The sequence below is a fragment of the Lactuca virosa genome, chromosome 3, assembly GCF_052849685.1.
Source record: "Lactuca virosa cultivar CGN04683 chromosome 3, Lactuca_virosa_CGN04683_v6, whole genome shotgun sequence".
In the NCBI taxonomy this organism is placed as follows: domain Eukaryota; kingdom Viridiplantae; phylum Streptophyta; class Magnoliopsida; order Asterales; family Asteraceae; genus Lactuca; species Lactuca virosa.
In genome coordinates, this window is record NC_136428.1 from 251,092,238 (window position 1) to 251,164,326 (window position 72,089).

Here is a 72,089-nt window from a genome sequence, read left to right on the forward strand (position 1 = left end):
CTCATCATCTATTTCATCTTTCATCTTTCATCTCTCATCATCTATATCATCTTTTATCTATCCATCTCTACCCAACATATTTATATGTATAAAAATAAATATACAGATTGAATCAAGTAAAACATGTATAAATCATTCATCTAGCATAGATATCAGGAACATAGATAATATGAACATATAGCATGTAATTATCTTAAATAATTCATATATGTTTGCAAGTTGAAAGTAACTATGCACTCACTTGTTAAAGTGATGACTCGAAACTCGGACAATGCTTCGCATCTAGCAACTAACTTTTCCTTTGACGTAACATAGTATCATTATCACTAAGTCTTAGTCTACTACTTTATGTGACTGAAAATAGTCTAGACGTATCAATCATTCCAATGAATACTGATAGCTCTATCAAATAAGGATCAACTAGGTAGGACAGTTGGGAGGCATGACCATTTCAGCATATAGTCTTTCTGAAATCCAACAACCAAGCCAACGTGACCATTCTAAACACCTCTCCTGTAAGTAGATTAATCAATATTACAACTTGGAATTATTGATAGTTCTTATTTATAAATTCATAACAACGACTATGAATTTAAATATAAATTACACTAAAATAAGATAGAGTGTAATTTAACTTACAAGGATTTCTAGCGAAAAGTCGGGAATAATATTGGTAGAATTCCAAATCGAGAGCTTCTATTTGTCTGGATCTTTGATTCCTAGAGCCTTGCTAAAGACCCCTAAGGACTAGAAGGACTTGGACTCAAGAAGAAAGAATTCTTTGAGCAAATTGATTTGCAAGATTTGAGAAAATGAGGGATTTTTGCAACTTATTTATAGGCTGTCAGGAAGGAGTACGCCCAACATAATTTAGAGCTATGACCAGCATAGTGCGTAAGCCCAACATAATTTAGTGCTACGCCAGCATAGTGGTGTGGGCAGCAAGCAAATACGTATGTTGATTTTAAATATTCAAAAATTCATAACTTTCACATACGAGCTTCATTTTTTATGTTCTTTATATCCATGCATAGCTATCGACAATATCCACAACTTTCATTTAGACTCTGTCGGCTAATTTTGACTTTATTTTTAAATTTATATTTTTAATAGGCATAGACTGTTAAAGTTCATTAAAATTTTATAACTCTCTTGTCCGACGTCCATTCTCGATTGTCTTTATATCGCAGACTCCTATTAACGAGATCTTCGATTCTCGTTTAGATTGTTTCGGCTAAAAATCGACCGATCTAAAATTTGATTTCTGATTTGTATACTGCTACGCTAAATCTTAGAAAAATCATAACATCCTCTAATGAAGTCAGATTTAGACGTTCTCTATATGCATGTTCTCAACTACAATGACTTTTGTTTAGATCACTAAGGCTAAAAATTAATCTAACAAAAATTAACTTTTTACGACGCTCGTAGTCGTACCGGGTTGAATTGCAAATCTTCAAATGCTCATGACTTCTTCGTTTTAAGTCCGATTTAAGCATTCCTTATATCTCTGGAATCCTTGTGATGACTACTTTAACTTTCGTCAAGGATATTCGGCCTAATTTTTATTCTATTTAGACACATATTTTATTCCTATTGTATTATTATAATAATATATACACGAAACACATAATATTCACATAACTCTTCTTTATTACATCCAATAGGTTACAATTGTTGACCCTAACTATTACATTATCTTATAAATGCCTAGTGGGAAACGCGGGCGTTACAATTCTATCCCCCTTAGGATGATTCCGTCCTCGGAATCATGCATCAGCAAAAAAAATGTGGATAGCGACTCTTCATGTCGTCCTCTGTCTCCCATGTGAGGTTCTTCCCATTCAAGTGTTTCCATCGCACCAGCACTAATTCGACCATCTTACGTCGCAACTTCTTCGTCTTACAGTTAACAATTTCTTCGAGCTCTTCAATTAACCTCCTGTCTTCATTAATCCTTATCTCTGAAAGTGGAATTATATCGGGAAATTCTCCCTTCAACTTCCTAAAATAACGTACGTGGAAAGTGTTATGAATACCATCTAGTTCTTCTGGAAATTCCAGCTTGTAAGCTTGGTTCCCAACTCTATGAAGCACTTTGAATGGCCCAATAAATCTTAGACTCAACTTTACTCTTTTTCCAAATCTTATAAGTCCCTTCCATGGCGAGACTTTAATCAACACCAAATTTCCAACTTCGAAAGTCATTGGTCATCGCTTCTTGTCAGCATAGCTCTTTTGACGATCTTGAGCTACTCACATCCTTTCTCTAATTACCTTTAGCTTTTCAACAGTCTAATGGACTATCTCCGAACCCATGAACTGCTTCTCTCCAGCTTCAAGCCAACAATATGGCGTACAACACTTCCATCCGTACAAGGCTTTATAAGGTGTCATCTTAATGCTTGAATGGTAACTATTATTGTAGGAAAACTTTACTAGGGGTAGATTCTCATCCCAGTTACCTTGGAATTCTAGGGTACATGCTCTCAACATATCTTCTAGTATTTGAATTGTTCTTTCACTCTAACCAGCAGTCTGTGGATGGTAGGTTATACCAAAACACAACTTTGTACCCATTTCTTCCTGTAGGCTTTTCCAAAATCTTGAGGTGAAATGAATGTCACGATCTGACACAATCGTTAAGGGAACACCGTGAAGTCTTACTATCTCCTTCACATAAACATCTGCGAGCTTATCCATAGACCATCTCTCATTGGCCTTTATAAAGTGTGCACTCTTTGTGAATCGATCCATGATTAGCAAAATCATGTCGTGACCACTCTTGGTCATGGGTATCTTGGTCACCAAATCCATGATGATGTCCTCCCACTTACCCATGGGCACCGGTAAGGGCTCCAAACTCCCATATGGTTTCTAATGTTGCGCTTTAACTCTTACGCAAGTCACACACTCAGCCATATACTTAGCAAATCGAGCTTCATCGTCGGCCACTAGTAATAATGTTTCAAATCCCTATACATCTTGGTATTGTCAGGATGAATCGAGTACATGGTCTTGTGGGCTTCTTCCATAAGAAGATCTCTCATTCCTGCCATCTTAGGAACCCAAATCCTCTTTTGAAATACCTTCAACCCTTGGTTGTTTGTTCCGAATTCCAACGTTTAGCCTAAACGCTCTTCTTTTTGGTTATCTCCTTCCAAAGCTTCTTCCTGATCTTTCTTAATATTTCTACGATTGTTGAGACAATCTCAATTCTTCAACGCCCTTGGTTTATTCCTTTCCAAGTTTATCTTTCTACTCAAAGCATCTGCTACGATGTTTGCTTTACCATGGTGGTAAAGTATCTCACAGTCATAGTCCTTGAGTAGTTCCAACTAGCGTCGTTGTCTCATATTCAATTCCTTTTGATCGAGGAGATACTGGAGTCTCTTATGATCAGTGTACAGCTTACACGTTTTCCATAAAGATAATGCCTCCATATATTTAATGCAAAAACTACCGCTGCCAACTCCAGATCATGATTGGGGTATCTCTTCTCGTGTTCCTTCAGTTGTCGAGATGCATATGCTGTCACTTTATCTCTCTGGGTCAGATCACATCCTAACCCAACTCCAGATGCATCACTATAAACTACGAAGTCTTTAACTTCATCAGGTAAAGAAAGAATCGGTGCTTTACACAATTTCTTCTTTAATTTCTCGAAAGCTTCTTCATGCTTCTCACTCCATGTATATGTAGCTCATTTATGGGTCAAAGCTGTCAATGGAGCAGCTACCGAAGAAAAGCCTTGGATAAACCTTCTATAATATCCAGCTAATCCTAGAAAGTTTCAAATCTCGATAAGACTTTTTGGTCGTTCCTACTTCATCACAACTTTAATCTTTGTTGGATCAACCATTATTCCTTCTTGGATAACCATCTGACCCAAGAATTGCAGCTCTCAGATCCAATAATCACATTTGGAGAACTTTGCATATAGTTTCTCCTTCTTAAAAACTTCTAATACTTCTCGCAAGTGCTTGCCATGCTCCTGCTGGTTCTTTGAGTAAATCAGAATTTCATCTATGAACACTATTACAGATTTATCGAGGAATGATTTACAAACCCTATTCATCAAATCCATAAATGTTGTTGGAGCATTAATTAGTCTGAACAACGTAAATAAAAACTCGTAGTGTCTATATATTGTTCTGAAGCGGTCTTCTCGATATCTTGCTCTTTCACCTTCAGCTGATGATATCCTGACCTAAGATCGATCTTTGAGAAATAGTTCGTACCTTGCAGTTGATCGAACATGTCATTTATCCTTGGCAATGGATATTTGTTCTTCACCGTTGCCTTTTTCGTCTTTCTATAAACTATGCACATCCTCATGCTCCCATCCTTATTCTTCACGAATAACACTGAAGCTCCACAGGGTGAAGAACTAGGTCTAATGAACCCTTTGTCCAACAACTCATGAAGTTGGATCATTAGCTCTTTCATCTTCGTTGGTGCTAATCGGTATGGCGCTTTCGCTATTATTGTCATTTCTGGCAACAAGTCTATTCAAAACTCTACTTGTCTATCAGGGGGCAATCCAGGAAGATCTTCGGGAAAGACTTCTGAAAAGTCACACGCCACGTGTATCCTTCACATCTCCATTTTCTCTTTCTTTGCATCGATCATGAATGCCAAGTATGATGTACACCCTTTCAATAAACACTTTCTGGCTTTCATCAGGGAGATGATTCCAGAATTTACTCTACGTTTGTCCCCATACACCATAAATGGTTCTCTTCCAGGTGGTTTGATCACTACAGTTTTCTTTCTACACTTGATATCGGCATCGTTCGCACTAAGCCAATCCATCCCTAATACTATGTAGAAGCCGTTTAAATCAATGGGCAAAATTTCCTCGTGGAATCTATACCCATTCAAGTCGATGACGATGTTCTTAATACAATCACTGAGAGGTATGTATTTACCACTAGCAACTTCTACTACTAGAGCACTATTTAGTTTATCTACATGCAATGCTAGTCTTCTACCAAATTTATGCGATATAAAGGAGTAATTGGCTCTAGAATCAAATAGTATATTGGCAGGCAATCCATTTACAAGAAAGGTACCTGAAGTGAAATCTGCTTCATTCATTGCTGCTTCCAGAGTCAGTTGGAATGCTCTTGCCTTTGGCCTTGGCAGCACATTAGGTTTTCAACCTTCTTCTTCTTCAGGCAGTCTTTCGCAATATGCCCTTCTTCGTTACATCAGTAACACACCCTTTTATTGGATGTACACTCGTTGGCGTAATGACTAGTTCTCCCAGACTTGAAACATGCCAACTCCTTTCCATATTTCCCAGAGTGCTTCTTCTTGCACTTCTCGCACCATTTTGCATCTCCTACACCTCCAAACTTTTTGGAACCAGATTTTGAAAATATGCTCTTCTTGTTGAACCTCGATGATCCCTCAAACTTTCTATTCTCTCATACCTCTACCCTCACTAGACCCTTCCCCCTAATATGGGTCTCGATGTTCGTTACTGACCAAATGGCCTCCTTTAGAATCCTTGCTATTTTTACCATTGGATCAAAGTCTGCCGGTATTCCATTAGAAAAATTTTCAACTTTTGAGATTTTGGTAGGGTACTAGCTTCATTCTTAGTGAAAGTGGCAGTATACTCACTAACACTCATCTTGCCCTTCTTCAAGTTCTAGAACTCATTATTGATCTCCAGAATGCCTCTTTAGGGCAGTGCTCCTTTTTCAACTGTACAAGGAAATCCCCCCACGATATCCTTTTTGTTTCTCCCCTTGGCATTGAGTCTGCCAATAGATTTAACCAGCTCAACACTCATGTCTTCAGTTGTTGGACAACAAAAATCATCTTCTATCTCTTACTACAGTCACAACTATCGAACATTATCTCCATCTCGTAGATCCAGTTCATAACCTGTACAGGTGTTGGGTTCTTAGATTGGCTGGGTGGTTTGGCTGCCATGAAGTCCTTATACTTACAACCATTTCCTTTATTCCTTTCTTCAGGGTTACCTGTCCTAATCATTTGGAGTTCCACTCGACTAACAGTCTTGTTGTAGTTTCCCTCCTCCGATTGTTCTTCATTTAGTTCGGGTTGCACATCAGGCGCAGTAGGTTCATCCCTATTCAGTTGAAGTAGACGCTTTGTCTCTTCCATATGACGGTCTAGCATCATCTGCATCATTTCCTGTACGCTTTCCATTGTGATTGGCTCGGGTGCAGCTGCTACCTCTGGTGTACGCTCAATCATTTGTGGCTCAGGCTACTGGTTTCCATTAGTGTTTCCTAATCCGCTATATGTTCTTACCATGACACTCTATACGCCAAAGTCGACATTCAGTGTACAGTGACGAGAATTAAGATAGGGAAAGCTTTATATGTGGTAGACGTATAAATCTCCTTATTACTCCAAAAAGTTATATGCCAGTTCTAATATCGTAATTAAACGTTTAGAAACCTGAACACATAAAATTTTCAGATCCGTTTGGCAATAGACCATAGATCCGATCAAATAATAGCATCCTAAAGCATATAAGGCATCTTATAGCTATAACATAAATCATTTAGTGTAAAAAAGCAATTTAGACATCTTCCCTAAAATAAGCTAGTGCTCATGTCTATTCAGGCATACTTCCAAAATATAGCAGACACGCATCTCACAATCATCGCTCAACATTCTTAGTTTAAGTCTAGAAACCCTATAAATTCCTAGTTCGGTTAAACTAATGCTCAGATACTAACTCTGACATTCCCAATTTCACGGCCATAAAAGACCGATTTGTTTATGCTTATTTAAAATCAGAGTGTCCATTTTGAAGAATAATATTGTGGAATTTGTTCCCAAAAACATGATAATGATATTATCAAAGCATTTCCGAAGAAATGTATTTTATTCATATTAAAAACTTTGAGATGTCATCATCAATACAGTACATAAGAATAAACTAAAATAATACAGGCCTTACAAACATCTATCATTTTACGGGCCTATAATCCATAAATCTCTTATCTGATCATCACACCTGTGTTCTCATGCCACTACCTATAATACAAGAAACTGAGTGAGTTAGGCTTAGGAGTCGGGTGAGCACATAGGGTTTTCAACCCATAATAATTTTATTCTTTTAATTATATATTTTCATCTAATCATTCAACCCGATTACCCATTCATGTTATCTTTACTGTTTATCCTTAAAACATCTCATTCAAGGGACCTATCTTAAGGGTTATCTTCGGGATAGACAATAATGCATAGGGATTCCTTAGCAATATATGTCAGTAAGGCAACCGTGGGGGGGATGGAGTATACCTGGTGAACATTTAGTTCAAAAACACCTATAGTTTGCGAGCCTGCTAGCGTTCCACTGGATTGTCTAGAATAGTCTGTGGTTATCATCTATACTCCGCTAGATGACTAGATCATCTTTAAATTCAATTCCTCTCATCATCTATTTTTATCTTTCATCTCTCATCATTTGTATCATCTTTTATCTACCCATCTCTACCCAACATATTTATAGTTATAAAAATAAATATACAGTTTGAATTAAGTAAAACATATATAAATCGTTCATCTAACATAAATATCAGGAACACAAATAATAGGCACATATAGCATGTAATTATCTTAAATGCTTTATATCTACATGTAATATGAAAGTAACTAGGCACTCACTTGTTAAAGTGATGACTCGAAATTCGGACAACACTTCGCTTCTAGCAACTGACTTTTCCTTTGACGTAACCTAGTATCATTATCACTAAGTCTTAGTCTAATATTTTATGTGACTGAAAATAGTCTAGACCTATCAATCATTCCAATGAATACTGATAGCTTTATCAAATAAGGATCAGCCAGGTAGGGTAGTTGGGAGGCAGGACCATTTCGGCGTATAGCCTTTCTGAAATCTAACAACCAAGCCAACATGACCATTCTAGACATCTCTCCCATAAGTAGATCAATCAGTATTACTCATTGGAATTACTGATAGTTCTTATTTATAAATTCATAACAACGACTATGAATTTAAATATAAATTACACTAAAATAAGATAGAGTGTAATTTAACTTACAGGGATTTCTAGCTGAAGAGTTATGAACTTTTAGATCGATAGATCTTTAACAGGTAAATAAGCAAGAACAATAAATACTAGAACACACAATGAATCAATCCGTATGTCGAATGATTAAAATGTAGTCACACCTCAGCAGAGCTCGATTAAGAACTTCCACTGTAGAGGTGCGCTAGGGTTTACAGTACACTTGATAAAATAATAATGAAGATTGCATGCATGCAACTTATATACTAAACCCTAAAACAAACACACGGTTGGACAGGCCCAAACGGGTGACAAAACTGGACTAACAACCGAGCCCAAGACGCAACACAATAGGCCCAACAATCTCCCCCTTTGCGTCAATTGGGGCGAGACTTCACTTCGGTGGAGGTTGAGGAGTTCGCTTCACAACCTTGAACAACTTTGGAATGATGGAAAGTAGAGTCTGTCTGAAATCCATATACTACCAAAGCATATCTGAGAACAGCTTCTTGTCTGCCTCACTGTTTTGATCATACCCATGGATAAGCTCAAGAATGTGCTCCAAGCAGGAATTGGAGAATATATGTTTATCAGCAAGAGAAAATAGGCACCTTTGACCCTCGCCTCTAAGAAACATAACAGTGTGAAACTGTGGGTCTATTTTACCCTTCAACATCAGCTTAACGTCACCTGCCTTCCCGATTGGCTTGATTAAGGGCTTCTTTCGTATAGCAGTGGCAATCTCCTGATCCATCTTTGCTACTTCATGAATGTAACACACCAGCATACGCTTGATGTGACCTATAATTGGTTCATACTCCTTTGGGTTGGAAAGTAAGATGTTGTTCAGGAGAATCCAATCATGTAGATTCAGATTCGGTAAATCAACAAGAGAGATTGAATGAACCGAACCGTCTGATCCTCTGGTCACTTTGAGCTTGATATTAATGAACTTCCCTGCTGCAGTAGGTTTCATTACTTTAACAGTTGTGATCTTCTTGCTACTCCAAGTAAGGTACTGTGGTTGAGAGAACTCATGATAGTACTCGAGCAAGTCTTGATCAAACCTCGGGTCAGGAGAAGGAATCGCCACTGTAGACTCAAAGCAATGAAAGATGAAAGCCTTACGAGTGATTGGCATATCGAATTGAGAATCTTTAGAGTTCTCAACATCGAATGAAAGAACAGGCTCTAGCCAATGAGAGCTTGGAGCTTCAAAAACCTCCTTTCGAAGCCTTTCCAACGACCACAGAGGAAACTTCAATTTCCTTTGTTTAAGCAGATCCGCTTCTCTCGTTTCATTCACCTGATTAATCGCTTTGTTAACTTTTTCTTTAATCTCTTGAACGGTGGGCTTGACTTTGTGAGGACTTGATTTAGGAGTCGTTTCTTCTATAACATCAACATTGTCCTCATCATCAACATCAATGTCTTTTCCTTTATCATGTATAGCAGAACCCGAAGCTTCTTTCCCCTTCGGTTTAATAACCACCTTCGGTTGTTGAGGTTTCGGTGGTTGATATAAAGGCTTCATGACTTCTCCCCCTTGTTGCGGAAGGACAACGGATTCCGGAACACCCTCAATTCGATTGAGAATGTCAAGAGCAGGACTCAACTTCTCAGCCAAATGACGTCTAACCGAGATTGTAAGAACTGAATCGTGGGCTTCAAGAAGATGAAGAAGAATCGAGTGTACATCACCAACTGAGCTTTTTACCACAGACCACTCCGAACGCAGTGCTTCAAGTTCCTTGTTCGCTTGATTGAGCTGCAGAGTCTGGGTTTGGAGTTGAGTGGTTTTTAGAGCAAGATCATCCATCACTCTACTTTCTAAGGCAAGATCTGCCTGAAGTTTATCCAAACGCTCAGAGACATATACTTGATGCTTGACGTGATTAGAGGTTAGGTTCTTTCGTAACACCTCAAAGTGCTCTTTCTCTTGTTGAAGAGATTGAGTTAGGGTTTGAACCGAGGTATTGACTTTGTTGGCATTTTGCTCTGCAGCACCCTGTAAAGACTCAAGAAAAAGATTAGCATTAGAAATTAGTTTATTGACTTTTTCGGTCGCATCGGAGCAGACTTGTGTTGAAGCATCAATAGCTGAAGTGGCTTTTGTGATTGAAGCTTCGTGTTCCTTAACCCAGGTGGCCATCATGCCTTGAATGGCAGACTCGAAAAGAGAATCCTGAGTAGATGAGGAGGCCATAAGCTTGTCTAGCTTTTCATTCAGCTCCTTGATATGCCGCTTGGTGACACGGGCATCATCATCACCATCGCTTTGCACCCTGTAGGGACTATAATAGAAAGAGTTAAATTCGACTTCTTCACCCCCAAGAACTGTGGCAATTTCTGTTGATGGTGTAGGATAGAGAGGTTTTGAGATAACATGGTTTCAGCCACTGAGGTAAGCACCCCTATATCATATACGTTGGCACGAACCTCAGGTTCGGTAGTATTGGGTAGCAGTGACGGTGGTTGCTTCAGAGAATATTGGAGTAGGAATGGGAATAGTTGTAGTGGGTTGGGAGGTGATAACAAGTGAGATTAGATTTATGGACATTGGGATGGAGATAGGTGGAGGTGAAGGTGGGTGGGAGCGAACTGGTACCTCATGCGTAGGCGAAATTGGAGGTGTGCCACCACGGACTGAACCTTCATCGTCAGAGTCAGAACTTTCGCTTTTGCTTGTTGGAATGTTCGGTTGCTGGCGTGAGGGAGTGTAGTCTGAATCACTGGAGGAAACACGTCATGGATTCCTGGCCATTTTCTTAACCTTTTTCTTCTTTGGTTGTGAGGGAGCTGCCTTCTCAGACTTCCGCTTCTTTGGAGTAGTCAACTTGGACACTTGACCCTCCATCTCCTTCTTTTTCAAATCAGGCCTTTTGCCCCTTTTTGCTGGTTTATCGGCTTCCTCTATGGACTTGATCATCTCCAGAGTTAACTCCATTGGCCCAGTAGACGGAATTTTCTTGTATTCTTGGAACAGCTTGCTTGCATCAAGCACACAAGCATACATAGAGGCTGGAATAGACCCGTTGAAGGAAAACTTGAGAGGATCGGTGACTATGATCCTAGTCGTATGAAAAGTAGCAATCGAAGAAAGTAATGAGTCTGCCATAATAGGGACGTGAAACCTTTCCATAGCCCAGTGAGTAACGAGAGTCCAAAACCTTCCACATGAGATTTCGGAATGACGCGAAGCAGAGGAGAGACTTTGCACCAACTGAATCCAAAGAACAGATCCATAATCCAGGTTGATTCCAGTGTAGAGACCATAGAGAAGGGTCATGAAAACCTTGTTAGCCCCATCTAAACCAGCAACTCTCTCAGACAAGCCTTTGAATAGCAGAGTGAAGAGGCCATTCCATTGAGGAGTAAGGCAAGACTTCTTGACTTTAGTCACAGTCGTGAGAAGCTCCGAATAACCCATATTGTAGAACATTAAAAAGAGATGAGTAGTAGTGATGGAGTCAAGGTTGACCATGGAGACGTCATAAGGAAGCCTTAGCAGTGAGCAAAACCGATTCTTGGTAATCGACGTCTTTTGATCGAGAATGTCAAAGAAAACCCTCTCTTTTGTCTTGTCGTATGTTGCAGTAGAGTACACCTGAGAGAGAAAAGACATTGGGACAGATTCAACCTTCGTCAATGCGATAACGAGTGGGGAGTACTTGAGGCATTCCACCATATTCAGCATATATGGATGATACACAAACGGTGTGAGATCGATCAGAAGGTTCTGATTCTCCTTGATAGAGAGAAGAGGCGATCGAGCAGAAGTTTCTTGAACTGAAGAAGATTCTGCCATTGTTGAAGGTCGATGAAGAAGGTGATGAACAGTGGAGGAAGAATCGCCGATATTCGTCTTTGAAAAGTATGAGAGCAGTAAAAGGGTAAAGGTAATTTGAGAAAACCTTTTATACCGTCAATGATGAGAGATAAACAAATCGCAATCAAATCACAGGCGAGAAAATCTCAATCGACGTCTAGAAAATCGTGATTGGACAACTGTTACACCAAAAAAGGCGATGATGGGCGTAACATCAGTGATCGTTTCAAATTCACGCGCCTTTCCATGTTTATTTCAACCTTATCGTTTCAGATTCCAAACCCTTTAAATTCATGCTGACTCATCCTTTTGCTATTAACAGACTCCATTCCATCATAATGAACCGAAGCTATATTTCTGAAATTAGTTTATTAGAAACCGAACCAGACTTTGGAAAATCAAAGATTTTCGTGCAAGATAGTGTCAAAGATAAAGAAATAAAGCAAATAATTTGTGAGACATATGTGATGTCTAGGAAGACATAAAAACAGTGGATCCTGGGCACGAATCTCTACCTTCAAAGTCAAGAGAGACTTCAAAGTGCTTGTTTGGTTTCCCGTTGAATTACGATCAAATGCCTGTAAAGAGACATTGAAAGGCATCTTTTTATATAAAGCTATTAGGGTGGTTTTCGCTTCAATCCACACTTGGGCACTTGACATAAGACCGAAAGTAGAAGAAGTACTTGTGAGACTGGTGTAGCCTGTTAAACAAGTAGGTTTGGATCTATTTCAGTGACTGGGTGTTAATATCAAATCTCAAAAACAAAAATAAAACTGAATCTTATGGGAAGAAACGTCTTGGTGTTAGACAAATTCATAAAGATCATGCAAAAATAAAAGGAGAATTCTTGAGATAACAAGTAATAGCGTGAACGTGTACACGATCACCGTCAATTCATTTAAGGTGTTGGATTTTGGGTTTCACTTAGCACGTGGTAAATGTATCTAAGGTCATCAACACAGATGTTGTGTAACCATAAACCTCAGTAGTAATTGTTGAGAGTCTCAAGGGTTACAATTGTGGAGCGAAACGAGATGATGAAATAAGATAAGGTGGTTAAGAAATCGTAAGTGCCTCTGCTATTTGAGAATGACAAAGCAGAAAACTCTTAACTCAAAATGAGAAGAGTAAGGTAGCTCATGACTTGAGTGAATTTAGCAGCCTAATTGGGAAGAAACGATTGGTGTCGATCGAATCATTAAGGCTTCACTCACAGTCTTGGAGGCTTCGGTCTACATACAGCAGCATGCTTCTAGGGACACTTAACTAGTACAAAGAGAGAAATACCATACCTGCCCTAGCTCCAATTGATATAGCTTCTATGATCGTCAAACCTAAGGGAGAAAAGAAACAAAAAAAAAACGAAATGCAAAAAGAAAATAGTTTTGAAGTTTTGGAATTTTCTGAAAAAAGAATAAGAAATAAAATATTTTTGGAGTTTGTGAAATTTTCTAAAAAATAATAAGAAATAAAATATTTTTGGAGTTTGTGAAATTTTCTAAAAAATAATAAGAAATAAAATATTTTTGGAGTTTGTGAAATTTTCTGAAAAATAATAAAAACAGAAAATAAAATATTTTTGAATTTTATGATAAGAAAGAGAAAAACATAAAATAAATTAAGATAAAATAAAGTGTACAAAAGATACAACTGAAATGTCATCATTGTATATGAGGCAAAATGGACCGAGCGTTCAGTTCATTTCAGTTCCTGAAAAAGCAGGACCCGAAATAGACCGAGCATTCGCTCTATTTCGCTTCCAACTTTTAATGAGGCGAAAGCAATTTCGGTACAGATTCAGCTTCCATCATTCCTAAGCCTTGTAAGATTTTATTAAAACTTGCTTCAGGCAAGGCTTTTGTAAAGATGTCAGCTAATTGATCAGTGGTTCTTACAAAGTGTATTTCGACATTACCGTCTTCCACGTGATCCTTGATAAAATGATACCTCGGTGTTATGTGTTTCATTTTGGAGTGTTGCACTGGGTTGTGACATATCCTTATTGCACTTTCAGAGTCAAAATACAATGGAATTTTCTTCATGTTCAGTCCATAGTCTCGAAGTAGTCTTTGTATCCAAATGACCTGTGAAGTACATGATGCTGCAGCTATATACTCTGTTGCGGCTGTAGAAAAAGACACACAGGTTTGTTTCTTCGATTGCCAGCTGACAAGTTTTCCATCAAGGAACTGACATCCTCCAGTAGTGCTCTTTCGGTCCAGTCCACATCCTCCTAGATCAGCATCAGAGAATGCATGAACAAAGAACCCTGATTTTGCTGGGTACCATAGACCGAGAGAAGAGGTTTGCTTCAAATATTCTTTACAGCCAACAGGTGATGTTCGCGTGGATTAGCTTGAAACCGGGCACAATAACAAACAGAAAACATTATGTCTGGTCGACTTGCTGTTCGATACATCAAGGACCCTATCATTTGACGATAGAGGGTCATGTCAGCAGCCGGTTTGTCCAGAGAGGTTGTTAACTTCGTGCCAAACGCCGTAGGAACCTTCACTTTTGAGTCTCCCATCATTCCAAACTTGGCAAGCAAGGTCTTCTCGTAAGCCTCTTGATTAATAAAAATACCTTCGGGTCCCTGTCTAATATTTAAGCCAAGGAAAAAGTTAATTGGACCCATTGAGCTCATTTCAAACTTAGTCTCCATCAACTTCCTGAATTATGTTGTTAAGCCAGGATTTGTGGAGCCGAAGACAATATCATCGACATAAATTTGAACAATCATAAGGTGGTCACCCTCTTTCTTACGAAAGAAGGTTGGGTCAACCGAACCTTGTTTAAACTTTGACATTTTTAGAAATCGAGTTAATGTTTCATACCATGCTCTTGGTGCTTGCTTCAGACCATAAACCGCCTTGTCCAGAATGTAGCAGTGATCTGGATACTTCTCATTCACAAAACCTGGTGGTTGCTCTACATACACTGTTTCTTCTAATTCTCCATTTAGAAATGCACACTTGACGTCCATTTGATATACTTCAAAGTTCTTGTGAGCAGCATAGGCCAGAAAGATTCTTACTGATTCTAACCTAGCTACTGGAGCGAAGGTCTCTTCGTAGTCTATCCCTTCTTCTTGACAATATCCCTTCACAACCAACCTTGCTTTGTTATGAATTACATTCCCTTCTTTTTCCATTTTGTTTCGAAATACCCATTTCAGTCCAACTACAGATACATCCTTTGGTGTAGGAATCAGTATCCATACCTTGTTTCGCTCAAACTCGTTGAGTTCGTCTTGCATTGCCTGTACCCAATCAGAGTGATCGAGTGCAGTCTTGACGGTCTTCGGTTCAATTTTGGAGACAAACGAATTAAACATGCAAAATTCCACTTGAGAGAATAATGCAGTTTGCTTCGCTTTCAGTTGAGAACGAGTAAGAACTCTTTTTGACGAATCACCAATGATTTGGGTTTTTGGATGATCTTTTGTCCATTTGGTGAGAGGTAGGTAATTTGGATCATAGGAGGGATCCAACTCAGCATTTACTTCTTCTTCGAATTATGACTGAGTATCATCATCATTTGTATTTACATTCTCCCCCTTAAATGATGAGACAGTTTCGCCTTCAGGCATCGAATTTTCCCCCTCAACAGGACGTTCGGTTGATATGGTAGTTGATGGGTTATCCCCCTGGAATGATAATTCAGGGTTATCGGATGAAGATGAACCCTCCCCCTTAAATGTAGAATTTTCTTTTGGAGGTTCGCTTGGACTAGGCTGTTCGATAGTTCCCGGTTGTTCTTTTTCCATATCTTTCGCTGCATCATCAATGATTTGCTTCAAGGAATCAATCTTATTGTCAACAGCCTTTGCTTCAGAGTGAGTGGCTTTCTCTGGTTCATCGAACAATGACATATATTGCTCAAACAAATTCGAAATGGAAACAGTAACTTGACCAGACGTTGGAAAAATTTCCTCCATTGAACCTTCGGTTGTTTGAAGCCTTTTGACGTAGTTGTCATCGAAGGTGACATAATAGGTTTCTTCAATTTTCTTGGAATGTTTGTTCAGAACCCTATATGCCTTGGAGTTTAAGGAGTAGCCAAGAAAAATCCCTTCGTCAGCTTTGACATCAAACTTGTTTCGGTGCTCCTTTGAATTGAAAATAAAGCATCTAGAACCGAACACATGGAAGAACTTGACATTTGGCTTACGATTGTTCAAGATCTCATTTGGAGTAATAGAAAAACGCTTGTTAAGAAGAGATCTATTCTGTGTGTAGCAGGCAGCATCAATAGCATCAGCCCAGAAATATAAAGGCAATGAGGCGAAACTGAGCATGGTTCGGGCTGCTTCACACAACGAGCGGTTTCGCCTTTCAGCGACACCATTTTGTTGTGGAGTGTAGGGAGCAGAAAAGTTGTAAGATACTCCCTTTTCAGCAAGAAAGTCTTCAAATTCATTGTTTTTGAACTCCAGCCCATTGTTACTTCGAATATTTCTTACCAGCTTTCTCAGTTGAAGCTCTATTTGTTTGATAAAAACCTTGAGCTTTGGTGTAGCCTCTGATTTTTGTTTAAGAAAAAATACCCAGGTGAAACGAGAAAAGTCATCTACTATTACTAGTATATATTTGTTACCACCAATGCTTTCAATAGTCGAAGGTCTACATAAATCGATAGGCAGAAGCTCAAGTGGTCCGATGATCTTCGTGTTGACACGTGTTGGATGACTTTTCCTGCTTTGCTTTCCCATTTCACATGCAGCACACATATGTTCTTTATCAAACTTGAGTATTGGAAGTCCTCGCACATGATCATCAAGAACTAGCTTGTTGATGTCTTTGAAGTTGAGGTGCGAGAGCCTTCGGTGCCATAACCAACTTTCGTCTGAGTGTGCTTTCGTTAGCAGACACACAGCTGGCTTCCCTCGAATGGGATTGAGATTCAGTGGGTACATTTCGCCTTTTCTTTTGGATTTTAATAGAACTGATTTGGTCTTCTTCTCTAATATTTCAGACCCTTCATCATCGAACGAAACCTTCAGTCCAATTCCCACCACCAGTTGTGAAACACTGATGAGATTGTGTTGTAAGCCCTCTACGTATGCTACTTTTTTGATCGAGAATTCGCCATTTGTGATCATTCCATAGCCTTTTATTGTGCCAAATGAGTTGTTGCCATATTTGACACATCCACCATCCTTAATAGCTCGAAACTCCCGAAGCTCTTCCTTTCTCCCGGTAATGTGACGTGAGCAGCCACTATCAATGTACCATTCGTCGTCGAACTACTCGTCACGCATAACCTGCAAAAATCAAGCAGATTTAGGAACCCAAAGTTTCTTGGGTCCAGGTGAGCCTTTTACAAAACATGATATAACAATAGAAGAATCAACTAAGTAAGTTCGTTTTATTAGGGTTGTTTCATCTTTTCTTTTGATTGTAAAAACTATGATTTTATTATCTTTTGATGCTTCAACCTTAGGTCTAGGAATTGGTTCTTTATTGTTTTCTAACTTTTGGTTTTGTTTCCTTAGGTTAGTATTCATCTTCTTTTCATATCCAGAAATGATCTTCCCCTTTCCCCTCACATCTTCTTTAGGATTGTGCTTTGAGTTAGAGGAATGTGTTTTAGAAGCGAAACCTTGCTTTCGGGTCCTTTTGCTTGTGGATGAGGAACCGAAACTGCCCTTTCGGTTGTTGAGTTGAGAGCCAAAACCACTCTTTCGGTTTCTTTCGCTTCTATTTTGGGGACCGAAACTTCCATTTCGGTTTCCTTGGCTACATGAATAGCATTGAGTACAAGAATTAGCTTGATTCTTTAACACTCCTTTATCCTTAGCGGTTGAACTCTTGTCTGATCGAACGTAATTTGGGTTTTGGGACTGCCAAAACTATTTCCTTTTAGTGAGATTTTTCTTGTATCTCCTGTTACGTTGATGTTTCTTTTCAGACACCTGTTTGGGAGTTTTATGGATGTTGGCCTTAGGTTTCGATCTTTTATCATGAGTTTCGCTCTTTAACGAGGAAGTTTCGCTTGTCACCTTAACTGATTCACTTGGAAACCACTGGTTGTTGGCTTATCAAAATGTGTAGGCTTGTTGAGTTGTTCTGCCACATATCTGCCTTTAACCCTCCATGATGTTCTCTCAGATAGATCGACCGTTTCATCAGCATTGTCTATTGGTGCCGACCAGAAAAATTCATCACATCCTTCAGCATTATCTTCGTTCACTAATGCTGTGAGTTCGGCTGTTTGCTTCTGTGTAACACCGATCACTGCATAAACTTGATTTGGCGTGGTTTGGACCTTCTGATACACCACAGCCTTTTCTTTCATAACTTTGGACTTATTTTGGGACAAACGAGCGAATTCAACCGAGTTTTCAGAAATGAGATTTTTGGTGGGTTCGGGTTTGCTCTTGACAAATTCAGAACAGTCTACCTCATCTTCTACAGATATTTCACTAATATCATCATCCTCATCAAATTCAGAAGTATTTTCAGCATTAATTTTTGTTTCTGAACTCAACTTGGCATTCAACGAATCAAATTTCTGCATAGTTTCGGTTTTAATTTTCAATTTATCATTTTCGTCCAATAAGTTCTTAAGCATGTCTTTGTGGTCTTTGGACTGGATAAAAGATTCAATTTTGTCAAGACCAATTTTATAGCCAGGAGAAACTTCATCAGACGAGACTACAACTTCACAATCATAAACATCAGCATCAATTACGTCCTCCTTTAATTCAAGGAAAGGAAGAATCATACTGTGAATTTTCCTGCCTATTTCACAATCCAGATGCAATTGAGTGATATTGGAATATAAACGTTTAGCAATTAAACAAAAAACATTTCTCTGTTTTAAAAGCTTCAAATTATCTCTTTGCAAATAAAGTGTCTCATCCTTAATTCTAATTAACTCTTTCTCCTTTTGCTCAATCCACATTCGCCTGTCCTCACTCTTCAAAGACACCCTGCTGAGTTGATCAGTTAGGTTAGAATTTGTGAGGCGATTTTGGGTTAAACTACCACTTAAACTAGAAAATTTAGATTTTAATCCGTTCAATTCTTTTTCATAGTTTGTGACATGGATTTTTAATGATTCGAGAATAGATTGTACCTTCTTTATCAACTGGTCGCACTCATTGATCTGCTCACCAACAGGCTTGGCAGCGAAGCACATGTCTTCTTGTTCCTTCGCTTCATCTTCACCCCCATCAGTGGTGTAACCTCTCATCTGTGACACTCCAGCTGTCACCATCAAACACTTTCCTTCAGCAACATATTCATCTTCTTTCGCCACGAAAGCTCTGCCATGTGTAGGCTTTCTCACTTCTTCATCCTCTGAGTCAGTAGACTAGACTTCAACACCACCAAATTCATCATCTGAAACATTTTCCTGCACAATAAGAACATTCATAGTGTTATTTGCAGCAGCTTTCTTCTTCTTAATCTCTTCTAGCTTTCGCAGGTACTATGCTTCATCGTCTTCACTCTCATTCATCTCTGTCATCTTCCTCAACATACAGTCCTTGGCAAAGTGGTTTTTGCCTCCAAAAAAGTGACAATTAAATCCTGCGTCATTTGACATCTTGCTCTCCTTCTTCATCTCTTCTTGCTGGGGACTGATCTTCAGTTCCTCCTTTGCCTTTTCTGAACTGTAGCTTCCTTGCCAGTTTCGGTTCTTATGCGTGGGAAATCTTCTGCGAATGAACTTCTTTGGGTTTGAAACCATCAAAGCATATTTTTCATTGGTCAGATCAAATTTAGAGAGATCTAAATCTTCTTCTTCTTCAACTACATTCTTTCCTTTAGAAATTAGGGCCAAATAACCCATGCTAGAAACCACATTCGTTTCTTTAGTCACTGCACCTTCATGTGACTTCAGTATCCCCACTAGCTTCGCCAAAGAGTAAGCCTTGAATTGTTCATGGGCCTTTACAGTAGACACTACAGCCATCCATTTGGATCTTAGGTCATTCATGAATGTGACCTTCTGCTTAATAACTTTCCTCTCTATGCCATGCTTTATCATTTTGCTAAGAAGATGATTAAAACAATCAAAGGCTTGGATAAGCTTCTCTTCAGGTTTCTGCTTGAAGCCTCCAAACTCTGAAAGCAATAGAGTCTGGATCGAATGCTCAAGATCCTCATCGGTAGAATACAGCTCTTTCAACCTGTCCCAAACCTCTTTCGCTGTCGTGCATGAGCTAACCAACCGAAAGGTGTCAGACTGTAGGGAAAATCTGATCATTCTTAGCGCTTTAATATTGCATACAAACGTTTCCTTTTCATCTTGAGGAACATCATTAGCATCAACCATAAGTTGGTTGTACACCTTTTGAGTCTTTATTATTTGGTTTGTGCCAGTGTGAGCGAACGGACCTACAGTGATAGCTTCCCAGATTAAATACCCATTGTCTTCAGAGCCGATCACATAATCTTCAAAGTGATGCGTCCATACTTCGTAATCCTGAGTATATAGAATGGGAATCCTAGTTGTGGATCCAATGTTGTTGGAGATATTGATAGGGTTTGTGTTGGAATCGTCGTGTGACATGATGATATTTGCGAAAAACCTGTTCAAGATCAGACTTGTAAACAAAGTTAGGGTAAAATCGATATCCAAGAACTACGTCAACAACAAGATGACGGCTTCTAACAGAGATCAATATAAGCGGAAAACCCTGAAACCTTCTTCGACAGAAGAGATGCGTATAGATTACACAGTCTCCTGCTCTGATACCAATTGAAGAGTTATGAACTTTTAGATCGATAGATCTTTAACAGGTAAATAAGCAAGAACAATAAATACTGGAACCCACAATGAATCAATCTGTATGTCGAATGATTAAAATGTAGTCACACCTCAGCAGAGCTCGATTAAGAACTTCCAGTGTAGAGGTGCGCTAGGGTTTACAGTACACTTGATAAAATAATAATGAAAGCGTTAATGATAAGATTGCATGCATGCAACTTATATACTAAAGCCTAAAACAAACACACAGCTGGACATGCCCAAACCGGTGACAAAACTGGACTAACAACCGAGCCCACGACGCAACACAATAGGCCCAACAATAGCGAAAAGTCGGGAATTATAGTAGCAGAATTCCAACTCGAGAGCTTCTATTTGTCGGGCTCTTTGATGCCTAGAGCCTTGCTAAACACCCCTAAGGACTAGAAGGACTTGGAATCAAGAAGAAAGAAGTCTTGGAGCAAATTGATTTGCAAGATGTGAGCAAATGATGAATATTTGCAACTTATTTATAGGCTGCTAGGAATGAGTATGCCCAGTGTAATTTCGAGTTACGTCCAGCATAGTGTGTACTCCCAATGTAATTTAGTGCTACACCCAAGGTAGTGGTGTGGGTATAAAGCAAATACGTATGTAGATTTTAAATCTTAAAAATTCAAAATTTCACATACGAGCTTCGTTTTTGACGTTCTTTATATCCACGCGTAGCTATCGGCGAGGTCTACAACTTTCGTTTAGACTTTGTCTGCTAATTTGTGACTTTATTTTTAAAGTTATATTTTTAACATGCGTAGACTGTTAAAGTCCGTTAAAAATTCATAACTCTCTTGTCCGACGTCCGTTCTCGACTGTCTTTATATCGACAGACTCTTATTAACGAGATCTTTGATTCTCGTTTAAATTGTTTCGGATAAAAATCGACCGTTCTAATATTAGATTTCTGAGTTGTATACTGCTACGCTAAATCATAGAAAAATCATAACTTCCTCTAATGAAGACAGATTTAGACATTCTCTATATGCACACTCTTGGTTTAACGACTACTACGACTTTCATTTAGATCGCTAAGGCTAAAAAGTAATCTAACAAAAATTACTTTTTACAACACGCATTACCGTATCGGGTCAAATTGAGAATCTTCAAATGCTCATAACTTCTTCGTTCTAAGTTCGATTCAAGCGTTCTTCATATCTCTGGAATCCTTGTGACAACTACTTTAATTTTCTTGAAGGATATTCGACCTAATTATTATTCTATTTAGATGCGTATTTTATTATTATAATAATAATATATACACGATACACATAATATTCACATAACTCTTCTTTATTATATCAAATAGGTTACAATTGTTGACCCTAACTATTACATCATCTTATTAATGCTTAGCGGTAAACGTGAATGTTACATCTGTTACCTAAATACGACCTCCACTGCCATACTTAAATTAGCACTAAGATCTTCTGCTTGTGTATCTTGGACTTTCTCTTGATCACAAACGCCAATGTTGTATTGATCTTATCACACAACATCTCATCATCTCTTAGCATGTCGTTTTCAATGACGATCACTTCCAGTATACTGATTTTCAAACCGCTCCAATGCTTTCTGATTATGATCATTTGCTCTTTGATGATCACACACATATTATCCCTACACCCACCAAGATTCATGACCAATCTCATGACGGCTCGGCCTCATATTCCCCTACCCTTCCCCCTCTTATACTCCATTTCCTACCTTTTCAGCTCCCCCAATCGAGGTCACCACATGACTCACTCTCAAATTGTGTCCTTCAAGTCACGTCAAATTCTAAACCTTTCCGCTACCTCTAATATCTCTCTTATTTCGTGTTCTTCATCCCAAGCTGTGTGTGACCCTAATTCAAAATCTGTTATGGAACCTGAAATGATAGCTCTCAAATCCAACCACACTTAGGATCTCGTCCCTCCACTTCCGCATGCCAACATCGTCAGTGGTCGAAGATATATCGCCACAAGTTTTTCTCCAAAGGCAACCTTGATCATTATAAATGTCGTCTTGTTGCTCAAGGCTTCTCTTAGCAACCCAACTTGGACTTTGATGATACCTTTAGTCTAGTTGTTAAGCATGCTACTATTCATATTGTCCTTAGTATCGTCATCTCTCGTCACTGGCCTATCCAACAACTTGATGTTAAGAATGACTTCCTCCAAGGTGATCTTAGTGAAGAGGTTTACATGAAACAACCTCTTGGGTATGTTAACTCTCAATACATGCACCATGTCTCTCATCTACAGAAGGCTCTCTATGGTATGGTCTGAAGAAAGTTACTCGCGCTTGCTATCACTGATTTTACATCTAAATTTTCCTCCATCAGATTTCACAGCATTTTCTTTGATAACTCTCTTTTCACTTTTTATAGAGGAAAACAGACCATATTTCTTCTTTTGTATGTTGATGTTATCATCCTTATAGCCTCTAATCAATTCTTAATCACAAGGGTCATTGCTCGTCTATCATATGAGTTATCCATGATAGACATTGGACCTTTCTCGTTCTTCGTCAACATTGCTACTACTCAGTCTACTCAGGGTCTCTTCCTCTCCCAATCAACGTTTGCTAAAGAGATTATCTCTTGTGTTGATATGACATCTTGTAACCCATATAGTACTCCTACGGAATCCAAACCCCAAGCTTTCCACAATTGGAAAGTTGATCGTTGACCCGAATCTGTATAGTTGTCTTGTTAGTGCTCTTCAATATCTGACTTTCACTCGTCCGGATATCTCTTATGCGGTTCAATAAATTTTCCTATATATGCATGATCCTTGTGAACCCTACTTTCTTTCACTCAAGCATATTCTTCGGTATCTTCAAAGTACTTTGTCACATGGTCTTCACATACATCCGTCTCTGGTCGATCGTTTGGTTTCTTATAGTGATGTTGATTGGGCCAATTGTCCTCAAACGTGTCGGTCTACTTCTATGTTCTGTGTTTATCTAGGTGAAACCCTGGTCTTTCGGTCTTCAAAAAGTCAACAAATTGTCTCTTGATCCAGTGGTAAATTCGAGTGTATGGGGTAGAAAATGTTGTTTTTGAAGTTGCTTGGCTTCGAAACCTCCTTCTTGAATTTTCGTGTCCGTTAACTAGTGCCACTGATGTTTTCCGTGTCAATGTCAGTGCTATGTACACGGCTTCTAACTATGTTCAACACCGAAGAACCAAACATGTGGAAATAGATTTACATTTTGTTAGGGAACGCGTTGTCATTGGTCATGTTCGCGTTCTGCGTGTTCCATTTGCGCACCAAATTGCTGATATATTTACAAAGGGACTTCCTACACCATTATTTCTAGATTTTTGTAACAGTTTAAGCATACAAGAGCCTCCCACTCAATATAGTATCTATATATTGCAATAGAATATACAAAAACCCTAACAAGTATTTTCACATAATTAATAATTAAAAAGACCATCTCCTTACACAATCCTCGAACTCTAGATCAATCCTACGGTCTAGTTAAGCTCATAAAAGACAAGTTAGCCATTTCCTGACCACTATTCCCACCTATACCTTGCAACTAACACTCAAAAAAACAACTACTCCCCACTGACTATTACAACAACCAAACTCAACAAACCCACACCCACTGCCCTTTTGTTGCTGACCCCAACTTTACCAAACACACCACAACCAAATACTAAACCCTTAACACCACTACCAATCACACGGTTATCACCTGATGCACTTCAGAAATGGTGATTAGAAGGCTTATGTTTCCATTGCTCGAAAGTACTCCCCCTGTCACAAATGCAATCCCCCATAATTTTTTACTTATTGTAGATAACGATGAATCCTCCGATAATCTTCTTCTAGAAATCGATCATGACATCAGTTCCATAAAAGCTGATTCATACTTCCTCTCATTATCACCAGTTACACTGCATGGCTTGGCTTCCCCAAAAGCACTCAGGCTCACATGATACATTCAAAACCATCCCATCACCATCCTTATTGACACCATCAACACCTACAACATCCCCCAGCCTCGTGTCGCATCATTCCTCAACCTTCCCATGACACCAGTATAACCCTTCTCGGTCAGAGGATGGTTACTTCATCAAACATGAGGGTTTTTGTCCAGAAGTCCAAGTTAAACTCGCAAATCAACCATTCCTCATACCCTTCTACCATGTACCTATTGCAGGCGCTGATTGAGTACTTGGGATGGATGTCCTTAGCACATTAGGACCACTACAATCCGACTTCTCCATTACCAAGATCTTTTACTCTCATAGGTGAATCACTTTCTTTAAAATTTCACCTAATACACTCCACATTATGATGCAAAAAGATGTTATAGACTCCTTCCATACTCTATTGTATCATAACCAAACTAACATCCCTCAGACAACACCAACCACAAACCACCATACCGACCTTTACATACACACATGATCCATAAATTTACGCATCTCTTCGATACCCCACATTGCGTTCCGCTACCATGAAACCATGACCACAAAATCTGACTAACCCAACCAACCTACCAGTATCCTCACCATCAGAAACAAATCATGACCACCCACATCTAAGAACTGCTCAAAGATGGCGTGATACAACCAAGTCAAAGCCCATACTCATCTCTCATCCTATTAGTAAGAAAAAAGACAATACTTGGCGGTTTTGCATGGACCATCGGTATTAAATGCAATAACCACAAGCACTCGTTTTTCCATACCTATTATAGACGAACTTCTTGATGAGCTCCATGGTGCTAGGATAGTCTCCAAAATCGACCTTTGAGCTGGATACCACCAAATACGCGTTTCACCCCAAGATATCCATAAAACAGCATTATGAACCATAGATGGCCATTCTAATTTCCTAATCATGCCATTCGGCCTTACCAACGCTCCTCCACATTCCAATCGGAAATGAATGACGTCTTTTGTTTCGTCTTACATAAATTTGTTATACTTATTTTTTACGATGTACCCGTCTACAAAAAACGTTGAACCTCTGCTATTACCATCTCAACCACGTGTTCGAATTACTCCACAATCACCATTTCCAAGCCAAGTTATCAAAGTGCACTTTTGCCACACCCAGAATCCTCTTCCTTAGCCACATCATTTCTGCCAAAGGAGTAGCATCCGACTCCAAAAAGCTAACAACCATACAAAAGTGGCCAAACACCGACATCATTTACTTCCTTAAGAGGTTTTCTTCGCCTCGCATGATACTACAGATGGTTCCCTCGTCACTACTCCTCAATAGCTTCATCACTCGCTAATATACACAAGGAAAAGTAACTCTAGTGGACTAAACAAGAAGCCACGACTTTCATAGAACTCAAATCAACCATGACAGCAAGCCCAATTTGTCACAACCATTTGATGTAACAATAGATGCTTCTGGATATGCTATTGGTGCGATCCTCTCATAACACAATCGACCCATTAATTTCTTTAGCAAAAAGCTATCCGTAAGAATGCAACACAACTTCACATATGTTTAAGAACTTTACGCCATTATCGAACCCGTAAAAAGGGCGACAATACCTCCTCAAACGTAAATATCGAGTCTTCATAGGTCAACATAGCCTCAAATATTTGCTTACCCAAGTCATACATACACCGAAATAACACAAATGATTAGCCAAACTATTTGGGTATGATTTCGAGTTGCACTATAAACCAAGAAAAGATAACCGGGTGGCGGATGCCTTGAGTCGGATCGACCAAACCATGATCTTCGCGTTGTCAGCACCAAAGGTAGTATTGTTGGCATAAATACGAGAATTTTACACCAACAACACCATTGGAACAACTTTGTGGTCTAAAATCCAGGACAATCCACACCATAATCTGTCATATATCCTTCGTGATCGCTTAATCTATGTGGATAATTTTTTGTAATACCTAACCTCCATCTCTTAAATCAAAACTCTTACAGGAATTTCACACAAGCCCACTAGGAGGTCATTCAGGTGAATATGCAATCATTACACGACTTACGTTCACCTTCGTTTTACCCGGTCTCAACAATGATGTGTCAAGCTTTATTAAAAACCGCACCACCAACCAACAAACAAAACCACCAAACCATAAACCTTACGGGCTACTTCAACCATGAACCCATTTCATCCCTCGTATGGAGGACATATCCATGGATTTTATTACCCATTTACTAACATCCAATAGAAACACCGCTATTTGGGTAATCATAGACTGCTTAACAAAATCCACGTGCTTTTTACCACATTCCACCAAATATACAAACATCCTTCTTAGCCACCATCTTCTTCCACGAAATCTATCGTTTACATGGTCTCCACCTTAAACTATATTACTTAGTGTGTATTTTTATGCACTAGTTTTAAATTTATAATTCCTATCTAATCTCAACTAGTCTTAACACAATAGGCAGTATACCTAATCGTAAAGTAATATAGTTTAAGGTAGAAATGGTATCGAACACTTAGGAACGTGTATGATTTGTTTCAGAAAATAAAGCCATTTAATTAAACTAGAAACATAAAGTAAATTGGGGGGGGGGGGTCTATTTATACTAAATTAAATTTGGTTAACGACTATTTAAAAGTAACAAAAGCAAAGAACTTAATTTGAACATTAGTTTTAAAGTACTTCCACTTATATTTTGAATCCCTCCTAATTTACTATGGTTGATTTATTAGAAGTGCATTGAATTTAATAAGTTGATTACAGATTTTATAAAGACTAGTCACCTTGATCTGTTTAACTAGTACTAATGATTAATAAGAAGCTAACACATTGATAATGCAATTAACTAATTAAATAATCACTTAAATATTCAAATTGTGAATGAATTGATCTAGTGATTTCTTATTAGTGATCATGATAATCAATCGAAACATAACATGAACATCTAATATTCTATGTACATTTAAGTTAACAATTATATCACCTAGCCTTAAGATTTGGTCCATCAATAGTCCTAACCATTTACTATTCATAAATCAGTTAAGATACAAGTTAATGTCAATTTAGTTTTATGAACAATAAATATTAAACGTTGAATTGATTCTTAAGCAACTCGGTTAATAAAGTTGATTTTTAGGTTGCTAGTTTTATGACCATTAAATTAGTTACTCATCAAATAGAAGTGTTTAATTACTATTTTCAACCAATCCTTTGTTTGCTTGATAATTCAAAGTTAAGTTTACAAGATAAGTTTAAACAACCCCCCCCCCCACACCCATTTAAATAATTTTTCGTTTAGTTGATTGAATCTTTTTTAAATAATACATGTTCCCCGGGAGTTTAACACCCTTATTTATAACAATTATACTATACTCGTTTAGGTTCACTGCCTGCGTGCGTGTTGATTTAAGTCATGATAGATTAATAATCTATAAATTTAAAACCTAAATATTTTTAGTATAAAAATAGCACATCAATAAACATTAACAAAAATTGTTCCCCATTATATCCCTTTCCAGTAGTCAAAGATTGCTAGAAAGTACATTGATTTAACGGAGTCGACCTCATGAATAAGCTTTGGTCCTAAATGCATAGTAAACTGCCAGACCTGCTAACAGTGTCCACGAATTCAAATTCAAAATCCATATTATCCCAACATATAGACACATCAATAGACATAGAATTTGTGATATGTGTTTCTTGTAATCCCATATAACTGATGTTATGAGCCCTTTTCCAGCTCCTGACCTATTCAACCCTATGTCACTCACTTATTTTCGTGATGTTCAAAGTTAGGCAACTCATTAAGAGATTAGTTACTCACCTACACCATAACTTCTTCCATAAAAAAATCATCTACTTCATTTGACATCCCAATTCGTTGCCTATTTTTGGTAGAAATTACAATCTCAGGACGAAATTTAATCACATATATATTCAATGGTCTCATCTAGTGTAACGCCCGCAGATTCAGGCTAGTCAATTTAGAGACGATAAGCATCAAAAATGACTTTTTGATAGAGGATTATTTAGAATAAATAATCTTAACTAAGTTTTAGTATATGCCACAAGGTTTCCGTACATATAAAGAACACCGAAATCCGAGTTATAACGAAGAAGTTATGACCTGTCGAAGTTTCGCGACAAAACCGGAACGACACCGGGAATCGTAAAAAGTGTGTTTATGATAAATACTTTTTAGCCTTAGGGTTATAAATAAAAGTTGTAGAGTATATCTCCACCTACGCGTGGATATAAATAACGTCAAAAACGGAGTTCGTATGCAAACGTTATGACCTTTCGAAGATGTAGCAGTCTAAGGGCATGACACGTGGCAGAATCCCTAATCAGCCTCAATTCCACGACGTGGAAGTAAGGTCCACGATGTGGAATTGGTCAAGGACACTAATCGAGGCAATAAAACACGTGCTAAGTCTACGGGAGTGATGTGTTAAGACTCCACGACGTGGACATCAATTCCACGACGTGGAAACATTCGCCACGACGTGGACATGAAATCCACGACGTGGACAGATCTTGGGCACCCTATAAATAGCAATTTTAGCCCTTGCTCTTCTTACACCAATTCCTTTCTCTCTCTCTCTCTCTCTCTCTCTTTTGTTGAGGCCGTTTCGCGTTCCGAGCCCAACGATCACGAACCGCCGACTGTTTCTAGTTAGATTCTCAACTCACGCTACTAATGTGAATGCATAGTTACTTTCATCTTACACATAGATATGAAGTATTTTATATAAATTACGTGCTATGTGTGCATTTTATCTGTTTATTTTAGATCTATGTTGGATGAACAATTTCATACACGTTTTAAGTGATTTAAATTGTATATGTATTTTATATCTACGAATATGTTGGGTAAAACATGGGTAGATGAATGAGGAAGGATGAAAGAGAATATAAGTAAACATAGGCGACTATGGACTTAGTGTCAATTGTATAAACCATGGCGACTATGGACTTAGTGCCTAAACCCTGGCGACTATGGACTTAGTGATTATTGTATAAACTCTGGCGACTATGCGGACTTAGTGCCTAAACCCTGGTGACTATGGACTTAGTGCCTGTTTGATAAACCGTGGCGACGATGGACTTCGTGCGAATTCCTTAGGATAATCCTTAGGAAAGAATGAACGAGGAATAGCTGATTCTTAGGGTAAATCCTTATGAGTAAAGAAGATAATGGGGATGGGTAATTGGGTTGATTGTTTGATGTTTAAACATAATAATTATATTATTGTGGGTTGAAAACCCTATGTACTCACCAGGTTTCCCAACATGACCCACTCAGTTATTTATATCACAGGTGTTGATATGAAGCTACATTACACTGAGAGATTAAGGAGATGTAAATCACTAGTGCTAATGAATGTAAGTTCTGTTTATGCTTATGTTTCTGTATTGACGATGACATCCTAATGTTTTAAAATGAAAAAAAATACATTTCTTCGGAGATGCTTTGATAATGTATTTATCATGTTTTTTTAGGAACAAATTCCGCAACTCTTTTATTTAAAAGGTTACTCTGATTTTCAAACAAAGCATAAACAAAACCGGTCTTTTCTGGCCGTGAGAATGGGGATGTCACAGTTGGTATCAGAGCATTAGTTTAAGCGAACTAGGAATTTGTAGGAAATTTTTAGACTTAAACTTAGAATGCTAAGCGATGATTGTGAGATTAGTGTTTGCTATATTTTAGACACGAGCACTAGTTTATTTTAGGAAAGATGCCTAAAATGTTTTATGTGCTAAATGTTTTATGTTATAGCTATAAAGATGCCTTATATGCTATTATTTTTTCGGATCTATGGTCTGTTGCCGACCGGATCTGGAAATTTTATGTGTTCATATTTCTAAACGTTTAATTACGATATTAGAACTGGCATGTAACTTTTTGGATTGATAAGGAGATTTATACATCTATCGTAAATAAAGCCTTCCTATCTAAATTCTCGTCACTGAACACCGAACGTCTGATTTGGTGTATAGATCAAAATGGAAAGAACCCGAAGTGGAGTCGGAAATGCCAATGTAAATAGCAATCAGCAGCCTCAACCCCAAGTGATTGAGCAAGTGCCTGTAGTAGCAGCTGTACCTGAGCCAATCACAATGGCTGGAGTACAGGCCATGATTTGGGCTATGTTAGTTGAACAAAGGGAAGAGATGAGGCAGATGTTGCATGAGAACAATAAGGATGAACCCACGACGCCTGTAGAATAGCCAGAGCTGAATGATGGGCAATCAGAAGAGGGGAACTATAGCAGGACCGTTGGTCAAGCTGAACCGCCAGTGGTTAGACGGAATAACCCAGACGGAGGAAATGACGAACGTGGATGAAAATACAAGGATTTCATGGCATCCAAACCACCGTGTCTTTCTGGAAGCCCAACACTGGTGGAAGTTATGGATTGGGTCTCCGAGATGGAGACAATGTTTGAGAGTTGCGAGTGTAGTAACAGACAGAAGACCGCTCTCGCGGTTTCTCTGTTAAAGTCTGGAGTACTGAGCTGGTGGAAGCTACTAGCTAATACGATGCCCAAGGGAGAAGCAAGAAAGATGTCTTGGGAAGAATTCCTGGTGCAACTAAAAATGCAGTACTACTCTGAGCAAGATCTTCTAGAGATCAACAATGAATTCCAGAATCTGAAGAATGGAAGGATGAGTGTCACAAAGTATGCTGCAAGTTTTACGGAGAAAATGAAGCTTGTTCCTTACCTAGTTCCAACTGATCTCTCCAAGGTCAACAAGTTTGCCCATGGATTACCAGCGGACTTTGGTCCAATGGTCAAGCAAGCAACCACTTTGAATTCGTCATCTGGGCAGCCAGGAATGTTGAGACCCAGATTAGGAAAAAGGGTCTAGAGAGAGTTGAAGTTGGTGAGAAAAGGAAGTATGAAGGATCTTCAAAGTCCAACAAATAAAGAAAATTCTCAAAGTCTGAAGGAGGAGGAGGAGGTGAAGCTAAGTGGTGCGAGAAGTGTAAAAAGAAACACTTCGGTAAATGTAGTGAGGAAGTGACTTGCTACAAATGTGGAAAGATAGGGCATTACGCCAGCAAGTGTGCGTCCAACAAGAAGGTGTGTTACGGATGTAACAAAGAAGGGCATATTTCTAGAGACTGCCCAAAGAAAAACGAGACAGCAAGGCCAAACACACCACCAAGGCCAAGGGCATTCCACATGATCCTCGACGAAGCAGAAAACAACGCTAGGAATCAAGGATGAATACTTCATATCCAAAGATCGAGTTATGCAGTAGCCGTGTGGATATTATCGTATGGTGTAGCCTATTAGAGGCATAGTCTAGGGTGAACTTGAACACCTATGTAATCGTTTCAAGGAATAATATAAAACCTTCGTTTTGTTATCTGGTGTGTTAAGTTGTTATGTGATTTTCTTGTATGGTGACTTGGAAAACTGCGAGACAATACTTGGGACGAGTATGAGTAGGTGTGAAAGGTAGTAGAGGCCTATACTACCAGAAGCACAAAACTCGCACTTGGATCAGGGAAAGTCACAAGGTTACCAAGAAGCTAGTAATTGATTCCGTTTTGTTCAAGTATGTCGTCAGCATCGTTTTGGTAATGACTAAAAAGATGATTGTTACTCCGACCCTAGTGGTCATATCATATCGAGTCCGACTAAGATGAGTTTGTTACGTGGTTCAGAAAACCAAGATCGATGTAGGATCCGACTTAAGCCAGAAGATTGAAGTGAAAGATAATTGAAACGATCAATAGAAGCATCGATATCACTATTAAGTAAGAAGCTTGTAGCTAGAAGTGCTACATGCAAGAATGTGATTATATCACATTAGAACATGAAGGAAGGTATATTCCATTTTGGAATTTGACTCTAAGAGACCTGAGTCTAAGTGTTGCATCATACGATGAGAGGTCATTAGAAAATGACCCATCGGTCTGTTATGATAATCGAAGTAAAGAACTTCTCTTAAGTTAAATCTGTTTAAGAAGAAGTAAGATTATTCAATAAGGATCGATTTTGTAACTTGAAGGTTACGATTGAAAGTCCAATATAGGATAAAGAGCGGGTGCAAAATTGAGCATCGCATGCAGTCAAGAAGTCCAAAAGTTAGAAACTCATTCGAAGGAACATAGAAGTTACGGTTATTACCTAGGATGAAGAGACAACGCATGGAATCATTATACAAGCCCTGTTTGTTGATGATTCCGGGACGTAATCATCCTAAGGGGGAGATAATTGTAACGCCCGCAGATTCGAGCTAGTCAATTTAGAGACGATAAGCGTCAAAAATGACTTTTTGATAGAGGATTATTTAGAATAAATAATCTTAACCAAGTTTTATTATATGTTATAAGGTTTCCATACATATAAAGAACGCCGAAATCCGAGTTATAACGAAGAAGTTATGACCTGTTGAAGTTTCGCGACAAAACGGGCACGACACCGGGAATCGTAAAAAGTGAGTTGATGATAAAGTACTTTTTAGCCTTAGGGGTCTAAATAAAAGTTGTAGAGTATGTCTCCACCTACGTGTGGATATAAAGAACGTCAAAAACGGATTTCGTATGCAAAATTTATGACCTTCCGAAGATGTAGCAGTCTAAGGGCATGACACATGGCAGAAACCCTAATCAGCCTCAATTCCACGACGTGGAAGTAAGGTCCACGATGTGGAATTGGTCAAGGACACTAATCGAGGCTAGAAAACACGTGCTAAGTCTATGGTAGTGATGTGTTAAGACTCCACGACGTGGACATCAATTCCACGAAGTGGAAAAGTCATTCGGACACCTTTCGAAGCTAGAACGCAGATGGCAAGCCTACGAAGTGATTCAGCCATTCGCCACGACGTGGACATGAAATCCACGACGTGGACAGGTCTTGGGCACCCTATAAATAGCAAGTTCAGCCCTTGCTCTTCTTACACCAATTCCTTTCTCTCTCTCTCTCTCTCTCTCTCTCTCTCTCGTTTGTCGAGGCCGTTTCGCGTTCCGAGCTCGACGATCACGAACCGCCGACTGTTTCTAGTTAGATTCTCAACTCACGCTACTAATGTGAGTGCACAATTACTTTCATGTTACACATAGATATGAAGTATTTTATATAAATTACGTGTTATGTGTGCATATTATCTGTTTATTTGAGATCTATGTTGGATGAACAATTTTATACATGTTTTAAGTGATTTAAATTGTATATGTATTTTATGTCTACGAATATGTTGGGTAAAAGATGGGTAGATGAATGAGGAGGGATGAAAGAGGATATAAGTAAACATTGGCGACTATGAACTTAGTGTCAATTGTATAAACCATGGCGACTATGGACTTAGTGCCTAAACCCTGGCGACTATGGACTTAGTGCCTATTGTATAAACTCTGGCGACTATGCAGACTTAGTGCCTAAACCCTAGTGACTATGGACTTAGTGCCTGTTGGATAAACCGTGGCGACGATGGACTTCATGCCGATTCCTTAGGATAATCCTTAGGAAAGAATGAACGAGGAATAGCTGATTCTTAGGGTAAATCCTTAAGAGTAAAGAAGATAATGGGGATGGGTAATTGGGTTGATTGTTTGATGTTTAAACATAATAATTATATTATTGTGGGTTGCAACCCCTATGTACTCACCAGGTTTCCCAACCTGACCCACTCAGTTATTTATATCACAGGTGTCAATATGAAGTTACATTACACTAAGAGATTAAGGAGATGTAAATCACTAGTGCTAATGAATGTAAGTTCTGTTTATGCTTATGTTTTTGTATTGACGATGACATCCCAATGTTTTAAAATGAATAAAATACATTTCTTCGGAGATGCTTTGATAATGTATTTATCATGTTTTTCTGGGATAAATTCTGCAACTCTTTTATTTAAAAGGTTACTCTGATTTTCAAACAAAGCATAAACAAAACCGGTCTTTTCTGGCCGTGAAAATGGGGATGTCACATCTAGTGTCTATGGAAGGCTTGAAATGACAATGTTTTCAACAAAGTGATACCCTTCCCTACCAAGGTTGTTGACAATGTTGTTTCCAAGGTTGTTGACAATGTTGTTTCCATGGTGTACGTTTGGTTCAAACATTGAGGCAAAAACATGTAGCTATACCGATTGTTGTTGTTATTTCATTGTTTTGTGCATAATCTTGTAACCTGGTAATTCCTTGAAAACCCTAATCATTGTGGTAGATATTGGATTTTTTTACATTTATTGCCTATTAAGATTAATTTATTGCATATGAATGAACTCTATCCATATAATGTCTAACCCCAGGATTGAACTCACTAGGTTCCTCATAACTTAACCCACAACCAACTACATTGATACATTTTTGCAGGTTAGTGGATGTTGGTTAGAAGCTTAAGAAGATTTAAAAGCTTTGGATGTTTTAAAAAACCTTTTGGTTTTGTAAAGACTTTATTTGACGTATTTAAATCTTTGCTTTGATTGATTGTTACACTCTGCATGACGTTTCCAAACTATTTTATGGAAATTATGTTTTGGGACCAAGTTCTGTATGAAAACTCTTAATGTTACCAATTATTTTATTGTTTGAAACTTTAGGATCGTTTTCCGCTAACTAAATCTCTGGAAATATTTTATTAAACACTATTTAAAATAGCTAATGCGAGGGGCGTTACACTAGACCTAATTCGTCTCTAAGAATCCAGGAATAAAATAAATCAGGGGGGAGGTTAACCATGGAAGAGCATATAATAACAATGAAGTCATCATAGAACTTATAAGGAAGTGATGTAATCGAGGAGAACGACTGAGTTATTGGAGCAAACCAACAATCGATTTAATTTGCTAAGTTTTAGACCATCTTCACACATGCACATAAATCACCTCCCCCATACTACTCCTGCAAACCCATTTCAAAACTGAATCTATTAAAATTTGAGGCATTATACTAGTATAAATAAAAGTTCATTATTTCTTCTGGTCGTTTTACAACATTAAAGTCTCCCCAAAAATCCAATTTCCTTGTCTACCTTTTTTAATTCCAGTAAGTTAGTCTAAAGGTTTTGTTTTCCGGATGATGCTTGTGGTGCATAAACGTTCACAAAAATTGTTTCCCATTATATACCCTTCCAGGAGCTAAAGATTGCTAGAAAGTACATTGATTTAGCAAAGCCGACCTCATGAATAAGCTTTGGTCCCAAATGCATAGTAAACCTCCTGACCTGCTAACTAACTGTGTTCACGAAATCAAATTCAAAATCCATATTGTCCCAACATCCTCACACATCAATAGACATAGAATTTGTGATATGTGTTTATTGTAATCCCACAAAAGTGATGTTATGAACCCTTTTAAAGCTTCTGACCCATTCAACCTTTTGTCTTTCACTTATTTTCGTGATGTTGGACGTTAGGCAATTCATTAAGAGATTAGTTGCTCACCCATGCCATAACTTCTTTCATAATAGAATTATCTACTTCATTTGACATCCCAATTCGTTACCTATTTTTGTTAGTACTTACAATCTCACGACGGAATCTAATCATATATATTTTTTATGGTCTCATCTAATTATGTCTATCTATAGAAGGCTTGAAATGACAACATTTTCAACAAGGTGATACGTACCCTCCCCTACCAAGGTTGCCGACAGTGTTTTTTCCATGGTATACGTTTGGTTCAAACATTGAGGCAAAAACATATAGCTAGACGGATTGGTGTTGTTCTTTCATTTCTTTGTGTTTAATCTTGTAACCTTGTAAGTTTTGGCCACATCTAGTTAGTTGCTAGACATGAGGCTTTTTTATAATATTTTGCTATTTCCAAAAATAAAAAAATTGTTCAATGATATAAACTTGGTGTGGAAAGAATTTGATTAGTGTGATAGAATTACCCATAAATGAAGTGATGAAGTTTAACACCGAGACAAAATCATTAAATACGTTGACCTGGTAAGCAAACCGAGTATATTGAAAACCTGCACCAACTTCCACGTTACAACTTGCAAATTTCCAATTTTCCCACGTAAATCCTCCTAGTCAACCCACTAAAAGTCGTCGTCGATTAGTCAGAACAACAAGATTCCATAAGAATCGAACCAATTTAGCCCTTTTCATTCATTAATCATTCTTTAATCTCCTAAAAATCATGGAGTTTTTCAACAAAGCCAAAGTCGTCAGACTCCGGAGCCACCTTAACAAATTCTTGGTCGCCGACGAAGATGAACACACCGTCCGGCAAAGCAGAAACGGATCTGCAAGGAAAGCACGATGGATGGTGGAGACGGTGGAAGGGAAAAACCATGTTATCCGCCTCAAAAGCTGCTCCTCCGGTAAGTACCTCACTCCCTCCAGCGAACCGTTTCTGACTGGTCTGACCGGAAAGAAGGTGGTGCAAGACATTCAGGCGAACAAACGTGACACCTCCATCGAGTGGGAGCCGATTAAGGAAGACGAGTTGGTGAAGTTGAGGGCTAATAATGGGAAGCTCTTGAGGGGTAACGGCGGCACGCCGCCGTGGCGAAACTCCGTCACCCATGACCTCCCTCACCGGACAGCAACCCAGGACTGGGTGTTGTGGGATGTCGAAGTGGTTGATATCGCTGTTTTAGATTCACAAGAGTCGATGGCAAGTAATCTATCGCCGGCATCCAGCTTTTCGTCGGCGCCGGAGATATCGAGGGTTAGGGCGGATAGTCGCATGTCTGAGGTTTCTTATAAAGGGTCGCCACGTGTAAGCTCAAGACAGGTAAAACACTTTTTTAGTTTTTACCCGCGTCACCCATTTTCAAATTACAAAACTAAAATACTATTCCAAATTACCGATTTACCCTAAACTACTAAACTTTTATCATCTATTGAACGTATATGTTGTCTATATATGTTGTCTATATAGAGCGGGATGGAGTTTTTTCATGGAGCTAAAGCGGTTAGACTACAAGGTTTCCATAACAAATATCTAGTGGCGGATGATGACGAAGAAACTGTTCGACAAAACCACAACGCGTCATCTGCAAAGGCACGTTGGACTGTCGAGTTCGTGGAGAAAAACCCTAATGTCATTCGGTTAAAAAGTTGTCATGGCTTGTACCTTAGTGCCACAAATGAGGCGTTTCTACTTGGTATGACTGGAAAAAAGGTAAAACAATATCATTCTAAAGTTCCGGATCATACAACAGAATGGGAGCCGATAAGGGAAAGTGCGCTTCAAATAAAGCTTCAAACATACGATGGGAAATTCTTGAGGGCAAATGGTGGAACCCCACCTTGGAGGAATTCGATAACACATGATGTACCTCATCGAACTGCGACACAAGACTGGGTGTTGTGGGGAGTTGATATCGTTGACATATCTTTGTCAGATACTGAGTCTGTAATGAGTTCGTTATCGAGTTTTTCGTCGATGGTTGACAGTTACGCAGGATCACCGGATACCGGATCTCCGCAAATGAATTCGAATTCGCCAAAAAATAGGTCGCCATTGGTTGTAGCCTCCTCCTTCAACAGTAAACAACCAAAATCGGTAGGAAACATCTTATAAACCATAATTATATTACTTAGGTTTTTATTTTTATTTTATTCTAAAAACTTATTAGTGACTTCTTTTGATCATTTTCATAAATTTTACTTATAAAAAACTATTTAATTAAAAATATACCTTTTAAATACTACCGACACATTTTTTAGTAAGGGTGATAAGATAAGGTTACGTGACTGCCATTAATACATTGTAGCCGGTGCTCTCATCCCTCTGGCTCACTTCCCAAGTTCATCTTCATCGATCCCTCTGTAAATTTGCATTTAAAGTTTCAATCTTGTGAAACTAAACTTCAGGCCCACATCTTAAATCCAATCTTTCTTGTGATTCATTCAACTATATATCCCTTGCTCCACTTCGTCAATCGGAAAATAACAGTGAATAACACAATGCAGAGTAGTGGAATGGAGCTCTTCCGAAAGGCGAAATCGGTCCGACTAAAGAGCCACCACGACAAGTACCTCTTGGCGGAGAGCGACGGCGAAAGTGTGCTACAAGATCGGAATGACGCAGCGAAGAAAAGCATTTGGATGGTTGAATTTGTTGACGGATTCGACAATGTCCTCCGATTGAAGTCCAGTTACGGGAAGTATCTCACCGCATCTGAAGATCAAGTAATCATCGGTTTCACTGGTCGGAAAGTCGTTCAAAGTATGCCGCAGAAGCTGGATTCATCAATCGAATGGGAACCGATACGAGACGGGTTTCAAGTTCGTCTCAAAACCCGATATGGAAACTATCTACGAGCTAATGGTGGGTTGCCTCCATGGAGAAATTCAGTTACTCATGACATTCCTTACAGGCATCACGATTGGATTTTGTGGGATGTTGAAACTGTTGAGGCTAGACCAGAGGAGCGGGAACCGCCGCCGTCGTCGCCACCATCCGAAACGGTAAACCCAGATCTAAACTCTTCCTCATTTTCTCTTAGAAGCTCCGGATCTGGCCTTACCGAGGTTCGTTCAAATAATCATTCATTACTACACATTTCAAGTTCGATGAATTTGCGATTTTGTCTCAATTGATGTGATGCACACCATGTGTTTGTGAAAATGCAGGGAAATGATCTACCGGCTGCAAAGAAGGAAGGGAGGATGGTGTATTACACGGTGGCGGATGATGATGGGAACGTTGATGATGGTCATGAAGAAACATCGTTTGTATTCAAGGGGAATGGATTAGAGGATTTGACTCGGATTTTGGAAGAACAAACAGGGATTAATGATATAATTGTGTGCTCGAGGAATCCATTGAATGGGAAGCTTTTTCCACTCCGGTTAGCGTTGCCACCCAACAACACCACCATGCACATTGTGGTGGTTCCTACGACTTCGAAAGGTTAGAACTTTCTCAAGTTGCTTTTCATTGTATAACACACACTACCAAAGTTCCAAACACCCTTTTTTGTAGTCTAAATTTTGATAACTTAATGTGCATACACTTTTAAAGAGAGACATCTAAACACGCCTTGCTATTGGCTAAAGCTTTCTTATACATTGGTGTTCACTTTTTGTCAACATGCCAATGAATATATGTGATTTTAATTTTGAGGTTTGAAAATTATATACTATATGACTATTTTAAAGTCAAATATGAATCTTTTTGGAGTTTCTAAGGTTAAATTGACATTTTAGGGGAGTTAATTGGTGATTAATGATTATGTTAAAAAAGTTTTGTAACTATTTGGCAAATAAGGTTTAAATGCAAAAGATAACAACTTATGTTCATTGATTTGTTTATTAATATACCATTAATTTTCATTTCTTCCTCTTTATATTTTAAAAAATCTATATAATTATAACAAGATCATCCAAATATAAAATAATTTTTACTTTTATAATTGTGTAGATTTTCCAAAATACATATCCTCTTAAGAATAAAAAAAGTTCAAACTATGATTAAGTATATAGCTTAAGTAGATTTTTCAAAGTAATGTTTTAAAAGAATTTTTTTCGAAGTGCATGAATATTCAACAAATATTATCTCTTTGTATGTGTATTATATATTTATATATAGCTTTCTATGAATATCATAACTCTTACAAGTCGAGCATTCGAGTCACGAGTTGACAACTATAATTAACACAACTAGATGAATTAGGTAGAATTTTTCAAAGTACATGTCCTATGAAGAAAGAAAATGTTATCATTAGGTAGAGTTTTCAAAATACGTCTTACAAAAATATTGAAATTACAAGCTATAGTAGTAAGAAATAAAAGTATGATGACATAACATACAAATAAATGAAAGTGTGTTGCTACTTCTTTCATTTAGTCCCCCAAAATATAGATCCATTTTAGTAATAAAAAGTGTTGAACGTTTCAAAAAGTTGTAAACACTTGAGTATACATAGAGTTGGTTTTTTAGTCGGAATGAATCGTCTAAATATAAGTAAATGACTATTTTACCCTTATGTTTAGACCATTCATCAAAAGAAACATACGTTATGCATACACAACACATTATCCATATAACCCTTGATAGGAAAAAACATAACATACCACTAAGATACATGTTTGTTTTGTGTTATTAATTAGTTGTGAGAGGATTTTAGCCGATTTCAACATGGTCAGCAAATTTTGGTTTTGTGGGTACGGAGAAGATGAGAGTATATGAAGGGGATATTGTGGTTTTGATACAAGCTTTTCTTCATATGTATAGTAGTGAATTGTATTTAGCATTTGGTGGTAATTGATTTGATTTTTGAAGCATTTGTTATTTATATTCTTTTCGAATAAAATATTTTTTTGGTTTGTGTTATTGATTACAGTTTTTTAGGAAAGATTTTCTTTGGAATCCAATTTGGATGTATTTGTTAGGGTATCAAGGTAACTACAAGTTTGACCGAGGGTTGTTTTCTTTGCTACTTTACTATGGATATATTGTCATTTTATTTTCATGTTTTTTTTTAATATATGAAAGATTTGATAAGCCACACTAACAAGGAACTAGCGGGCAAAAAATAAACCAATTACAATTGAATAAAAGAACCGGGTTTTGAAGCCGAGAACAGTTTTTCTATTACTTTGAACAAACCAAAAGTAGGAAGTCAATAAAGTATACAATCGTGTTCAATTTCTGTTTGTTAACACGAAATTCCTGAATTGACACAACACTCATAAAGTAGTCATGCAATTAGCTTCAATCGGTGCCTTCTTCATGGATGAGACTTGCGAAGAGTCGCACAAATGCAAGATGTCTTCAACATCAAATTGGGTAAAAAGATGATCAAGGCTCTCTTCAACCGAAGTACACACTTGACATAAGGTAGACGGAATATCAATACTACTCATTAATATGTTTCCACCTGTTATTCACCACAAACTCAAGAGTCATCCACATCCCAAATCTATCTATCATTTTCATATGAGAGAATGAAATTATGAAGAATGTTTAACTAAGCCTCAAATTGCTCCGATTTATACGGTGTCAATGCAACTCCCATTGATTAGCAACATATTTATCCTTGATCACACTATCCCAATCATTCTCCAACTAAATAAATCTGTCAAACCGGTTATTGAAAGGCATACTACCAACCCACACCTCATTGGAAAAGCTAGTATTATTTCAAATTCCAACCGATTTTTTTTACATTGAGAGTTCTAGTCGTTGTAACAATTCTCGCTCAAGTACCCGTACATTTTATTCGGTTTTGAGAGAAAAAAACCCCACCATGATCTCCAGGTAAAGCTTTAATAACTTTGACATGCTAACTTTGATCTATCGCAAATCTTCATGTCACTTTTGAAGTAAAGCCAAATTCAAAGTTTCCAAGCTACCAATACCAAGAATCCATTGTGTTTAGGAGCTAACACAAGGTCCCATTTCATCTGATGCATTTTTCTAGAAATGTCATCACCTCCCCCCCCCCCCCCCCCCCATAAAAAAAAAAACTTCGCTCGAAATGACTTCAAATGTTTCTTAGCTTGAACAGCCATCAAGAAAAGAGACATATAAACAATACCTAACGAACAAAAGAACCGAAGAAAGCAAAATTGATCTACCTCATATGGAAAGAAAGTTAACTTTCCATTTAGAAAACTGCTTATCAAATCTATCCACCATATTTTTGCAATTTTTAACTTGAGCCATATTAGAAAGGCAAATGACATAAAACCCTTAATTTTTCACAAAAATGTTCAGATTTACCTTTAAGTTTTTCAAAAATGTTCGCATTTACCGTTACTTTCATTGTTATTTTGATTATTTTGATTATTATTATTATTATTATTATTATTATTATTATTATTATTATTTTATTATTATTATTATTATTATTATTATTATTATTATTATTATTACAATTTGAAATGTATAAAAATATTTTATACATATATTTTTAAATGGTTAATATTTTTTATTAATATAAAAATATTTTTAAAAACATATATATATACTTGTATTTAGTATGTATATACATTTGAAAGCCTAAAAATGTATTTATTTGTATTTAGTAGGTATAAATATATATTTATTTCATCTAAAAATATATTGTATACATATAAATATAAGAATACATATTTATAAGGTTTATATTGTATAAAAGATATAATTATATGAATTTGTACATATTACTAAGTATAAATATGTATTTATTTCATATTTATATGCATACGATAGTTTTTATAAAAAATAAATACATATTTATATCTACTAAATACAAATAAAAATATTTTTAAATGTATAAATATGTTTTTTAATGGATAAATATGTTTTTAAATGTATAAATACGTTTTTATTTGTATTTAATAGATATATTTATTTGTATTTAATAGATATAAATATGTATTTATTTTGTATAAAAACCATCGTATACATATAAATATGAAATAAATACATATTTATACTTAGTAAGCAAACATCAAAAACATTTTTTTTAGTTTTGGTTGATGAATCACCCAAGGAATTAAAAAAATGTTTCGTTTATATGTATTTTACCATATATATATATATATATATATATATATATATATATATATATATATATATATATATGAAATGAATACATATTTATACTTAGTAATATGCACAAATACATATTTTTATATTTATATGTATACAATATATTTTTATACGAAATACATATATATTTATACCTACTTAATACAAATAAATATATTTTTTTGTTTTGGTCAAAAAATGAACAAGCAAGAATCAATCAACTATATGAGTGGCTGTGATGTTCAGAATAAAACAAGTATAAAATGATGATCAAATTGACACAATTGGTTTACAAGGAAAACCCTTGATCCTTGCTAGGATCCCCGGCACAAAACCTTGGGAGGTGATAATGATTACCTGTCTTGATAATTTTATTGATTGAAAATGTCGATTATAGAGATGAATGTGTGAAAAGCAAGTACAAGTATTGTAGATGAGTTAATCGTGTGTGTTGTGTGTGTAATACAAGTGTTATTTATAGTCTAAAGCAAATAACAAGAAGTCCGATAATTCCGGAATACTCCGAGATTAGCTTATAGACGTTATTTGACTTGGTATCCCGGGTCTTTTGCATGGTCAAGATGATTCTTCGTCGAGAATAAGTCTTTAGCTAACTATTTCTGCACATGTGAGAAAAATAAAGAAGCATATAACCATTATATATGTTAGGAAAATAAATGATAACAATCAGGATCCTGAAGTTTATTTAAGGATCCTGAGCTTTGAGTATCCTAAATGTAATTTTGGGATCCTGACCCTAACAATTGCCCCCCAATTTATTCATGCGAAATATTTTGGAGTTAGTTCGCCAATATTTAAAGGGATAATTTTTAAAATAAAAGTAAAAAAGAAATAAAAGTGATAAGGGATTTGAATTTTAAACCCTAACAAATAGAATTTATCCGTTCAATAACCATCATTAACCGGTCAAATCGACCTTTCTCTTTCTTTTGCCATCAACATAAATAGAGGCAATCGATAAGAGCTATTCTTCCCCGCTTCTTTTAGCTTTCATCCAAGGGTTTACCAGTCATCTTCGAAGGTACACTTCTCACTTCTTCTCATTAGTTTTCTTTTCATTGACCATGGGCAAGAAAATGACCATATCTCAAAAGAACATTCTCGCTCCTCCTGAGGATGATTTTATCGATCAAAAGATCATGTCGCATGATGAGATCTGTTCTTCTGATGAGGATGATATCGAGTCGTTGAAATCAACCGATGCTTTCTCCGATGATGTTGTTTTCAAACCTTTCAACCCGAAATATCAACAAGATTTTGTTTCCTCCTCTTGGGTCTGCTTCCCCGAATACCCCTTTACTTTGGGTTTGAAGTACCCTTTTTCTGGAATCATCTCCAAGTTCTTTGAGGTTGCTAAAATCTCCTACATCCAAGCCATGCCTATTATTTGGAGGATCTTGTTCTGGATCGACAGATTGAACCAGTCTAAAGACCTAAACATAGGTTTAGCTGAGTTGGCTCATGTGTATGATCTTACTACCTTTGGAAGCTCTCGTTTTCTTCTCAGACTCAAATCCCACAAGTCCCCTCTCATTCTGAAAACAAAACACAATGAAGGAGCTTGGAAGGAAAAATACTTTTTTGTGAGATGTGATTCGATCCTTGGTGGGGATTCCCTAGCGAAGACCTGGGTTAAAAAGGGTAGGAATAATTTATTCCTGTACTGAGGATCCAGTAATTCACATATCATTATTTTGTTTGATGTTTTGCAGCTTTCAAGTTTGAAGAGCTCATTCCCGTTGTCGAGGATATCGAAGAGAAGATAGAGAAGTTACTCGTTGTTTCTATAGCTGATAGGTCTTTCAAATTTGATTGCTCCAGTCTCCAAGAAGGTTCTTCAGCCACTACGTCTGTAACATCCCAAAAATCATGACCAAAAATTTCATTTTTATTTATTATAATAACTATAACTATCAAAATCATTTCATCCAAACACATAAGTAATAGTATCAAATCAGAGTATCACATCAAAACTCATATCAATATATCAGAGTAAAAACATCCCAGGCTAAAACATCGTGGTGTGTGCAATGCATTCATCTCGAGCTCTTCTCCTTGCAACTGGAAGTACCTGAAACAAAAACTGAAAACCGTAAGCACGAAGCTTAGTGAGTCTCCCTAAACTACATCATACTATACACATAAACACATATACTGGGCCCCCGCCCCTTCATCGGGCCCCGCCCGGCATCAGACAATGTCCGGCATCAGGCCCCGCCTGGCATCAAGCCCCGCTCGGTATACAAATCTGTTTTTACCAAGCCTCGCCTGTCAGTGAACCCCGCCCGCTATACACATACAACCAATATCATATAATCATGCTAGCAAATAAAGAATCATACACAGTACTATTGTTCTATTCCTAAGGCCTCGCCTTGATGTGTTTTACACAAATAATCATTTGTGTGCATGCAACCCTAGTTTGGAGCTATGTTTTCTCTATTAGACATACAACTATTGAACACAAATAGAAAACCCTAATATGCATCGAATAATCGAAATCAACAAATATTAGATTACATACCTTTGTTGCTATATAGTAATAACAACCAATTCTTGAAGATCCTTTGCTCTTGAGAACAAGTACCACGGGTGTATTGCCTCTAATGGATCACAAACACACTAGGGCAAGAGGATGATTATGAGATAGAGGAGAGAGAGTGACTAGATCCAAAAATCAGCTCTTCTAGGGTTTTCCCAAGGGCTTGGTCGAATTCAAGAGCCAAGGGCTCTATTTATACATGAGGCTAGCTAGGGTTTTAAGGTGGAAACCCTAATTCCTTAGCTTAGGGCCTAAGCAAGTCTATGGAGCCCTTCCTTAGGGCTTGGACGAAAATCTATAGATCCTTCTAGGGACTTTCGGCCCTCCCTAACAAGGATGATCCAATGGCCCAAAACCTCAACTATCAAATATTTACAAAACAGCCCCTGCACTTTCAGTCTGTTCCTTTAATCCCAAAATTAATTCCAAATGAATTTACGATTAAACATTTATTAATAATATGATTTCTAATTAATATATTATCCTTATAATATATTAATAAATCATATTTATGCACCAATTTATTATTCTTAATAATAAAACCAACCTCTCTCTCAAATAGTCATCCTGTCTAGTTGCCACTGTGAAGGCAACCCAAAAGGACCATGCTACTATCAAATCAAGTACATACCAATTATAGTTATGGGCTTAGAAACCTAATCCAATAGTCTCCCACTTGGATAAGTCTAATAACTATAATTGCAAGTATGACTTTAGAATCTGATTAGCAATCGTAACTCTCAAAAGCCGCTGTCGAACTCTGATCTTATCAGTGACGTGTCCTTAAATAAGGGATCAAATATTCCTCCATTCTACAAGATATCATATAAACATGAGACATGGATTATAATCAATCTCTGTCCAAGAGTTTTTTCCAGATTTTCGATTTATGACGACTAACTAATTGAACAAATCAAATCAGTCTAGGCTTGGCCAAGTACTTAGGGTGTCATCACTAAATCATCGAGGGGCCCACATATATCACTTTTATCCCATTTAGTGTAAAAGGAATGGATAAAGTTTGACTCATATGCTTGTACTATTTACTCATCAAATCACGCACAATAATACGTTTTATAACATCAAGTTACTGATGCGTTTACGTATTATCAATGCACAACTGACTCGTAGACAACAACTCATATGTCTCTGTTGCAAGAATATAAGATATTATCGTCTTAAAATTACTCATTATAAAATCCATGAAGTAATTCTTGAGCGTGGGTTTATCCAATACTCAAATTCTTATTTTAGGAGTACTCATGAACACTACAACAAACATTTGCTATGTCTAAGCACTTAGACAATCTACAGTCTGATTCATGACAGTCTTAATTCATTACTTACTTCCAAAAGTATGATTGACTGTGGATGTTTGAATAATCTTATTATTCGGGAAGTAAAACATGCGAAGTGAAACACAAGAATAACCTAATCCAATATGGTCTCAAAACTTTTGAATATAAATAAAACACTTATTATTTAAGCACCATATTAATCAGACCTTATTCATAGTATAATGTTTCAATCAATCAACTAAATACTTGAATTAAAACATTAGTCATGCCATGCATAAAACACGCACACTCTGTTTATCTATGTTCCTTTCTTTGTGAAACAGTTCAATTGAACACATTTTCAATGATGCTTATTTCACAACTCCAAATCCTTAATACTAGTGTAAGAATACAAAATTCTTAATAGAATCTGTTAGAGTCTAAACTTACATGCAATGATCCTTTTGTATTGTCAAGGCACCAAAGTCACAGAGACCTTGCCAATGATATTACAAAACATTCCATCGGAGTTTGATTACAAAAAAATTCCATGGAAATGAAGTCTCACATTCAAAGAGCATTCCTTGAACATCCTTCTTGCATTAAAGTTTATAACTCGCACATATATCTCAATATCCAACTCCCATAATGGAAACATTTCCATATGACTATCAATTTTGAACAAGAGTTACCTTTATTCAGAGAATGTCAATATGGTCCATCCAAATTAATAATATACTTCCAACTGTCCACAAGCAACCAATCTTTGGTAAATTTCAGATTGTCCTTGACAGTTGTTTAACAACTTTAGTCATATCTGGTTCCAGTCTTTTCCCCCCTTAATGCCATAGGCATTTGGAAAATCAGAACAGGCGAATATTATAGCATATGCAATCAATCATATACTCGGATCATATGGGATACGATTCATAATGTTTCACATAAAGACATGATACTAGACTAGTCTCTCGCTATAATATTTCCATATATAGAATTTCCTATGTTGAAACATTTCAACATGACATTCATATACGTCTATGACTAATTTCAATCAAATATTTTACATTTGAAATGAAGTATAAATGTCCTCTCCCTTAAGCCTTACTATAGTGAAACAATTTCCAAATTATGCAACTTTGCAAATTTAGAACTTTGTTTCCTATAAATAGCATTGCTAACTTGCAACACCTTAACATAATAATCACGCTTCCACTAGCATAACAATTATGTTCTTACCGGCATAACAATTATGCTCCCACTAACTTTGACATGTACCCAGAAATCAGCCGGACTTCTAGAAATCAATACCTATTGACTTTCTAGTTCAGATTTCTGATACATGGTGCTTCGATAAGTCTCTATCTAGACTTCTCAAGCTCATACACCTTTCATTAGATAGCTTATGTGTGTTTCTAAACCCTTTCAAAAATTATAGCAATAAGTCCCGAATGTTCAAACTATTTGCCATTTCTCGAAATTTGAACTATGAAAAGGGATGCCGTAATCATACTCGAATTTGAGAACGCAATTATCACAACTGCTAACTCTACCAATCCTTTAAAATCTACTAGTGAAAGTGTCTCCTCACAATCATTTTCATGAAGTAGAGAGATACCTCTTACCACTTAGATTTTATAGTGTATGTGTTCCTATCCATGTTAATTTGTCATTTCCAACCACTATCGTAAGACGAGGTTTATTGACAAAATCAACCACTTATGGACTGAACCTACTAAATCTTAATTTCTTGCCATCCGGTAGCACAAGGGCCTACCAGTGCTTCCAAGTTATTGAGCAGCTCACCCATACAAATCAGTGTACTTTCACTGATCAAGGTGCTTTGCTTTATGCAATCAAATGAGAACTCATAGAACTCACATGCATAGTCAACTTAACTGGAATGGGCACAGAAACAAGAATATGTCAACACGATAGGTTATCAACCTCAAGTCGTGTGCTAGTGATTACTAAAAGGTTTATTCTTGAATGTCTCCTTAAACTTTTCAAGATCAACAAGACTGCCACTGACTTCTTGACATATAAGACTCTCTGTCAAGGAACATTCCTCGACAAACAAATATTCAAGAATTAGTGCGGGTTCTTAAGAAAACACTTCATTTAACTGGTCATAGTTGGTCTTTGTTTTTAACCAAAACATCACAACTACTAATTTCAAATGTGCAAGAGTAAGAAAACATTTCTATTCCATATTTCATGAGGTGTTACAAACCTACTTAAAACATGTTACTCAAGGTACAACTTGGAGTAACTAGAGTATAACTCTAAAACTTGATATCAGAATGAAGTATGACTCATCTTCTTGATTTAACCATTTCAACAATCCCCGATTCCTCTTCTTAGTCATATAAATGCACTAAGTTGTCCTTAGAGGATCAATTGTGACATGGTTCCTAAATCATTAAGATGATCATAAAACATGATACTAAAATGCTCTCCTTTCCTTTCAAATTGGAGATACTTTTATCTTTTTGCCTAATCGATTCTTCTTATTCGTTCTGCTATACTTTGAAACCTTTAAAGGTATTAGAATTACACTTAATCTTGTAAGTATAACCATATTTACTGAACCAACAGTAAATCATGACGAATAGACTTTATCGTCCTTTGTGGTGGATCTGACATGTCCACATCAATGTGCACTAGATCCTTCACTCGTTCACTTGACTCACATACATATGTGAACAATGAATATGGTCTTAATTTCCCAAAGATCAAAATTCTCATACATCATACAATTCAAATCTCATGATTCCAAGTTTCTGTCCAATTGAAATTTAGGTGATGAGAATCCTTCCTCATTTGGTAAGTTATGACACTACCACAAACGATATAACTAAGAATCAAATCCATTTTTCAACATTGCTAACAATAGAAATATAAACACCAATTTTCATAAATGTCATTTCAAGGAAATGTAAAATAAGATAAAATCAAAATTTTATTTTATTGATAAAATGCGGAAAAACTTGTCCTTACAACGCAAATACATATGAAAACTATGTTTCTAAATATTCCTAAGCAATCTATCATAACTCCTAAGTAGCAGCTCCAAATTCCGACCTTTTGAACCATGCGACCAAAATCCATTTCTTCAGATCAGAATCAGCCTTTACTTCCTCTTAAGCTTCCTTTATTTTCTTCGATCCTACTAAACATGAAAATGTGATTAACACATCATGTAATAAGAATCTATAAACAGGAACTTAATAGAGTTAGATAGTGGATGTACCTGAAGTAGAGTTATATAATTTGACTTTACCATCTCTAAGATCTCTCAGGTAGTCAGGGTAGCTTCACTTCCAATGCCCCTTCACTTGGAAATATAGACAGATGGACTCTTCCGGAGTGACATGTGAAACTATATTGGAATTGGCATTTCTCCTGCGGTCAAAATTTTTGACCTTGGTCGGTTTCCCTCCCTTAGGAGTCGAAACCATTTCTAGACTATCATGGTTGCCATCACCAACGTCCATGGAACTTTGGGAGGTAGATCTTCCAAACGAATTTGCTTGACCAGTGTACCAAAGCATTGCTGCTTCAGCAGCAATTAGCAAACATGTTAGATCTATGAGGGTCACATTGTGATATGTCATATAGTAATCCTTAACGAATTGACTATACGACTCAGGAAGCGATTGAAGAACCAAGTCAACAGCCAGCTCTCCTAGGAAAATGACACCCAACATTCCTAATCTGTCAATGTGCGACTTCATCTTGACGACGTGTGGACACATAGACTTTCCATCTCGGTGTTTGCATGCCAATAGGGCTTGAGTAACCTTGAACTTTTCAAGTTGACGAAATCGTGGGCCAGGGAGAATCACAGGAAGAGGTGGAGGAAGAGAAGTATGATTTCTAGTTCCGCCAATACCTAAAGAATGGAACGATCTTTCACCTTGATCAACACGTGGAATATTGTCACACCCCAAAACCGAGAACGGCGGAATATGTTCTGGGGCGGAGGACGTCATGGCAAGTATCACAACATATGCAGTATAGTAATCAAAGTACATCAACCATTGCATTAATAGTAATAATTTTACATAGGTTACATTTCATAACAACATCAAGGTAAATACAGAGAATAATATAGATGCAGCTTGGTACTAGGATGACTTCGTAAAAGATCCTGGGATGTACCTGTCTATCGATGACCTGAGAATACAAGTTATTTTGAAAGCGAGTATCAACATTTTTTTATAATGCTGGTGAGTTCATAAGTATTTAATGACATTAGTATAAATACACATCTTTATTCAAAATAACCTCATGAAAGATGGTGGTTTAGAATCTACAGAGCATTAGAATTCTTCCCAGAAAATCCTATATTTTCTTAAATAAAAGTGGTCTTCTACCAAGACCCAATTGTTTTATGTTTAAGGAGTAATTTCCCCAAAAGTGCTATCATTATCAAAATATAGTTTTTACTTTAAAAGAGATGTGAGAAAAGTCACCATAAAAGTAAGAGGAGAAAATAATATTTTACCTCAGCAGTAACACTGCTGGTTTAATAAAACCTAGACTCCAGGCGAGACGCCTCAAAAGCTTAAAGGTAAATAAATCATAGACTTCAGGCAGGACGCCTTGCAAAGTCTAAAAATAAGTAAAACATAGACTCCAGGAGGGTATCAAATGAGTAATACGTCTGGCTCAGTCTAAAACAAGGAAAATACAGACTCCAGACAGTACCAATGAACGATACAGCTAGCAAAGCCTAAAACAAGAATATACAGACTCCAGACAGTATCAATGAACGATACAGCTAGCAAAGTCTAAAACAAGAGAATACAGACTCCAGACAGTATCAAATGAGTAATACGTCTGGCTCAGTCTAAAACAAGAGAATACAGACTCCAGCCAGTATCAATGAACGATACAGCTAGCAAAGTCTAAAACAAGAGCATACAGACTCCAGACAGTATCAATGAACGATACAGCTAGCAAAGTCTAAAACAAGAGAATACAGACTCCAGACAGTATCAATGAACGATACAGCTAGCAAAGTCTAAAACATAAAAGGGTGAATGTGAACTCGTATGTAACCATGCTGATTGATGATCGAATCCTTGATGACCCTCCAGGTCATACGTAGTATTCTATGACATATGTCACCCATTGGGCCTTACTGGCTCGGACTGTAGCTAGCAGTCAAGGTGTGGGAGTGTCTGTCCCGCATAGATCTATACACATGATGCCCGCTCTCCCTCCAGGAGACTCTGGTTACACGACGATGGCGCTTGGAAGCGTCGTATCGATAAATAGGACGTCACATTCTATTAAAGTAGTATAGTAATAGTATAGACTCACGAATGAACTGACTCTTGAGTAATCCTTCGTACTAGAGAGAGAGAGAGAGAGAGAGTAAATAGAATTTCCTAACTATTCCTATAATAGTTACTAGTATTTCAAGTATATGAACGATGAATGAAAGGATGCCTTTGCTACCCAAAGGAAATAAACTGGCTGATAGAAACCTTTATGACTATAGATGTACACATGATATATAATTAATAGTTAAACGACCTTCGGACGGATAACCGATACCCCAGAACCACATCCAAACAAGGAAAAGGAGGTAGGGTGAGCTAGCCTTCCTAAGTCTTTTAAACATTATTTATATAACTGTACATATACAGGCATGCATTTTATAATATAAAAGCATAGAAGAAACCTTGGTAAAACCTTTGGAAAACTTTACAAATAAGAATTTATGACTTGATGTCAGTTTATAAAACGAGCTTTGAAAATCTTTAGAAAACCTTTGAAAAACCTTTGGAAAACCTTTGATAATCTAACATAGAATTTCATACTTTAAGACAAGATTTGAAAACGAGATTTGAAAACCTTCCGCTGAATAAAGCCGTTTGACAAGCAAAAATCTATTTTGCTATACAGTTATTAATCACATGAGATTGATATAATAACTCTATAGCTCAACTTGTATTCTCCCCCATAAAACATTTAAAATCATTTAAAAGGTTAATTCAGGGGTATGAACTCACCTGACGTGGGTGATTCTGATGAACGGATGTCACACCCCAAAACCGAGAACGGCGGAATACGTTCTGGGGTGGAGGACGTCATGTACAGTATCATAACAAAGCATAATAGTAAAGACAAGCAACAACATCCATTGCATTAAGATAATAATTGTAATACAAACGTTTTTAGTACAAATGTTAGACACCAAAAATACATTCAAAATAAAGTGGAGTCTTATGTGTGCTCCGTCTTCTCAAAAGCTGCATCCGTACCTGTCTACTGATGACCTGAGAATACAAGTTATTTTGAAAACGTTTATCAGCATAAAGCTGGTGAGTTCATAAGTATTTAGTGTCATTTCCTGTATAAAAATATTCACAATTATACATTGTAAAAGAAAGTTTCGGTGTTCGAAAATAGTATGAGCCCTAGAAAACCCTACGTTTTCCAGAAAAGTAGTCTTCACCAAGACCCGATGGTTTGTTTGTTCCTTTGATAATGTACAAGTTTTCCCAGTAGTTATTAGTTTGAAAATATAGTTTTAGACTTTATCCATGTATAGTAATGAGAAAAATGTTTTACCCCAACAGTATCACTGTCGGCCATATGAAATGAAATGCAGGCTCCAGGTAGTATTAAATGTACAATACTCCTCAGGGAGTCTGTTGCCTTTAATTTTTAAAGTATTAATTAAAGGTTTGAATGTGAACTCGTACGTAACCATGCTGATTGACGATCGAATCCCTTTGACCCTCCAAGTCATATGTAGTGATGTGACATTTTGTCACCCCTGGGCCTAGACGGCTCGGACTGTAGCTAGCAGTCGGGATGTGGGAGTGTCTGTCCCGTATAGATCTATACACATAATGCCCGCTCTCCCTCCAGGAGACTCTGGTTACGCGGTGATAGCACAAAGATGTGTCGTATCGAGAAATAGTATGTCACATTCTATTTTAGTAAGCTCTCTTGTATAGTATGTAGTGTTCTCTTTGTATAGTATATAATGTTCTCCTTGTATAGTATATAGTGTTCTCTTGTATAGTTTATAGTGTTCTCTTGTGTAGTACATAGCATGTATTGACTCACAACTGAACTGACTCTAGTAGTTGTCATGGCAATAGTAGTATTGAGTAGTATCCCTTAACTATACCTATTATAGTTAAATAGTATTGTTGGTTGCAGGTCTTTGATATCCAAAGGCATTGAACTGATATGAAAACTTTTATATCTGACACAAATATATGAGATATATAACTAAGAATTCAACGAGAGTCGGACTAATAACAAGATACCCTAAGCCCACAATCAAACAAGAACAGGAAGTAAGGTGAGTTATTAGTCCTAAGTCCTTCATGTCTTACTTATATAAATATATTGGTGTAGATATGGTTTGGGAATAAAATAGTTTAAAAGAATTTTTGAAAATAGTTTTATAGTGATTGAACACGAAAATGAATTTGGTAAGCATTTGAAAACAGTTTTATTGGCAATATAGTTGAAAATATAGAAAATCCCTTTTTGGTGGTAAAAACAGTTAATAGTGTAGAAAATCCTTTTGGTTGCAAGTTATAATTCACATGCGATTGTTACTTTAACTCATTTGGTTCAACTTGTATTCCCCCCCCCCCCCCCATAAAACAGTTAAAAACATTTAAAAAGGTTCATTTAGGGGTATGAACTCACCTGTAGTGAGTGAAGTGGATGGAAACGCCGGATAGGATGCTAGGTGTCAAGTGAGGACTTGAACACACACACGGATCCTATGTAACATGTAGTGATGTATAAAGTATCTAATTAGTTGTGTAATCACTAATTAAATGAGTAAAGGCACTTTAATGTATGAAAACACTTTGTTTCAAGTGTTAGGAGTGCTAAAGGTGGCATCTAAGGAGTGTATGGCCTCACTATGGAGTTTACACTTCACTTGGCCACACTTAAGTGTGTTTACGGTTGGGAGACCATTTCCCCCATGAGTTTACAGCCGTAAACTCATGGAAATGGTGAGTTTGTGTGTCTAAAGGTCTCATGCATCACAAGGAAGGTTCCTAGGATCAATTCAAGGGCTTGGGAAGTGATTAGGGTTCAAATGGGTACTCCCTTGGAGTTTACGGTCCTTGGACCACTCCTTGGGAGTTTACGGTCGTAAACTCTAGGGTTTACGGCCGTAAACCCTTGACCACTTCAACCATTTCATGTTTTTGGGTCCTAAGCTCGTCTACACTAGTTTCCAATTCATCAAACAAGCTAAGGAAGGGTTTAGGGGCATCAAAACACCATTTGAGGTGTTTACGGTTTTCGAATGTTCAAGAGCCGTAAACTCAAGTTTATGGCCAAAAAGTCGTGATCTTGGGTTCCTTAGTCCATGCATGCAAGTATCTAAGCTATATCTAAGCATTAGAGAAGGTTTGGGAGTGTTTTGGGGCTTCAAAACCCTCACATAGGAGTTTACGGTTTTGGGAGGCTCCCCAAACCGTAAACACATGCATGTTGGGGTATTTGGATGATCCAACTCGAAATAGCATGAATACCAAGCTAGAAAATCAAGTTAGGAAGATTACCTTTGATTTTTGAGGCTTGAAAGTGGTGTTCTTGAGCCAAACCCGATTTTAGAGAGAGAAAGTAGAGAGAGAAAGCTCCAAGGTGGGGAAAAGACTCTAAAGGTGGACACTCCTCCTTTATATATGGCTGCCAAGTGGGGACTCACCATACACTGTCGTTTAAACGGAGCTAAATGTTTTTACCCGGTAAACTAATCGTAACCCGACTTAGATGCTTTTATTTCCGTCATTAAATATATATTATTTTAATAACTCAAAATGAATTATTTTAACAAATAAAAGTTAACGGAAAATTTTAATAGAACTAACTTTTATTAACGGAAACGGGTTACAGTGACGGAGTAAATTTCGGATTGTCACATCATCCCCCCGTTAGAGGGAATTTCGTCCCGAAATTCAGAATTTAAGTAGTTACGTTATTACAACACAACTAAGAAAAGAGATAAGGATAGTTAAGTTTCATTTGATCCTCGCGCTCCCAAGTGAACTCTGGTCCTCGTTTGGCGTTCCAACGAACCTTCACAATCGGGATGCGGCTTTGCTTCGTTCGTTTGACCTCTCGGTCCATGATCTCCACAGGTTCTTCCACGAAGTTGAGGCTCTCATTGATCTCGATTTCATCGAGTGGAATTATGAGAGTCTCTTCGGATAGGCACTTTTTCAAGTTCGAGACGTGGAAGGTAGGATGCACATTACTAAGTTCGCGGGGTAGATTGAGTTTGTAAGCTACGGGGCCGATTCTAGCGAGAATCTCAAAAGGCCCTATGTATCTTGGATTCAGCTTTCCGCGCTTTCCGAAGCGTATCAAGCCTTTCCAGGGTGAGACTTTCAAAAGGACTCGGTCTCCTACCTGGAATTCCAAGGGTTTCCTCCGGTTGTCTGCGTAGCTTTTCTGTCGGTCTCTTGAGGCTTTAAGTCGTGCTCGGATTTGTACGATCTTTTCGGTGGTTTCGCGGATGATTTCTGGACCGGTGAGAGTGCTGTCAGGAACTCGTCCCTTAGCTAATTGAGTGTCGCCTACCTCGGCCCAGCACAGAGGGGATCTGCACTTCCGGCCGTATAAGGCTTCGAATGGGGCAGCCTTGATGCTTGTGTGATAACTGTTGTTGTAGGAAAACTCGACTAGGGGTAAGTGGGTATCCCACGCCTTACCAAAGTCGATTACACAGGCTCGCAGCATATCCTCCAAGGTTTGAATAGTTCTCTCACTTTGTCCATCGGTTTGAGGATGGTATGCTGTGCTCATATCCAGCTTAGTTCCAAGAGCCTTATGTAGTGACTGCCAGAACCTTGAGGTGAACCTGCTATCCCGATCGGAAATAACGGACACAGGTACACCGTGCAGTCGGACTACCTCTTGGATGTAAATTCGCGTAAGTCTCTCCATTTTGAAATTTTCCTTGACAGGAAGGAAGTGGGCGGATTTGGTTAGCCGGTCGACAATTACCCAAATGGTGTCGTACCCACTCGGAGATTTGGGCAATTTGGTAATGAAATCCATAGTAATTCTCTCCCACTTCCATTCAGGTATCTCTGGCTGTTGGAGAAGACCCGAGGGTTTCTGGTATTCGACCTTGACCTTAGCACAAGTAAGGCACTTATTCACAAAGGTAGCGATTTCTGCTTTCATGTTAGGCCACCAGTACGATTTCTTGAGATCCAGGTACATCTTATCTGAACCTGGGTGAATGGAATATCGAGTGTTGTGTGCTTCTTTCATGACCAAGTCTCTGAAGCCACCGTGTCGCGGTGTCCAGATCCGGTCCATGAGGTAGTAAGCTCCGTCATTCTTGACCACCAGATTCTTATCCATTCCTCGCAGGGACTCTCCCGCCACATTTTCCGGTTTCAAAGCTTCAAGTTGTGCTCCCTTAATTTGTGCGGGTAGATGCGAATGGATAGTCATGGTTAGGGACTTGTCTCTTCGCCCAGAATATTCCTTCCGACTTAGGGCGTCTGCTACTACATTGGCTTTACCCGGGTGGTAACGAATTTCACATTCGTAGTCATTGAGTAGCTCGACCCACCGTCGTTGTCTCATGTTGAGCTCCTTCTAGTTGAAGATGTGCTGGAGGCTTTTGTGGTCGGTATAGATGGTGCTCTTTGTACCATACAGATAGTGTCTCCATATTTTTAGGGCGAACACGACCGCTCCTAGCTCGAGGTCGTGCGTGGTGTAGTTGACTTCGTGTGTCTTCAGCTGTCTTGAGGCGTAGGCGATGACCTTACCTCGTTGCATCAGAACACAGCCGAGCCCCTGATTGGATGCATCGCAATATACTACGAAGTCTTCTGTCCCTTCGGGGAGGGACAGTATCGGCGCGGTGCACAAGGCTCGCTTCAGGGTTCAGAATGCCTTCTCTTGTTTTTCTTCCCAGTCAAAGGCCACGCCTTTCTGGGTCAATGCCGTAAGAGGCTTCGCAATCCGAGAGAAATTCTGAATGAATCTTCGGTAGTAGCCAGCGAGGCCTAGAAATTGGCGAATTTCTGTAGGCGTCTTCGGTGCTGACCAGTTCTCAATAGCTTTAACCTTGGATGGGTCCACGTGGATTCCTTCTTTGCTAACCACGTGTCCTAAGAATTCGACTCTTCGGATCCAAAATTCGCACTTTGAGAACTTTGCGTAAAGCTTCTCCGATCGTAGAGTTTCCAGGACCTGTCGCAGATGATCGCTATGCTCTTCCTCACTTCTAGAGTAGATAAGTATATCATCAATGAAGACGATGACGAACTGATCCAAGTAAGGACGGCATACTCTATTCATCAAGTCCATGAAGACTGCGGGCGCATTGGTCAGTCCGAACGGCATCACTACGAACTCGTAGTGCCCGTAATGAGTCCGGAAGGCTGTCTTCGGAACATCCTCCTCGAGCACTCGCAACTGGTGATACCCGGACCTTAGATCAATTTTGGAAAAGTAACTCGCCCCTTGCAGTTGATCAAATAAATCGTCTATACGAGGAAGGGGATAACGGTTCTTGATTGTCAGCTTGTTGAGTTCTCTGTAGTCGATGCACATGCGGAACGATCCGTCTTTCTTCTTTACAAACAAGACTGGTGATCCCCAGGGTGAGAAGCTTGGTCTTATAAAGCCCTTGCTGAGCAGTTCGTTAAGTTGGCCGGATAGTTCTTGCATCTCAGCAGGCGCTAGACGATAGGGCGCCTTTGCGACGGGGGTTGCTCCTGGGATTAAGTCGATTCGGAACTCGACTTGTCGTTTAGGAGGTAAACCTGGAAGTTCCTCTGGAAAGATGTCAGGGAAGTCGCACACGACGGGGAAATCTTTGAGTTCTTTCGTTTTCCGGCTCGTGTCGACAACGTGTGCAAGGAATGCGCGATATTCCTTGCGCAAGTATTTCTAGGCTTGAATGCTCGAGATGATGCGAAGGCTCGTACTGGGTTTGTCTCCGTAGATCATCAATGTTTCATTGTTGGGCATGTTCAAACGGATGGCTTTGTCGAAACACAGAATGTCGGCACGGTGGAGACTCAACCAGTCCATGCCTATGATGACATCAAAGCTCTTGATCGCTACTGGTATGAGATCGATAGGAAACGAATGATTATCTAGCGTGAGAGTACAACCTATGTAGATTTCGTTAGAACTTTCCGTCTTGCCATTAGCCATTTCTACGACCAAGGTTTCTTTCAGTGATTGCAGTGATTGTTTGAGTAAGTGTTTAAAGTTTTGATTTACGAAACTTCTTTCTGCCCCACTATCGAATAGAATATAAGCATAAGAGTTATCAAGAATGAACGTACCCGTGACTACGGTGGGGTCTGCTACAGCCTCATTATGGCCGATAGCAAGTAGTCTACCTGCTCCTCCCGCGTTGCCAGAATTTGGACAATTTCTTTTGAAATGTCCGACTTCGCCACAGCCATAGCAGGCCTGGCTCGCTCCCGAACTGGGAATTTGGGAAATGGGTTTGGGAGGTGATCTGCAAAACCGAATGGTGTGGCCCTTCCGGTCGCAATTGGTGCAGTGCATTTCACGGCAGGGGCCGTTATGATGGAAGGCGCACTTATCGCACTTGGGTAGATTCCCCGCATATGTTTTGGCGGGCACAGGGGCAGTAGGAGTAGTGGCAGCATGGACAGCCACCATTTGCTGGTTACTGGAAGAGGATTTGACTGATTTCCTCTTATTTCGATCTCCCCGTTTTCTCTTGTTGTCGGAGGCGTGAGTTGGAGCAGTAGTGATGGTTGTAGTTGTTGATGGAGCACGGGGAACTTCATGATCGATAAGCATTTGGGCCAACTCCTTGGCACTTTCAAAGGTCGTTGGCCTTGATGATAGAACGTTCCCACGATACGGAGGCACTAGGCCCCCGATGTATCGCTCAATCTTCTTGGCTTCCGAGGGGATCATGTTAGGGCATAGGGCTACCAGCTCGCAGTACCGGGTGGTGTAAGCTACTATATCGGAACCCTGCATTTTGAGATTCCAGAGTTCCTCCTCCAATTTCTGAATTTCTCCCTTTGGGCAGTACTCTGTCATCATTAGGTCTTTCAGTGTATCCCAACCCATGGCGTTAGCTGCCACCAGGGAGAGGGCTTTGACATGGCCATTCCACCATGTTAGGGCCCTTTGGGTAAGGGTACAAGTAGCAAACTTTATCTTGCTCCCTTCGGGGCAGGAGCAACTGATGAAATCTTTGTAGGTGCATTCCCGTGCACGGGGTGGGTTTCACCCTGGCAAGAGTTAGTGCCCAGTCCACCTCCACAGGCACCACCAGAATTGACTTGCGCCAGAGCGGCGGTCACGGCTGTAGTCACGACTGTTTGGAACAACACCGGGTCGAACTGCGGAGGAACCGGCGGTGTAGGTGGTGGTGGTGGAGCTTGAGTTGCGGGAGTTCTCCTGGTTGGACGCTTGCGAGGCGGCATCCTGTACTGAAAGGTTACGAAAACGATGACAATAGTCAGAATCGATTTGTAAACATGATAAGAGTGTTTCTTGGACTAACTCTCTATAGTCTAACAAACAAATGGAAATGTACTGCTAGGTTAGGGACACCCAAAAGTACAGCTTCCCCATCGATTAGATACTGCCAATAGTACTGGTATTACTGATGTATAATGAGTTCGAGAAAGAAAATGACCTAGGAGTAGGTCTTACATCAAACCATCAGGGAATATGTTGGCAGTTTAGTAGTCTAGCTCGAGTACTTCCAAAGTTAGGAATGTTTACATGCATGTACTCTATTGACTATAGACAGAGGGCTATTCCTTAGCCAAAAGAGAGGGATGAGTTGGCATCTTTTACTGGCGACGGGGATCCTTCGGGGCAAACCCTAAGATCAGCCAGTTGGCGCACAACTCCCTGAAGATGTCGCTCGTGCGTCCTCCGACGTGCTCGGAGTTCCATGACTTCCGCTCGGGATGCGGTTATGCCATTTACGTGAGAATGGGGAAAGAAAATTGATAGGCGCTAATCTATGATACTTATAAGATGATCGTTATTAGTCGACCCAATATTTGCATAGTGCATACTAATTACATGTAATCGAAGCAGAATAGACCTTCGAATAAGTGACCCTAACTCCAAGCCCACAATCAAACAAGAATAGGAAATGAAGCAAAGGTCACAGATTCTAAGTCTATAACGCCTTAGTCACATGTAACCGTGGTGTATCCACTTAGCAACTATTGCCCTACTAGTAACGACCCTTTTAGTTCTCACATATGTTGTAACTAGAATGCAGAATACTCCTATAGTATTCTTGTTCTGATGTTCTTGTAGCAGTATTGGTAAGTTTTAGACTTGTTGCAACACCACAACCATTCTTAGGCACATGCTAGCCACTCCTAGGAAAATGTAGTTGATCAGGCTACATCCGCCTAGTTTTGGCCATATGTCTCTAAGCCTAACTGTGCTGTTCAACAATCTTAATACTTTTGTTCTGTTCTAGTATGATACCGACCCTTTGTATGAACGAATGTATATATATACTTAGTTAAATATTTTATTATTTAAAAGTATATATTCTTGTTCAGAGTGTTTTAGTCCCGATGTGTTTATAGTTTGTATATCTTTTATGGGTTGATATACTTGATTCACTATAAACAGTGCTCTGATACCAATCTGTCACACCCCAAAACCGAGAACGGCGGAATACGTTCTGGGGTGGAGGACGTCATGTACAGTATCATAACAAAGCATAATAGTAAAGACAAGCAACAACATCCATTGCATTAAGATAATAATTGTAATACAAATGTTTTTAATACAAATGTTAGACACCAAAAATACATTCAAAATAAAGTGGAGTCTTATGTGTGCTCCGTCTTCTCAAAAGCTGCATCCGTACCTGTCTACTGATGACCTGAGAATACAAGTTATTTTGAAAACGTTTATCAGCATAAAGCTGGTGAGTTCATAAGTATTTAGTGTCATTTCCTGTATAAAAATATTCACAATTATACATTGTAAAAGAAAGTTTCGGTGTTCGAAAATAGTATGAGCCCTAGAAAACCCTACGTTTTCCAGAAAAGTAGTCTTCACCAAGACCCGATGGTTTGTTTGTTCCTTTGATAATGTACAAGTTTTCCCAGTAGTTATTAGTTTGAAAATATAGTTTTAGACTTTATCCATGTATAGTAATGAGAAAAATGTTTTACCCCAACAGTATCACTGTCGGCCATATGAAATGAAATGCAGGCTCCAGGTAGTATTAAATGTACAATACTCCTCAGGGAGTCTGTTGCCTTTAATTTTTAAAGTATTAATTAAAGGTTTGAATGTGAACTCGTACGTAACCATGCTGATTGACGATCGAATCCCTTTGACCCTCCAAGTCATATGTAGTGATGTGACATTTTGTCACCCCTGGGCCTAGACGGCTCGGACTGTAGCTAGCAGTCGGGATGTGGGAGTGTCTGTCCCGTATAGATCTATACACATAATGCCCGCTCTCCCTCCAGGAGACTCTGGTTACGCGGTGATAGCACAAAGATGTGTCGTATCAAGAAATAGTATGTCACATTCTATTTTAGTAAGCTCTCTTGTATAGTATGTAGTGTTCTCTTTGTATAGTATATAATGTTCTCCTTGTATAGTATATAGTGTTCTCTTGTATAGTTTATAGTGTTCTCTTGTGTAGTACATAGCATGTATTGACTCACAACTGAACTGACTCTAGTAGTTGTCATGGCAATAGTAGTATTGAGTAGTATCCCTTAACTATACCTATTATAGTTAAATAGTATTGTTGGTTGCAGGTCTTTGATATCCAAAGGCATTGAACTGATATGAAAACTTTTATATCTGACACAAATATATGAGATATATAACTAAGAATTCAACGAGAGTCGGACTAATAACAAGATACCCTAAGCCCACAATCAAACAAGAACAGGAAGTAAGGTGAGTTATTAGTCCTAAGTCCTTCAAGTCTTACTTATATAAATATATTGGTGTAGATATGGTTTGGGAATAAAATAGTTTAAAAGAATTTTTGAAAATAGTTTTATAGTGATTTAACACGAAAATGAATTTGGTAAGCATTTGAAAACAGTTTTATTGGCAATATAGTTGAAAATATAGAAAATCCCTTTTTGGTGGTAAAAACAGTTAATAGTGTAGAAAATCCTTTTGGTTGCAAGTTATAATTCACATGCGATTGTTACTTTAACTCATTTGGTTCAACTTGTATTCCCCCCCCCCATAAAACAGTTAAAAACATTTAAAAAGGTTCATTTAGGGGTATGAACTCACCTGTAGTGAGTGAAGTGGATGGAAACGCCGGATAGGATGCTAGGTGTCAAGTGAGGACTTGAACACACACACGGATCCTATGTAACATGTAGTGATGTATAAAGTATCTAATTAGTTGTGTAATCACTAATTAAATGAGTAAAGGCACTTTAATGTATGAAAACACTTTGTTTCAAGTGTTAGGAGTGCTAAAGGTGGCATCTAAGGAGTGTATGGCCTCACTATGGAGTTTACACTTCACTTGGCCACACTTAAGTGTGTTTACGGTTGGGAGACCATTTCCCCCATGAGTTTACAGCCGTAAACTCATGGAAATGGTGAGTTTGTGTGTCTAAAGGTCTCATGCATCACAAGGAAGGTTCCTAGGATCAATTCAAGGGCTTGAGAAGTGATTAGGGTTCAAATGGGTACTCCCTTGGAGTTTACGGTCCTTGGACCACTCCTTGGGAGTTTACGATCGTAAACTCTAGGGTTTACGGCCGTAAACCCTTGACCACTTCAACCATTTCATGTTTTTGGGTCCTAAGCTCGTCTACACTAGTTTCCAATTCATCAAACAAGCTAAGGAAGGGTTTAGGGGCATCAAAACACCATTTGAGGTGTTTACGGTTTTCGAATGTTCAAGAGCCGTAAACTCAAGTTTATGGCCAAAAAGTCGTGATCTTGGGTTCCTTAGTCCATGCATGCAAGTATCTAAGCTATATCTAAGCATTAGAGAAGGTTTGGGAGTGTTTTGGGGCTTCAAAACCCTCACATAGGAGTTTACGGTTTTGGGAGGCTCCCCAAACCGTAAACACATGCATGTTGGGGTATTTGGATGATCCAACTCGAAATAGCATGAATACCAAGCTAGAAAATCAAGTTAGGAAGATTACCTTTGATTTTTGAGGCTTGAAAGTGGTGTTCTTGAGCCAAACCCGATTTTAGAGAGAGAAAGTAGAGAGAGAAAGCTCCAAGGTGGGGAAAAGACTCTAAAGGTGGACACTCCTCCTTTATATATGGCTGCCAAGTGGGGACTCACCATACACTGTCGTTTAAACGGAGCTAAATGTTTTTACCCAGTAAACTAACCGTAACCCGACTTAGATGCTTTTATTTCCGTCATTAAATATATATTATTTTAATAACTCAAAATGAATTATTTTAATAAATAAAAGTTAACGGAAAATTTTAATAGAACTAACTTTTATTAACGGAAACGGGTTACAGTGACGGAGTAAATTTCGGGTTGTCACAACGGATGGAGGTGTCGGTTGAGTGCTCGGTGTCAAGTAAAGACTTGAACACACTTAATGACCTAGTAACATATGAAGACATATGTTTACTTATAATTAGTGATTATAACACTAATTAAACACGTATAAGCATCCTAATGTGCGGAAAACACTTTGGTCAAGTGTTAGGAGGCTATTGGGTTGCAATAAGGAGAGTATGGACTCACATTGGAGTTTACTCTTCAAATGAAGGCCCTTAGGGGTGTTTACGGTTCTGGGACCATAAACCATCAGTTTACGGCCGTAAACTCATGGAGGTGGTGTCATTGGGTGTTCAAAGGTCTTATACTACCCAATGAATTATGCTAGACTCGAATCAAGGGCATAGGAAGTGACTAGGGCTCCAAATGGACCTTTGGAGGAGTTCACGGTCGTAAACACAGGAGTTTACGGCCGTAAACTCATGTTTGCCCATTCTTTCCATGTTTTGGTGTTCCTAGATTAAGCATGCAATGTTCTAGTCCTTTACACAAGCCATAGGGGGTGTTAGGGGCACCTTATGACCCCTTTATGGAGTTTACGGCCAAAGGACCATTTCCTTGGGGGTTTGCGGCCGTAAACTCATGGCATGAAGTGCCAAATCGTTGATTCAAGTCCCCAATTCATTGATGTGTAATTATAGGTTAATGTCCACGGCTAGGTCGGGTGATTAGGGCACATTTTGCACCATTTGAGGGAGTTTACGGCCTAAGAAGATCCTGGGCCGTAAACTCTCATTCAACCCTCCAAAACCTAATGTTTAGGGTCCATAACACTTCGAGGGTATGATCTAAGCTAGCCTCTAAGCACAAGGAAGGAGTTAGGGGCATTTTGGCACCCTTTTTAAGGGTTTACGGCCTAAGAAGTTCTTGGGCCGTAAACACCTTGTTCATGCTATTTTTGGATGATTTCAATGGTATATGGACATGTAATAAGCTTTAACACGACCTAGGGTAAGAGAACTTACGAGTTTTGAAGATCGGGGACGAAGAACGGGATGATAGTTGAGAGGATTTCAGCCAAAAGGGGAAGGAGGGAATGAACAAATGGCCACATTCCTCCATATAAAGTGGAGTTTACGGCCCACATGGAGTTTACGGTCGTAAACTCCCATGTGGTGGCCGTGAACTCCAGGTCGAGGTGGTCCAGGCTCGTTTGACGTACTATTGCTTTGGCAGATAAACCCCAACACTTATTCCTTAAGTGTACTTGGCTCAGAACGCTCGAACAGACTCTAAATTGTGCTAAATGATAGCAGGAATAAGTCTGGCATTTATTTGGGTTAAATGGCTGAGCTTTCAAGGCAATAGAAAATTCCGGGTTGTCACATCATCCCCCGTTAGAGGGAATTTCGTCCCGAAATTAGGATTTAGGCAAGGAAGTAGGTTATGAACAATCGAATAAAGAGACGAGGGTACTTCCTATTCGGTTGGTCCTCGCGTTCCCAAGTGAACTCCTGTCTTCGCTTGGCATTCCAGCGAACCTTCACTAATGGGATGCGGATTCGTTTTGTTCGCTTGATCTCTCGGTTCGTGATTTCCTATAGGTTCTTCTACGAAGTTAGGGTTCCCAATGATTTCTATCACGACGAGGGGGATTTACAAGTCACGTCGGACAAGCACTTGTCCATACTGGAGACATGAATAGACTACGGTGGAATTTATGGAATTCCAGAAGTAGTCTAGGTCTGACGAGGGTTGGACCAATTCTTATAAAGAATCTCGGATGGTCCTAATCTCTCGGAAGGATAGAGCTCTTTTAGCACATTAGAGCATAAGGTACCTCTATGGTGAGATCATCACTGGCGTGATCGCCATTTGAAGTTTCAGAACTTCTCTCTTACTGGGGTATGGTTCCCAGGTTGGTTCTTAGAAGGCTCAGGTCGTCTTCGGATTCGTATTCTCTACTGATTGGCTTTCGGAGGTTTTCTGGATCATCGGGTGTATTAGCTACACACTGGTATCTATCGGTTACGGGACATCTATCTCGATTTAGTGCAAAAATGGACCTGCACTTCTGACCCTCGAGATGTCTCTATCGGAAACTCCCAAAGTCAGTGAGATAGGGTTTTACCAGACGATGTTTAAAAAGTTTTAGTTTCCATCATCGTCTAACAGATGCTTTCACAGTATGATTCCTAACTGGAAGGAATCATGCTCTTACTCGCTTCGCTGTTTCATGGATAGCAGTCTCTGATCAGGGCTAACTTAGCCCTTTGAGATTTTCTGAAGTGTTGGACTTTTTCAGGAGGTGGTTCTACTATCTCTTTAGGGATAGTATTCTTTGGGACACCGAGTAGCCCAACTAATCTCTAAGACATGCCCAAATTTTCTAAGGTTTCGGCTCCTTTCAGTCCGTGGGAAACGCATGTTCTTGTATAACCCATCGACTAACACCTAGACTGGTGTTGAGTCTATAATCTCTTCGGGATCTGGGTTATAAGGCTTAACACAACCTACTTTCGTACTTTATTCAAGTATTATTGGTTGTGGAGGTAGTCATGTGGTTCCTGGCGTTCTAGTACTAACTTCGGAGAATGCAGTCTATCGTCTATAGGGCGACGATGACTTTTCTCGCATGAGGAGGCGGTGTGTTTCTCTAGGCACTACCCGTCTGTAACTGGATGGACGAAGTGCCTGAGTAGTGTGAGTATCCCTTGCAACTACTCTTCCGGTGTTTCAGAGTTTCCTCGATCTAGATTAAGTCTAGAGAGTATAGGATTCCGTCACTCGAAACATCTAATTTCCTCATCCATTCTTCTCAGAGTTTAACCTATCACAGCTTTCAGATTTCCGGGATCTCTGCTGAGATGCTTAACTCGTGGGGTTAAGCGTGAATGGATGGTCGTAGTCAATGTTTCGACTCTTACGACTTGAGTTACTTTTCTAACTGAGGGTGTTAGCTACTATGTTGGCTTAACCGGGATGACAACAAATTTCGAGTTTGTGGTCATTTTAGTAGCTCAACCCGCAGTGGTTCTCTTGACTCCAGCCCCTATTCTATGGGAAAGGATGGTGGGTCTTATTACAAGGTTCGTGGTAGAGCTCTTACTCGGCTTAATCACTAATACTTGGTGTATGCAAGCCGTATATAATTGAGATTTGACGGGATGTTTAGCTGTGTGGCCCCACCCCAAACCCACAACCCAACGAGGAACAGGGAGTAGGGAGGAAGCACACATCTTAAGTCTTTTTGATCTGAATTATATACCACTCTAGTGCATATACTCAGTAGTAGTAAGTTAATCCCATGAGTTCTTTCTCTTGATTCACGAACCTGGTTGTGTGGTGCTAAGGGTCTTTCTAGGGGATCTACTGAGTAGGTTTCGGGTGGTTGTTGTCTTCTGGGATACCTGCAGTGTCTTTCGCTTCAGGTTCTATCTGTCTAAGGAGGGGTTGGTTAACAGCGCGCGATACCCTTCTTCTGGGTATTTCGGAAGGTTTTAGATAAGAGAGACGACCGATGGATCGCATTAGGTTTTATTATTAGGTTCGGAAGAACCTTTATTTAACGAATAGGCTAGGGTGAAAGTTCTCTTTACACAGCACTAGGAATTTTCACATGGTTGCAATGAGTCGAACCATGATTGACGAAAGCGTCGAATTTAACAAACATCGACATGGTATGGAATGAAGATCGATAGGGCCATGTGCTGAACGGGGCACACAAGTTCTTAACGTCTCGGGTTTCGCCCATGGTATCGCTATCGTGGATACTTGGGCCGATGGAACCGACGCGGAACTCTAGGGGGTCCTGATGTTTTGGAATAATGTACTTTTCATGAATGGATTTCCCACGAGGCCTCTCTATAATCGCCTACTATACACTAGTCATGTTTAATTAAGGTTGAAAGGACTGTTGACTGAGCGACTCCGCCCTAAATCCACAACCCAACGAGGAACAGGAAATAAGGCAGCATCACTCACTCGAGGTCTGTCAATCTTAATTATACATGACCTTAACGTATATATCGAGCCATTATAGCTTTACCTGATGGATTTTAAATTCTATAACAGTGATGCGACTTTCGCCTTAATGAGAGAGTAAACATAATTAGAATTTATCATTTAATGTTTGAGAAACGTACCAAAAATTCTACCGGGTTTCTTGATGTTCTCCTCAGGCACTAGGGTTAGACTCCTCCTGCGCCCTGGTCATTTCTTTGAGTTGGGCAGTCCCTTTTGAAGTGTCCAATTTCGCCACATAGGTGGCACACTGGACTGGTCCCCACATTGGTGGTTGACGTAATGAACTCAACCGAGGTCCTACAGAAGCGAGCGATATGCCCCTTCATGTTGCACCTAACGCAAAAGAGTCCTCGATAGATACCATGATGATGGTAGTTACACTTGCTGTAGTGGGGGAGGTTTCCTAGGTATGGTCTTCTAGGTGTCGAGGTGGAAGGGTTGACAGGGGTATTGACTACCTCAGCTCGTTGTCCTTTGGAAGGTCCTTGAGTCGATGTACTTCCCTCTTCGCTCTTGAACTTCCTCTTCAGTGGATTTTGTTGGGGTTCTTGGGTGGCTGGGTACACGGGTGTTGGTTGCTGCCGTTCATTGCTAGGATCGGAAATCCCGATAGGGTTCCTGCTAACATTGGCATTGTTAGCATTCAGATGAGCCATGACATCTGCTACGGCTGCTGAGACTGCAGCTTGGAACGTAGCTTCATCGAATAGAAGAGTCAGTGTCTTGCCAGCGGATTGGTTGCGTTTCTTCGGAGGCATGGTTTTTCCTACACGAAAAAGGAACACAAGCTGATGAGAGACGATGATTAACCCTGGACGTATCTTTCTTTACTATGATAGGCGTAAATTTTTCCCGTGCCGCGGAGTATGGTTATCTGAGTGTCGACCTACATCCCTATGATGCAGTCCGGGTAGCAAGGTAGGAGTAAGCGTATCGGAAAGCCATAAGATGGGAGTCGTTCCTACTAAGTTATCTTTATACCGGAGAGATCCGCTCTCCGACTTTGGAAAGATTTGAGGACAGTTCGGAACGAATATCACAGAAGAAAAGGCTCATGAAGACTTATGGCTAAACACTCTCAATCGAGGTTTTGGGATCCGATCTAATCGTATCACTTGCGACGGGAAAGACGACTGGCCTAGCACATAGTGTGAGCAGTGTAGTCACTAACTCACTAAATTGTATTATTTTATGGATTTATTAGCGTGATGATAAAGAGGAGAAGACACTTCTCGGGTTCCATGTACTGGCTCCCTCTGTCTGCCTCTTATCCTTGACTGGAATAGGTGTTGGTTTTCTTCGGGTACTTGTCTAGGGTTCTTTTCTCTTGTAGACATATTGAATTTCTACTCCGTCTCACTTCCGATTCTGACCCTGAGTGTCATCACTTCATGATGGATGACTGGAAATCTCGGAAGTTCAGGCGAATTTCCCACCGATGTCCCTAAAAGGTATAGGCACTTGGTGGTTTCAATAGTCTCGTCCCTGTTCATTTATTTCCTAAATGGGAAACCTTCTCAATGAACCTCTTATGGGTCTGAATCGACTCTTCTGCTGATCACTGAAGTGGATAAGGTTCTCTAAAGGGTTTCGTGCGAGAATGGAAATGTCTAAAGAATCTTAAGAGATTATTAAAACATTTCTCTGGGTGATCCATATCGAGTCCTGCTGCAATTACATAGTGTACACAAATCATATATATAACTTAGATCCGATAGGCCTTCGAATATGTGATACTACTCTATATCCACATCCAGACAAGGAAAAGGATGTAGAGCGAAACCACACATTCTTAGCCTATGAGATCCTCACTATATATATCCTTGGAAGTATACACTTTGTAATCATAAGTCTATCAATAAGGATCTCTTTAGTTTTCATGCAAGGTTATCTATGGTTCCTAAAATACCCCTATGGTATTTTAATTACATGTTTGATTCTTTAACTTCCGAACATGCTTCTGGGTTTATGGTGAGACTTTTAGTATCCTAAAATACTCCTATAGTATTTTAAACTTTATGTTTGGCTCTAGCATTCCTATTTGGTAAGTTTCAGACCTGTTGCAACACCACCATCACTCCCAAGCACACGTTTATCACATATCGAATAAATATAGTTGATCAGGTTATATTTATTCCAGCTTACGATTACATAACTGCCCAGGTTCGACGGTAATGGTCAACATCCGAAGACTTTTATTCTTGTTCTTCTTGCGATACTTTGTTCGGGTGTTTAGATTCTGGATGTTCTTATACTTTTGTAAAATATGGTTATATTTTAAAGTATAATTCTTGGTCAGACTGTTTTATCCCTAATGTATTTATAGGTTGTATATCTTTTATGATTAGATATACTGAGCTCACTATAAACAATGCTCTGATACCAATCTGTCACACCCCAAAACCGAGAACGGCGGAATACGTTCTAGGGCGGAGGACGTCATGTCAAGTATCACAACATATGCAGTATAGTAATCAAAGTACAACAACCATTGCATTAATAGTAATAATTTTACATAGGTTACATTTCATAACAACATCAAGGTAAATACAGAGAATAATATAGATGCAGCTTGGTAGTAGGCTGACTTCGTAAAAGCTCCCGGGATGTACCTGTCTATTGATGACCTGAGAATACAAGTTATTTTGAAAGCGAGTATCAACATTTTTTTATAATGCTGGTGAGTTCATAAGTATTTAATGACATTAGTATAAATACACATCTTTATTCAAAATAACCTCATGAAAGATGGTGGTTTAGAATCTACAGAGCATTAGAATTCTTCCCAGAAAATCCTATATTTTCTTAAATAAAAGTGGTCTTCTACCAAGACCCAATTGTTTTATGTTTAAGGAGTAATTTCCCCAAAAGTGCTATCATTATCAAAATATAGTTTTTACTTTAAAAGAGATGTGAGAAAAGTCACCATAAAAGTAATAGGGGAAAATAATATTTTACCTCAGCAGTAACACTGCTGGTTTAATAAAACCTAGACTCCAGGCGAGACGCCTCGAAAGCTTAAAGGTAAATAAATCATAGACTTCAGGCAGGACGCCTTGCAAAGTCTAAAAATAAGTAAAACATAGACTCCAGGAGGGTATCAAATGAGTAATACGTCTGGCTCAGTCTAAAACAAGGAAAATACAGACTCCAGACAGTACCAATGAACGATACAGCTAGGAAAGCCTAAAACAAGAATATACAGACTCCAGACAGTATCAATGAACGGTACAGCTAGCAAAGTCTAAAACAAGAGAATACAGACTCCAGCCAGTATCAATGAACGATACAGCTAGCAAAGTCTAAAACAAGAGCATACAGACTCCAGACAGTATCAATGAACGATACAGCTAGCAAAGTCTAAAACAAGAGAATACAGACTCCAGACAGTATCAATGAACGATACAGCTAGCAAAGTCTAAAACATAAAAGGGTGAATGTGAACTCGTATGTAACCATGCTGATTGATGATCGAATCCTTGATGACCCTCCAGGTCATACGTAGTATTCTATGACATATGTCACCCATTGGGCCTTACTGGCTCGGACTGTAGCTAGCAGTCAAGGTGTGGGAGTGTCTGTCCCGCATAGATCTATACACATGATGCCCGCTCTCCCTCCAGGAGACTCTGGTTACACGACGATGGCGCTTGGAAGCGTCGTATCGATAAATAGGACGTCACATTCTATTAAAGTAGTATAGTAATAGTATAGACTCACGAATGAACTGACTCTTGAGTAATCCTTCATACTAGAGAGAGAGAGAGAGA

The 72,089-nt window shown here is 38.6% G+C and overlaps 1 protein-coding gene across 2 annotated transcripts; it reads left to right on the forward strand.

Annotated features, from left to right (window-relative positions):
- Positions 1-36,556: 36,556 nt before the first annotated feature.
- Positions 36,557-40,793, forward strand: LOC145167117 (uncharacterized). Of its 2 annotated transcripts, none has more exons than XM_079086212.1 (5): positions 36,557-37,244; positions 37,392-38,018; positions 38,429-38,926; positions 39,092-39,371; positions 40,571-40,793. In XM_079086212.1, the coding sequence occupies exons 1-5, from the start codon at positions 36,645-36,647 to the stop codon at positions 40,585-40,587; spliced, it is 2,022 nt and encodes a 673-aa protein (XP_078942338.1). In that variant the 5' UTR covers positions 36,557-36,644; the 3' UTR covers positions 40,588-40,793. The 2 variants fall into 2 exon arrangements, with proteins under 2 accessions (XP_078942338.1, XP_078942337.1); XM_079086211.1 differs by having other exon boundaries at positions 36,566-37,244; positions 38,429-38,989.
- The last annotated feature ends 31,296 nt before the right edge of the window (positions 40,794-72,089 follow it).

Coding starts and splice junctions, on each gene's coding strand:
- LOC145167117 (XM_079086211.1), top strand. CDS start 36,645: ATGGAGTTTTTCAACAAAGCCAAAGTCGTCAGACTCCGGAGCCACCTT. Junction 37,245..37,391: donor CACGTGTAAGCTCAAGACAG/GTAAAACACTTT, acceptor TTGTCTATATAG/AGCGGGATGGAGTTTTTTCA. Junction 38,990..39,091: donor CCGGATCTGGCCTTACCGAG/GTTCGTTCAAAT, acceptor GTGAAAATGCAG/GGAAATGATCTACCGGCTGC.